The sequence below is a fragment of the Chionomys nivalis genome, chromosome 15 (assembly GCF_950005125.1).
Source record: "Chionomys nivalis chromosome 15, mChiNiv1.1, whole genome shotgun sequence".
NCBI lineage: Eukaryota > Metazoa > Chordata > Mammalia > Rodentia > Cricetidae > Chionomys > Chionomys nivalis.
In genome coordinates, this window is record NC_080100.1 from 4,155,314 (window position 1) to 4,227,402 (window position 72,089).

Here is a 72,089-nt window from a genome sequence, read left to right on the forward strand (position 1 = left end):
CCCTCGTCACTGTGTAGGTGCCATTTGGAGAGGGCAATAGTTAGGGAAAAGCAGCTGCCTCAAAAATCCCATGTTTAGCACTGACTGTGGTGGCCCCAGGTGAAGGCTGTTAGGTCTGGGGAGTCAACTCTCTCTCCCTTGACCTCCATGTATTCCAGGCAGGACACAGTCTTCTCTGATCTCAGACATCCGTGTTGGGAAATGAAGAACTGGGCTTTTAACTCAACAACATCAACAAAAGTGTGTATGTGTCCACCCTGTTTTGAGCAAATGCAGAGCAACTGCATCATGTGCCCTGGAGTCTCCGGGTCTTTGATGAAGCTGGGAAATGACAGAGATGCCCCCCATGAGAAACTAGCTCCAGAACAGCAGGGTTTCCCTCCAGCAGCCCCACAGTGATGGTATGCAGGGGGCCTAGTGGAGCTGTGGGTGCGAGCACCACCCTGAACTAAATAAAGCTGGGGACTTAAATCCTGGCTCCCCTGGGACATCTTGACATCTTTGCATTTCAGTTCAGCATAAAACCAGGGTGGACTCAGTGCCTACCCAGAATCATTCTTGTGGGAATTAAACAGGATCTGTACACAGGGCTTGGGATGCTTAAGACATGGTGTAATGGCAACTATATGCAGACTTTGCTGATGAAGCCGTGAAGGATTTTACCTGTGACCTTGTAATACCACAGATCCATATGAAGCATTTATGTCAGGGTTCACAGTGACCTTAATACATGTCCATGAGAACAAACATGATGTGCAAATTTAGGGCAGGTATTTCTTGACATGATTATTGTTAATGTTTTACTGACCTTGAGACTGGAGTTTGCATAACCAAAAGCACAGGAAGGCGGTCCTTTTTATTCTTTATTTATCTGTTCACTCACTGAGATAGGCTTAGCTTGTAGCTCAGGCTGATCAGGAACTCACAATTCACCTGCCTCGGCTTCTCAAATCCTAGGATTACAGACACGCACCACCACACCTAGCTCTTGGAGGCCATCCTTGTAGGCAAAGAATAAATGCACAAACCCTGCTCTGTCTTTTGTAAAAGCTTCCACCAGAGAGATGACATCTGGGACCACTGATGTGCGGCTCAATCCTCAGATGCTCGGCCTGCAGGGAACCATCTCAGTTCCCCCCCCCCCCGTATGTTTTCACCCTCAGTTCTTCTGTGCTCTGGCTGTAGACTCCCTAGCCACCCTTTCTCTAGCTACCACTGGAGAACAGTTCTCCTTTGATGTTATTATGTTCAACTGGACGCATTCCGCTCAGCTCTTCTAAAGTCATAAGCTTAATCATTAACAGGATGGATTTTAAGCTTCTATTCATTTTCATTGCAAGTATGGAACGTCCTTTCTGAACGGCTGGAAATTAAGTATACAGGGAGCAACTGTAGCAAAGTGAGTCTCGTCACACATTTGGATGGAGTTTGATCTCTTCATTCCTCCTATAAGATAGAGCTTTCTGGAATCTACCAGATTAGGAGGAAGACAATGATGAGCCCCCCAGGCTCACCTTTGCCTCCCTTGACCAGCAGCCTCCTGCAGCTCACATCCATTGGCTGGAGGAAACAAAGAAGCAACATAGTAACTTCTGCTCAAAGCGCCCTTTCTGGCCCTTTCTTCTCAGTATGTCAGAGTGTGTCATTGTAGCTACTGTGCAACACTACAGACCCAGCTCTTCACTCTACTTGCTCGCTTTAAGGTTCTGTGTGAGCTGTAAACACTTCCATTCCCTATATAATCTGTGTGACTATCATGACCCTGCTATACGGGAAGTCCTCAAATACAATGTGTGTGACCCTCTTAAACATCTCCACTTACAAATTTTGGTTATTTTTATACTTTAACTAACATTTTAAGTAACATTTGGCTTTAGAGATTTTGCTAAAGATTTTTTCTTTTACAGTGTGTGCATGTGTGCATGCCTGTGGAGACCAGAAGAGGGCGTCAGAATCTCTGTATCTGGAGTCACAGGCGGTTGTGAGCCACCTGACCTGGATACTGGGAATCAAACTCAGGTCCTCTGGAAGAGCAGCATGTGCTCTTAACTACTGAGCCATCTCTCCAGCCCTGGCTTTTGACTTTTATACAGTTGGTGGTCCTGGATTCTGCAAGTGAGGCAGATGACCCATGAGTTAAGCCTGTGAGTGTGCCGGACCTGATTGGGCCTCTTGTCCCAGCATCAGCATTAGTCCTGATCATTTCTCTCTCTGACAGTGTCCACAACCAGACACCTTGTGTAAATGCTGTACCACTCTGCCTCCTGCTGCTAGAAGGAAACTCCTGGGCCATTTGCAAAGAAAAGAAGCTATTTGATGCACCACTGAGCAAACTGAAAATCCAAACAGCAAGACAGTCTCAGGCCAGCTGGTCAACAGCAAGCCTGGGCACTGTGGATTCTTATTATTTATCATTGGTAATAAAAATAAAAGCTGATTGGATGCTGATTGGATAATAGCTGGACAAGAAGAGATTGAGCGGGAGGAAGAGCCAAAGGAGGAGAATTCTGGGAAAAGGGGCAGAGTCAGAGAGTTGCTGGCAGGCACACAGAGAGCAAGATGGGCACACTGTACTGAGAAAAGGTACCAAGCCATGTGGCAAAGCATAAATAGAAATATGGGTTAATTTACGTGTAAGAGTAAGCTAGTAACAAGCCTGAGCTATTGGCCAAGCATTTATAATTTATATTAAGCCTCCAAGTCAATTATTTCGGACACAACTGCCAGATAATTGGTAACAGGCAAATGGGAGAGAAACATCCAATTATACCTGGAGGTCTCAGGGTCTGGGGATCAGGTAGAGGGCCACCATGATATCGGTCTCAGCTAGACCATCCCTCTTAGCATATGGCAGTGTGGAGCCAGCAGCTAGGTGATGGAGGTGGGTCTTGTATTAATCTGTTGCTTTCATTGGTTAATTAATAAAGAAACTGCTTGGCCTCTGATAGGGAGAATTTAGATAGGCGGAGTAAACAGAACAAAATGCTGGGAGAAAGAAGCCGAGTCAGGAGTCGCCATGATTCTCCCACTCCAGACAGACGCAGGTTAAGATCTTTCCTGGTAAGCCAGCTCGTGGTACTACACAGAATATTAGAAATGGGTTAGATCAAAATGTAAAAGCTAGCCAATAAGAGGCTGAAACTAATGGGCCAGGCAGTGTTTAAAAGAATACGGTTTCCGTGTAATTATTTCGGGGCATAAGCTAGCCTTGCAGGCGGCTGGGTGCCAGGGACGCAGCCCCGCCGCTCTTATTTCAACAGCTAGGAGTCTTTATAATTCAATTTCTTTGCCAATAAAATGTGTCTTCGAAAATTTGGGAGGTCTTCCATAGCAGTTAAATCATACAAAATCATGAGTCATAGACCTGTGATAATTAATATTGATTATCAGCGTGGTGTGATTTAAAAATCACCATGGAAACATACTTCTGGGCATATCAATAAGGGCATTTCCAGAAAAAGTTTACCTGAGTGAGGAAGAGCTAACCTGAATGTGGGTAGCATCATGCCATTAACCGAGTACATACAGGGGACAGCAGAAAGCAAGCTGAATTCGATCAGCATACATTTCTGCTTCCCGACTGTGGATGCACTGTGACCACCTGCATCTGGCGCCCACCCCCATGCCTTCCCCACCATGACTGACTGTGCCCTCAAACTAGTAAAACAAACTTCTCCTTCTTTCTCAGTCAGGGTTACTGTTACTGTGATGAAGCACCATGACCAAAATCAAGTTAGGGAGGAAATGATTGATTTCACTCACAGATCCATGTAACAGTTCATCATCAAAGAGCAGCGAGTGCAGGGTCTCCCACAGGGCAGGAGCCTGGAGGCAGGAGCTGATGCAGAGGCCATGGAGGGATGCTTCTTATCGGCTTGCTCATCATGGCTTGCTCAGCCTGCTTTTTTAGAGAACCCAGAACCACCAGCCCAGAGATGGCGCCACCCACCATGGGCTGGGCCCTCTCCATCAATCCCTAAAAAAACACTCTAGGTCTTGCCTGCAGCCATATCTTACAAAGATGTTTTTCTTAATCAACACTCTCTCCTTTTTGGTGCCTCTAGCTTGTGTCAAGACATAGAACTAGCCAGCACACCTTCCTGAGTTGCCTTACCAGACATTTTGTCAGAACAAGGAGAAAAGCAGTTGGTACTGATGCCTGCCCAGGCTCTTTCTGTGTCAGCTTTTCCAATTTGATGCAGTCTGCATGCTTGAAGGAACTCTCAGGAAGTTGCAGGCAGATACTTCTACCCTCTTGCCCTTGCTTAGTGATGAGGATGAGGAAGATGGCGATGATGGTGATGATGAGAGCGGTGATGCTGCTGCTGCAAATGATAAAAATCAAAGAATGGTATAGAATAAAGTCACAAACAAAAAGAACAGGAGACCAGGGCAAACAGACCTTGGGTCCGCTTCACTTTGATTTCACCAATAGTCAGAGTTGTTCTTTAATACAAAACACAGTGTGGGTGCTGCTCAATCAAAACTCCCAGGGGCTCCCGGGAACCTCCCTCTCCTAGTGCAATGCCAGGCGGGCATGAACCTTCTGCTCCTCTGTACCAGTTAGGCTGGCTCCCCCATTGCACATCTATCCCCAAATCTGACTCCCTTCGGGTCTGTGTCTTCCCAGTGACCTCACCAGTTATTTTCCACGCTGAAAACTCAAACTTTGGTAAAAGATGTCAGAAGTAGAAAGGCAAGGTGCTGGCATCCAGAAGGAACAAGAACTGAGCGGCCCCAGCTCCTCAGCATCCACAAACCGGCAACGGCAGTATAACCTGACACCAGTTAGGACAGCATAGGGATATACTCTGCACTTGAGGGATTGGTTTCGCCTTCACAATTGGGCCACACTCGCAGCACACCAGAACCTTCACAGTTCGAACTAATCTGAAATATCTTTTAGTTCAAATTTTCACCGGATTTCAAATGTAAGTTTCCAAGGCTAAAGGAAGAAAAGAGGCAGGAAGTGCTGGGACTCTGCAGGTGGAAGACGGATCCCTCCCTTATTCGAGCATCAGGAAGGTTCCTCACGGAGGAGAACTGTCTTGGGGACGAGGGTGGTGCTGCTCAGAAGATCCTTTCCCGCCCTCGGCACCGGTCAGCATCAGAGAAGGCATTTGATATGCTTCTCCGTAGCATTTTGAAAAGCTTCCACTACGCACAGCCTGGCCACGGAGAGCGGAGAGTCTGTTGCCAGCAGGCAGGAGGGGAGTGGCCCAGTAAGGGCTGGGTGGGTTGGCTAAAAGGTTTACTCCAAGTCGTGACTTGGAGGCTGTGCTTTTAGGTTTGGGGCTGGCCTGGCTTCTCATCCCGCTCTCGGGTTGGACTCTTTGATCAGTCCTTAAGAAAGTGTCCCTCCTGCCATCCTCCGCTCCCATCCCCCTCAGAACTGTTGCTTAGAAACATTGGGCTCGTCCGTCTGATTGGAAGCATTAATAAAAAGGTAGATTTCCGCCGTTCCCCTCTACGTTGTCCTAAGGAGGTTAAATGGGCTATGAGACCGGGACCCCAGACATAGCATCCAGAATTGGGGACCGAGAACGCAGTGATTCCGAGACCCTATTAGCGTGCTCAGTCCCAAGCCATCTTCGGCTCCCCAGCTCAGGCAGCTCGGCGCGCAGCTCAGAGCCAACGGTGCGGGCGCGCACCGCTGTCTCCCCCCAGCGGCCGCGCGTGTGTCGCCACAGGAACCCGGCGGCGGGGGTGGCACGGCGCAGTCAAGCCCGCGGCTCCGCCCCGCGCCTCCCCCCTCCCGGACGGCAGTGCCGCCCCCTCCACGCCGCGCTCGGCTCAGACGGAGCAGCCGCCTCTGCAATGTCAGCAGCCGCGGCGGCGGCGGCGGCGACGAGAGCGGCAGTGGCCCGGGCCCCGCGGTAGCCGCCAGCGCCACACGGCCCGGCACGCGCACAGCGCGACTCCGCGGCCACCTCGCGGCCTCCGGGGCGCCGCGGGCGGCTCTGCGTTCCTCGGTATTGCTCTTGGACACCGGGCCAGCCGGTCTGCGGCCACGCACAAAGGACCACGGACACCGGGCGTCCGGGAACTGCGCCCTGGGACCTGCCAGGGAAAGCGGCGGCTCCGCGTCTCCACGCCTTCCCTCCTTGGGCGGCCGGAGCCCTCGTCGGAGCGGGCCCGTCATATGACAGCGGCGACACAGCGGCCAGCGAGCGCCGGTGTTACCAGCTCCGCTGCGCCACGGCCGACCGCTCCTGGGGTGGCCCTCGCCGCGCCCCGCTGAGCGGTCGCCTGCCGCCGCCCAAAACCCCGCGCGTCCCACCTATCCAGCTCCGGTGTCAGGAGACCCGGGGAGCCCCCCGCCAGAACCGAGCCTAAGATGGCCACGCTGCTCCGTAAAATCGGGCTCATTCGCCTGCACAACCGGGACACGGAGGACCCCAAGCACCACCATAACCACCGCGGTGGAGGCGGCGGCCAGCAGAGCGCTTCGCTGCGCGGCAAAGGCGGCGGCAAGAGCGGCGGCCACAAGCAGCAACAGCAGCAGCAGCAGCAGCAACACCCCGGGGGCTCAGGCGACGCCAGCCCCGGGCCGGGCAAGGGCAAGAGCAAGCGCGCGGCGGAACTGGCCGCGCGCGACAAGCAGCCGCAGCCGGCCGCGGGGGCGGCGGGGGCGGCGGGCGCCGGGGGGCCCCGGGAGCGGGCGGCGGGCGCCAGGGCGGGGCCGGGCCCCGCGGTGGCCGCGGCGGCGGCGGGCGGCAGCCTGGTGCCCGCGGCACGCCAGCAGCACTGTACACAGGTGCGCAGCCGGCGGCTCATGAAGGAGCTACAGGACATCGCGCGCCTCAGCGACCGCTTCATCTCGGTGGAGCTGGTGAACGAGAGCCTCTTCGACTGGAACGTGAAGCTGCACCAGGTGGACAAGGACTCGGTGCTGTGGCAGGACATGAAGGAGACCAACACCGAGTTCATCCTGCTGAACCTCACCTTCCCGGATAACTTCCCCTTCTCGCCGCCCTTCATGCGGGTGCTCAGCCCGCGACTGGAGAACGGCTACGTGCTGGACGGCGGCGCCATCTGCATGGAGCTGCTCACGCCGCGCGGCTGGTCCAGCGCCTACACCGTGGAGGCCGTCATGCGCCAATTCGCTGCCAGCCTGGTCAAGGGCCAGGTAAGGTTGCGGAGCCAGGGGCCAGGGGTAGGGGTGTGTGGGGGGGGGGGGGTCGAGGCTAGGCCGGAGCTGGGAAGCAATGTCTGACCCCTCCAGGGACAAGTAAGAGCTGGTCCATCTCATTCTGACCAAGTCTACATGGGGACACTTGGTCCCACTGCCTCTGCTTTTCCCTAAGGGATTTATTTCTTCCTGTCCATTTCTGCAACCCTGATCTCCGACGCTGGTCTCTCTGGCTTGTTGGTTCTTTCTTGCTTTCCATTTTCTGCTTACCTTCTTACTGCAGGATCCTCTCTCCTTTTCTCTATTTCTTCCCCTGGCTACACTTCACTCCCTCTTTCCCTTTCCCTTCTGATGGTCCTTCTTCCCTCCCCTCTTCCATTTCCACAAATCCCTTTTCTGTTTTCCGCCCTCCTGAGTTTCCCATACTCTCCTGCCCTCCTCCAGTTTTCCTCCTCTCCACTGTCTAAGTCTCTGGTCAGCGTGATTACCACAAAGGTGCGAACTTTTCCTGAAGCCTAGGATCTAAGCGTCCAGCCCAGCACATCATACACAGGCACATGTGCGCACACGCGGGCAGACACACACACACACACATATACACGCTCTCGCACACACACATATAGAGGTGTACACACATAAAAGCGCATGTATACATCCACTTTCACACATGTACGTGAGCATACACACACATACATATACACGCCCTTGCACACACTGCATGAGCATATACACACAAACACACACACACACACACACACGTTTCTTCTTCAAACCTCTCAGGTGGACTCTATTCAGACCAGGCCAGCTGCCTGCCGATAAGCCCTCTCCCCTACTCCCTCCCTCCCTCCCTCCCAGCAGCCCACCCTTGTAAAGGTGAAAGTTCTCTAGGAAGCCTCTCTTCACACAGAAGTGTGGTCTTTCCTAGTGTTAGATCAGGCCAGACTCCATTCAAGAAAAGCTGCCCTGCCCAGCCCCCATCTCAGCCTGGTACTTGCCCCTTGGAGGAACACTTCTGGTGTATATGCTGGGCCCCAGTCTCTTTCAGACCTTGTCTCTTCTCTTTGTTTACTTGTGCCCCCTCTACCTCCCTCCATGGGTGTCAAAGCTAAAGATTCAGCCAAGCACAGAAAGGAATGCTAGGCAGATCTGAGCCTCTCACGTATTGCATCATGGGGCCACTTTACAGAGAAACAACCCCTAAACTTATAGAGATGAATGGCTTTGCCGAGAGAAGCCTGCCACCCAACTGCAGGGAAGGACCTGCTGGGTCTGTTTTCTTATGTTCTGTGTTCTTGGCCACACTCAAATCCATGGTGGGCATTTTCTAACATCGTATTGTCAAATCACATTTCTATCTGGCTTGGATATCTTCAGCATGTACAGAGAATTCTCATTTCCTTTAAAAGACCCCCAATGAACTCCACATGGTCCTTGTACAGCCAGCTTATCATAGTCGATCATTTCTTCCTTGGTGCCTGTCGCTGACGTTTCGCTGCGGGTACACACACTAATCAAACACGCTAATCAAACGGGGCTTATTCTACCCATTTCCCTCAAGGCGGAACGCCTGGGGTTTAGAAAAGAATGAGAAAAGAAAAAGAAAGGCATCCCAAGGCCAGCGAAAAGGTCACTGCATCCTGAGCCATCCTGCCAGTCCACCTTTTCCAGGGGTCACAGTCCTGGTAAGAGTAGGCTGGGCATGAGGACCCCAGAGCAGGCGCTATAGCAGAGCAGGCCAATGCTTTGACAGCCTGCTTCCTTCCCCTCACCATGAGACACTGGCCAGAATACAGTGTGTGTGAGATTGAGCGCCTGCTCCGCCCCCCCCAGAGATGAAGGCTAGCTCTGTTTCCCACTGACGCTTTGAATACGATGGGAGGATGGTTCCCAGAAATGCCGTGGTCATTTGTTTATCAATCACTTCTCGGGGAAAATGATGTGGAAGGTCAGAGAAGAGGAATGAAATCTGCTCCATAGACTCAAGTCTGTGGCATTATGGACTTGGGAGGTATTTAAGCTCCAGTCTGCATTCTGAGGTTCAGGGAAATAATGGTTTTTGAATGAGGAAGTGCGATTTGTAAACAGAAATGCCTTGATAAATAGTTTTTACACTTTTTACTTAATGCTGCAAACAACAGCAGCTCCCTCAGTGTCCGTCTGCGTCCAGGGCTCTATGTGTATGTTCTGTTTCTTTATAGAGAAACCGAACGGCATTGCAGATGAGAGGGTCTCTCACTGAAAACAAAGTTAGCCGCATTTTCCTCCTTAGTTTGAAAAGCAATCAGACCCTGTTCCGTCCACCTAGCAGGTTGCCTGGTATTATCTGATGAGACGTGGTACTTTTGAAGTGGTGGCCAAGACTTGGTGCTTTTTAAAATAGGCATTTACTCTCCCTGTATTTCCTATCCCCTGGTTTCAACACACAGTCCTCCAAAAGGGGGTGACAACGTGGTACACATGAAATATTCACAGGCAATGAAAGAACTGAAGAGATGAATAGCCATTAAAGTTTTAAGGGCCTGGGTTTGACGGGACAGCAGCATCTCTGGTAACCTGAGGACTGTGACGTCTTGGTCCCTTTGCAGAGCCGTGGCCAAGGGCTGCTCGCCGCACCTGTGGTAGGACGCCAACTATTTCCATAGTCACAGGTAACCCGCTTTGGACCCATCCAAAGACCTGATTATCTGTTCCGAGGAAGCAGGACCGCTGTTGGCCCATAATCACCTAAAAGGACTGTTAGCTCCTAGTGGCGCTGTTCCTCTCTTTGCATTTCAAATTTTTAGGGTTTGTGTCCTTCAGCTGCAGTTAGAAAAGGCTTGTTTGTCCCTTTCCTAGAGGAAAGTGCTCAAAGCTCACTTAACTTTCTGAATTGAGAAAACACCCTTCCAGTGTCTTCAGAAGCATCTCAAGACAGCTTTAAGAGTGTAACGTGTAACATTCGAAAGTATCTGTTTAATAATGTTGTCTACAAAGTCAAAGCTCAGGTTTGTTCTGTGTGTGAAGAATTCAGGAACTTCATGAGGCTTTTTCTGTACCGAATGTGCGTCTTGTGTTTCCAATGTGACCTTCACATTATTACACTGTGCATGACTCTGAATTAAATGAACACATTTGTTTCTTATATGCTATAGGCTGTGTATAAAGAGACGTACGCCTCTTACCTGTTTATGGCTAAATCAAGGAATTCTAAGCAGGGACTTTTTTTAAAAAAAAGATAATACTGGACCTCGAGACAATCCTCTTACATCAACCTCCTGAATGCTGGGGTTACAGGTGTGACCCTTCACACTCAGCAAGAGAGATTCTTGGCTAATGTTTAGTCCTCTACAGTTGATGAACAATTTCTGGGCCTTTGACATAATCCAGTGCAAATGTTAAAAGCTTGTAGAGCAGTGTCTGTCTCCTGTGTCATGCACAGAGCCGTAGGAACGCAGTTCGCAGCTCCACGGTTGGCGGCGTTAGCTTTGGATCGCTTTCCGAGTTTCGCTTGAAACTGAAGGAAGCTGCAGTGTCAGCACAGAGCTTGCACTAGCAGGCATCACCAACAGTTTGCACTAGCAGACATCACCAACAGTTTGCACTAGCAGACATCACCAACAGCTTGCAATAGCAGACATCACCAACAGCTTGCACTAGCAGGCATCACCAACAGTTTGCACTAGCAGGCATCACCAACAGTTTGCACTAGCAGGCATCACCAACAGTTTGCATTAGCAGGCATCACCAACAGTTTGCACTAGCAGACATCACCAACAGCTTGCACTAGCAGGCATCACCAACAGTTTTCACTAGCAGACATCACCAACAGCTTGCACTAGCAGGCATCACTAACAGTTTGCACTAGCAGACATCACCAACAGCTTGCACTAGAAGGCATCACCAATAGCTCGCACTAGAAGGCATCACAAACAGCTTGCACTAACAGGCATCACAAATAGTGAAACTCAGTGTTCTGAGATCACTGGGAGCAGAGCCTGCAAGCCTAGGCCCACTGGCTCCCAGAGTGAAGAGGAGAGTCTGGTCATAGCGTGCCTCCAAGCTCACCAGCATCTCCAGGTGGTCGCATTCCGTCGACCAGGTGCCTCCAAGCTCACCAGCATCTCCAGGTGGAGCACATTCCGTGGTCACACGCCTTGCAGGCAGCCCTCCCATGGCTGCAGATAAAAGGCACTTGATTACGCCCTAACTCAGGGCTCTCTTCCGATGCTTGCACACTTCCTGAGTGTCCCCGTTTTAATTAATTAGCTATGATTGTCCTCAGAGAACCAGATGGCCCTGAATGACAGTTCCTCTCCCTTCTCCTGTCCCCCTCAGAACTGAGAGTCTGCCTTACAAACAGTAGTGACAGCAACAGCTAACATTTCCTGTTTTCAGTGCCACAGTCTGGCCAAGCTGAGCACAACAGCAGCCACCAAACCTTTCTGGGGCTACAGGTGTGGAAACCACAGCTCTTCAGAGTCAGGATGACTTAAGTCTCCATTTCAGCTTCTCCTAGCATCTCACCGGAGGTCAGACCCCTGAGTCAAAGGTGTAAGAAAACGCTGCTTACAGGTGGCTGTTCATTCATTGTCACCTACATGATCATCACTGTCGCCCACGGAGAAGCAGCAGTAGCCAGGTCCTCAAACTCTCAGGACCCAACCATCCTCCAGTCTAGTGTTCGGATAACAACTGATCAGCAGCTGAAAGAGTGCCAAGTTTCTAAGCCTGTATTGATGAGGGAACCTGGCAGAATCGTCGCTTGTCCGAGTGTGATGCCTGAGGGAGGGCCATGCATCCCAGCTGGCCCATCTGCAGCCCTGGAAGGGGTATAGCCCAGGATCCACATTAGAGCTTGCAGTCTGCAGCCAGGCCTGTGCAACCTTCTTAGAAATTAGGATATTTTACTAACTTTTTGAGAATTTTATGCATGCACCCAGTGTAACTCCTTCCAGATCCCTGCCCCATACCCCCATGTCTCCCAGCTTCATATAACCTGCTCTCTAGTGTGTTCCTATATACTCAGGATGTGAACCCATCCGTGGTGCCTGGATGACTTACCAGAGGTCTAAAATCAACTCTCCCTCCCGCAGAAAGCATCAGGTGCCAGTGGCTTCCCAGATAGATGTGCAAGCTCACAAAACCCCCGCCCCCACCGCCATTGCTGGGTTATTTACTGGTTAGATCTGGTAACCAAAGTCACTGAAAGTTCATGAGACCAGGAGCTCTGTCATGTTTTGATCCAGGCATCCCTGACCTCTGGCGCTCTCTCTCTCTCTCTCTCTCTCTCTCTCTCTCTCTCTCTCTCTCTCTCTCTCACACACACACACACACACACACACACACACACACCCTCTTTGATGGTCTCTGAGGATAGGGACCTCCTACCTTGTGGGGGTCATAGAGGTGTCCCGTCTATAGCTGAGCCCTCCACAGTCATTGATTCTCTGCTCTGACCAGTTGGAAATTTCCATTCTAAACACCCTCTGTCCAATATTTTGACATTGTAAATACCATGTTGTCATCTGCAATACTCACACTCAAGAATGGCACACTCAATCAAGTTACAAAAGCAAGTGGGCAGATTCGATGTTGTGTTGAGTCGTGCTCATAACTGTCCTGGAACATGTATGACCTGTATGTAGACTTCAAGTTGGACGTATGACACTGTGGCAGAGAGTCCAAGTTCAGGTGCACATGCAGGATCAGAAGCAAGACCCTTCCTGAGACCTCTGTCCTGAGCAGCAGACCAACCAGCAGCATTTGCACAAATCCACACCATCATAATGAGCGACCCAGGCCACCAGCCACTGAACTCCTCAGCCCTGCAGCTTCTAGCCCGCTGCAATGGACATTGTGTGTCCAAGCTTTGTTAATTTGCAAGTTGTCTCCCGGAGGTACCGTGACCTGGTTCCCATGACAGACCTTCATTTTCCCACAACTCAGAAAGCTAGACATCAAAAATCAAGGTGCAACAGAGCCTGCTTCCCGAGGCCTCTGACCTTGACTTGTACGTGGCATCATCCCTCCCTGATTGTCAGCCCATTCTCCCTCCACGTGTGTCTGTCTTCTGGCCTCTTGGGATGACATAGTCCTAGTGAATTAGTGCCTATTGAGGACCTCAATTTAACCCGATAACCTCTTAAAGACCCTGTCTGCAGATCAGGTCATGTTCCCAGGGTCTGAGGGCTGTGGGCTCGACATTTAAACTAGGATGAGGGAGACATACCCAAAGCCAACCCCTATGTGGATTTATTAACTAGTTGGGCATCTTGGTTCCAGAGAGCCTGTGGCTGGTTTGTAAGGCATCATGAATGAAGCCGTGCTGTGAAGGCACAGGATGGTGAAATGACTGCAGTGCCAAGTCAAGAAGTGTCAGCATGCTCCAAGGGAAGCCAGGAAGTCTACATCCTGCATAGTGTCAACTAGGGTTGGGGTAGCAAGTATGTCTGATTCACCCCGAGGGACAAGGGTTTTATTCTTATGAGTCACTGTGCTGTTTGATCCTGTGCTGCAGGGAAGGGACAGAGATAATTACCAACGATGATGACTCTGCAGCTTGGAGTATCGATATGCCTGACTATTTGGAGAAAAAAATAGCTACTTGTTCTCCTATCAAGTAGGGCAGGAGGAGGACACAGACAGGACTCTGCATCCTAAAAATAGCCCCACACCAACCCCAGTGCTCCGTCGAGAGCTCCCGCCCCCAGTACCTAGCACAGTTAATAATAGGAGCTACCAATCTCCTGCCTTGGGAGTCCAGAGAATCAGAGTTTGCTAGGACAGGAAGCTGGTGTGTGTTTGCTCACCTCTCTGATTTGACTGATGGGGGAGAGGCCTCTGTTTGAAGAGACGCGCATGCACGGTTACTATTGTGTCATGAGATACTATGTAGAAATTCTGACAGTAACACAGCCCGAAGACTCCATTGTCTCCTCTACATCTCTTCTTTGATCCCCAGGAGTGATTCCTCTGGGTCAAAGTTTAGAGGGAGAATGACCACCCTCTATGTTGGGGACAGATAAGGAACCAGCCATAGTGGCTCTCGCATGAAAATAGTCAAAATAATTTTTAATAACAATAGAATAAATGGACCACTTATATGGATCCTCTGTGCCATATTTCAACTATCCCTATGGGAGATTTTGCTGCTTGGTTGATAAGGAAAAAGAAGGGAGGCCACGTGACTGTTTGTGCTTTCTGTCTGCCCGCAGTTCTCACATGTGGGAACATGTATGTGCCTGACGATCTTGACTCTTCCAGTGTCGAGGCCCAGCCCTCAGAGCTTAATGTCATGGTCTAGGTGCAGACCCTGACAGAGGCTGCTGGTAAGCCTCTCTCTGGCCACTGTGAAAGCAAACCTTTCCTTCCCTCTGACCGCTTACACAACCCAAGGAGGAGAAGGCTAGAGAGAGACAATGTGCTCAGGTCAATCCACCCAGCATCCCCAGGCCCAGCTGGACAGAGCTGGGGATGGGGATGGGGACACCATCTGTGAACAATCCATTTGTGAGAGCATCCTCAAGGTTCTGTTGCTGGAGAAGTCACTCCTGACATCCCTGTGGTGTCTTTTTCTACTCTGTGTAAGTCCCTGGTCCTCTCTTGGCTTGTTAATCCTGTGAGTCTAAGGAACTTCTGTGAGCAGGGGCACAAGGATACCAGACTGGGGAAGCCAGGGGGAGCAGAATTGGGACCACCTAGGGCACAAGGATACCAGACTGGGGAAGCCAGGAGGGAGTGGAGCAGATTTGGGACCACACAGAATGTCAAGAGTATCAGACTAAGGAAGCCAAAGGGAACAGATTTAGGAACATCCAGGAGAAAAGGCTGACAAGTGAGGGTGGGTGTGGCTATGAGAGCAGGGAAGAAGTTAGTGGGGTGTGCCCTTCTCCAAGTAGCAAGACAGCTGTCTTCAGGGGACACACACAGGAAGGGACCACCATGTATGTTCTCCCAGTCTCCAGACTCCCAAGAGCTTCCCTCTACCCCACCTGTTGCATGGTGTCTCGAAAGGCAGACCTCTTTTGTTCAGACTTCGCACTATGAACTTTCTAGAACACAGCCGTAGGTCACCAGTATCACTCAGCACAGTGGCAATCCTCCATGCTCCATGGCCCCATTGGGGTCTCACCAGCCCCTCCTTCTGGAATGCCTTCTGGCCCTTTTCCCTGGAAAGGGCCCCTGTCCATCCTTCAGAGTTCTGCCAGCATGCCCTGGCTCCTCGGGTCCCAGTGGTGACTTCCTCCTCTGTTCCCATCTGCAGTGACTGTAAAACACTCCCTTCCTGCATGCCCGACGAGGCACTATGAGTTGGTGGTCATATTTTCCTTCTCTTTGTGGCGTCCCACTCCTTGAGCAGCGTCCACACCCTTCACAGCCCCCTTTCTGACGCATAACCTAAGAATGAGAATATGCATCGGGTGCTTCTGCTGTCAGTGAAGGAGGACTGTGGGTAGGCAAAAGGAAGCTCAACCTTGGCCGCCCTGGACTTTTCTGTTTTGAGGGTCTGGAGACTTATATGGCTCCAGTCCCTGAGAGCTGAGGGCCTATGGCTCCAAGCTTTAGAAGCCTGAGACTTACTGCTCTCTCCTCTCAGATTGGAGGCTCTCTCGCCATGGCTTGCAGTTTCCTGGTACTGGCCATGAACCTCACTCTCTAGCAGCAAGGGGCGGTGGCTGCAGTCAGTGGTGAGCAGCAGCAGGGCGTGCTTTCTGTTGTCCCAGCACAGTGGAGGCCTCAGATGCTGGGCCCCTCAGTGTTATGGTGACCAGCGTTACAGCTCTGAGATGTAGGGTGTCAGGATGCTCAACCTTGAGAGAGACTGGTATCTCCACTCTCAGGCCCGAGGTGCCTGAGACCTTTGGTCCTTGCGCAGCTTCACAGAGTTTTTCCCGAAACCGAGTTCCAGTTTCTTATCTTCACCTCTCCCCAGTCCTCTGCCATTTCTGTTTGCTGTATTTCTACCCCGAGGAAAGTCACTCATTTGTGCCAGCTGGTCCTCATCGCTACACTGATGCGGCCAGCTCTGCTACCACCTTCCTTTCTGCTCAGTACCAGCTCAGCCCGCCGGACTAATGATAAAGATCACATGTAGGCAAGGGAAGGCTGCTGATAAATGCCTCTTATTGTCTAAGTGTTGCAACACCAGAGGAGGGCACAGGAGACTTCTCCTTGCTAGTTCCAAGAGTGAGGAAGCAGCCTGCGTTAATAACTACAAAGGGAATAGGGTAAGGGCACTGCCCATGGTCCTGGATGCAAATGAAAGATTACATTTGCGCCAGTTCCTGTGGTCTCATGCAAATCAGCAACTCTGTGTACCAGCTACCAGCCTTCCACTGGGCCCCTTGGGAAGCGCTTAGCCTCTCGCGGGGTCATCTAGAGCTCCCCACAGCTCGCGATAGCAAGAGGTCTGGCGTGAGCTGTTTGGAAACAGTCTTTGGCAGCAAGTAGCTGTGATTGCCGTGTCTCTTCCTCAAGGCATCGCGGTGTGTTCAAAGCAGCCCGTGCTGGCATGAGGAGAGTCCAGCTGGCTGCTTGACTGATAATCCTTGGCTTCAGACACCTGCATCTGAGGCACAGATTACGTGTCTAACAGCTGTCAGTGGGAAATGAAACTGTCCCAGCATTTTAATTTATTTAAAGGAAAAATAAACATTAAGAGGTGTGCTTACAGTAAAGACGTCTCATCAACATTAGCGGTGTTTTGAGAGTGTTTGACGGTGCTCTGGCAATGCCTACATAATTATCGTAGAGAGTGGGGTCCTTCTAACTGGTCCCCCTTCCTAGGAGCCAGCAGCTTACACAGAGCTACGGACCATTTCATTAAATCCTGGCAGCAGCCCCTGAGGTAGGTGTTGTTGTTGTTCTCACATCACAGAGGAGGAAACTGAGAACGTGCAGGTGAGGACTTGTGTGCCAGAAGTCAAGGGAGACAAAGGGACGGGGCTGAGGCACCAGCAAATGCCCCAGGATCAGAGCCATCCATTCTAGCGTCTACCGAGTCAGCAGCCACCACTCAAGTGCCATACAGAGCTGGTTTGTTCACCGTGGGTGACGGTGGATGGTGCCCGTGTGGCTTCAGCAGTCAGGACTGAGCCAGGCGAGGGACAGTGTGTCCATCAAATTAGGACCATGGCTCTGAAGTGTCAGCAAAACCCAGATTCCATGGAGCCTTGTTGAATCTATTGTGAGAACGGAAAGCAGGCCTTAATTCTTTGAAACTGTAAGAGAAAGATAATTATCACCGTTTTATTTCTTCTCTATACAAAAGAGAAAGGAATTTTAAAGATTCTGAAAATAACTCAAGAATGAAGTGCTTTTTAAAGATAATTATCACATTGGCAAAATCAGTAAGATTGAAGAAATTACTACTTTAAATATAATTTCTGTAAAATAAATACCAATTTCCCGTCACAATATTTGGCAAGCATTTCCCCTCACCCTCAGAAAAATTGTTAGATTTTTGATGAGGGAGATAAGGAAAAGCTATCTCTATATTGATAAGATTACACCTCAAGTTAAAATGTGCTCAGCCCATTCAGGAATTGCAGAGAAAAATCTCCAGATAAATGCCATTAAGGGTACTTTCTGCTTTTAATCTTAAAAATCAGACTTCTCCAAATTTCAGAATCTGGAGTTACAGATTTCCCTTTATCATGGCAGTGGTAAACAACAGCTTTTGGTGGGGGGGTGGGGTACTCATATTGGACCTGCTGGGAACACTTCTGACAGCCCGTGTGACTTCTAAGAGTTAGGAACTGCATGAGGTGACTTCACAGGAAGTGGGGTTTTGATGGGATTGTATCAAATACATAGCAATTGCTGCAAGCGTTCATTTGTTCAGGGATCCCTAGAGGTTAATGGCACATGTTATGCAACGTGCCTTCCTGGCAAGGGGACATGGAGATGCTACAGGAGAAACCTACCAAGAATGGAGTTTGTTGCTAGTTTAACGAGTTGTATTTGGCTGGGTATCACAAGCCTATGAAACAGCTTTTTGCCAGGTATCAGCATATCCCTTTTTAATACTGTGTGCTATTTCCCCTTCTTTGGAAGACAGCAGAACAGTGTATGAATCATAGTTGTGTTGTTGTTGGCTTCTGTTTTGTTGTTTTGTGGGGGGCACATGCATTAGGCATTGGGGCCCATTTCATCTAACAGGAGGGACATAGGATTGATTTCCGGTGTCCCCTTCACTGTCCATCTTTAGAAAGAAAACCAAACAGCCTTTCTTCTACGCCTGGAGCACTAAATAGTCACCAAATAGGCTAGACTGTCTGGCAAATGAGCCCCGGAGGACTGCCTGTCTCCTGCCGGGGTCTAGGGTTACAACGTGGGTCCTCGGGATTGCAAGGCAAGGATGGTTCCAGCTTCTGTACCTGCTCACAGTCAGAAGCTCCTCCTGCGGCTCTTGCCTGCAGCTCTTGCCTGAGGACTTGTCATGGAGCAAGGGTCTGCCACCCTGTCTTTTTGTCTTTGTTCCCCTCCTTCCAGGTTGGCCTGGAGAAGGGAGGGGACTAAAAGGAGCTTTGTTGCCCACAGTAGCAAGGCTGAGTTCTCCAAGGACAGCCCCTGCATCCCACATACAGGCAGGAAGGCAAGCAGAACACTAAGGGATTTTTAGCCCAGCCCTGTGCTTGGTGCCCTTTGCTTGGCTTTAGGATGGATGTTAAAAAACATGGCAATCTGAGAGAGCTTGGATAAGAGTTTTTGTTGACTGCGTCAATCTATAAAACTACATAAAACTTTAAGGACATTATCTTAATTTATAAATAGGACTAACCTGATAAAAAGTGAGCTTGAACTCTACTGAATTGAATTAGGCTGATGATTTTATTAGCAATTCTGTTTAAAAAGGATCCTGGCATCTGCCTTTTCATTAGCAGGAGTGATGGAGGCCCTGTGGTTCTTCCTGAGGAACACACAAGGAGAAATAGATTCCTGGAGCCTCTCCCCCAAGCACGTGGCCCCCTCAAGGTCACCTCCACAGAATGATGCTTTAGAAACACAAAATAAAATGCATTAGAAGACTGTCATGGTTGGCTACAGTTGCTACATTTGTAATATGATGAGCTGAGCTGTAAGGTTAAATGACACTCTACTAACACACTATCAGGACCAAGAGGCACCAGCAGCGACCCCCACATCCGCCAGTCATGAGCCTCTGCCATGTTTACAAATGTGCACGGTTATGATGTGACGTTTTTTAAACGTGGAATTCCTTTTGTGATTGTTCTGTTATTTGGGTCAGCGTTTCACTCTCAGCCCAAGCTAGCCTGGAACTCACTGTGTAACCGAAGCTGGCTATCTTCTGGCCTGGGGAGCACTCAGGTCTCAGCCCCAGGGAACACTCGGGTTCCAGCCCCGGGGAGCACTCAGGTCTCAGCCCCTGGGAGCACTCAGGTCACTGCCCTGGGGAGCACTCAGGTCTCAGCCCCGGGGAACACTCAGGTCCCAGCCCCTGGGAGCACTCAGGTCTCAGCCCCTGAGAGCACTCAGGTCCCAGCCCCTGGGAGCACTCAGGTCCCAGCCCCTGGGAGCACTCAGGTCTCAGCCCCTGGGAGTACTCGGTCGGGTTCCTGCCTTGGGGAGCACTTGAGTCACAGACCCAGGCAGCATTGGGGGAAGGTAAGAAGCTTCAGGTGGCATCTACTTTGAGATAATGGCAGTCTTGGAAATGTCAAAAAAAAAGCTTATTCTACAGCCAGAACCCCTGGGAGAGAGGGTTACAACCCTCACACGTCTTGGTTCTGCCGTATTACTGTTGGGTCGGGTTAAGATAATATCCTGGAACTGGAGATAGACACGGGTTCTAATCTCATTATTCTTCCTGACCACACTTCACTGCTAAGCTTAAGGTGCCTCCCCTAAAGATGAAAAGCCCTCAGCCCACCACACAGGGGAACCCCCACACTGGGGAAATGATGAGCATGGAGATACCCAGAGAAGAGGCGATGAGGAGACCACCCTTCTTTGAAGGACTAGAACTTGCTAAAATACAACAAATGGTAACCACAGGCCCAGCCGTGAGTTTGCAAGCAACGCCCACTATGCAGAGTGATCTGCTGTTGTATCAGAGTCTCCTGCCCACGCTGACGGCCGGTTGGCTGAAATTTCCCACACTAAGCCCCAGTTCAATCTGAGGAAGCTCAGGGTAGCCCTCTTTCTTGTTCTCTCACGCCTGCAGACTCTCAGGATGAGCCCTGGCCGTGGATTTTGTGGATTTCACCTCACGCTCATCAAAGCATTTCATCACACCATCACAAGTCACTGACTTCTGACAGTGGCCACCCGCGATGGACAGCTGAGGCCCGCAGTGCCCAGCTACCTCCCCTTGTACCACGGTGATTAAACTTTGCTTTCTATTGGAAGCTGGGAGTTTTCACCTGTATAAGTCTGTTCAACTCTGATCTCCTAAGAGTCCCGTTCGATGGATGGGAGATGGCCCAGTGGCTGAGAGGGCTTGTTGAACAAGCATGAACCTGAATTCAGATACAAATACCCATGTAAAAATCCAGGCATGGCCACTCATGCTGTAGTGTCAGAGGGCAGGGGGCAGGGGGCAGGGGGAGTTGCAGGCTGCAGACATAGAAAGATCTCTGGGGTTTGCTGAACTCCAGGCTAGCCCTACAAAATGATTTCATCTTTCCACGGTAGAGGAGCCTACAGGAATAGCTTAACCAATCTGGGGCCTCGGTGTGTTGTCATAACTACCGATATAGGCATGACGTGGTTTTGAGTATCATGGTTGGCAAACAGAAACAGTCTTGCCCGGCAGCTCAGACTGAATCCTTGTATTTATTCTTCACATTTATCCATGTTTATCATTTCTTTCTCTGAATCTAATCTCACTTGAAAGCAGTTCAGTCGTTCTATCCTACATGAAATCTTGAGAGTCTTCCATTTCCACCTTTGCGCCGATCACGTCTGCAGCTCTGGGAGCACGCTCAAGTCTTAGCATCATGCTGGGCTTTCCCAGCATCGTCAGATGTCCCTGAAGTCAGCCAGAGCCCTCCCCGGCCCTAAGGATCCACACTTGGCTCGAAGGGCAAACCCGGCAGGTTCTGCAGTAGCTTTGAGTCAGTGCTGATGTTCTGTCCCTGGTGGGAGTCAGTGGCTTGGTGGACATAAGCAAGGGTAACTCTCAGGTGACCCCTCTCAGGACTGTTGAAGGACTCCTGCCAACTCTGTGGTCAGAAGAAACGCAAAGTCTTCAGAACTGTTTATTGCTCTAGTAGTTTGTATGAGATTGCCCCCCGTAGGCTCATAGGTTTGAATGTTTGGTCTTTAGTTTGCAGAAGTGTTGTGGGAAGGATTAAGATGTGCAGCCTTGTTGGAGGAGGTGTGTCACTTGAGTGTGGGCTTGAAAGCTTCAAAAGCCAGAGTCATTGCAGTTAGAGCTCTCCGTCCTCCACCCCCTCTCTGTCATCTCTAACTTGGAATAAGATATAAGCTCTTAGCTATATAATACCCCAGCCCTGTACCTGTCTGCTGCCATGCTAACCCAAATGTGGGAGGAATTTCATGAAGGATACCAAACAAGTTGCCCTCGGAGGAAAGGAGTGGGGGCTTGACCCACAGGTGCTGGAGTCGTTAATTGAAGTGCTGAAGTCCAAGCCTCTGATTTGGGCTCAGCTTTAGAATAAACAGAACAACTGGGGGTTTCTGGAAGGGTTTGGCATAAGAAACAGGGAGCTGGCAGTCTTGAGAGGCAAGACGATCTCATTGATTTCATAGGCTCCTAAGGGTGACAGGAATGAACCACGATATACCAGGCTCTCAGTGATCACTGGGAACCCTGGCTCACTCTCCTCTCTGTGGAGCACAAAGCCAGGGTAATCTTCTTCCCTCCATGTGGTCTCTTGTTGGAACATCATCTGACTGAACCAGTGAGCCCCTCAGAGGATTTGGGAACTACAAGACCACCCAACCCTCACTCCACTGCACCCAAAGCAGAACAAGTCCCTGCACAATTACGGGCCCATGGATCTGAATCTCATGGGAATTCCTATACTTCACCACTAAGTTGGGATTCCCAGCAAGGCTCAGGCAAATGTTAAAGTTGCTGCCGTGAAGACGTGGCTGATATTTCCAGCTATGAAATCCACTGAAATGCTACTTTGTAAACACTGGGTGGGTCTCAATAAAAATAACACATTGGTATCAACTGGTCCTCTAAAGTCAAGCCCAGTGGAATAATACAAAGAACACATAAGCCATCGTGTCTTCCAGAAGCATGTGTCTGCACACCATGCAATGGCATTTGCCTTTTCCTTGGCATGTTATTCTTTCTATACACTTATAATGAGAATTGGTTCAATCCCAATTTTGTACTCGCTCTTAATTTTCTTCACTTTCCTTCAGTTTCTTTTATTTTTCTGCCTCCTGCTGTTCTTTAAATCAATAAGTCATAATATTCAGATGTGAATAGTGTTGTAGAAAACACTATTCAGAAGGTTTAACTTTGAAGCTGGTGAGCAAATCCTTTACCCATAGCTTTTGCGCACAGCCTCTTAAGTGTGGCGCATATGAAGGGGAAGATTATGAGTTTGGGGAGCAGAAACTACTGGAAGAAAGTGAGTCACATGAGTAGATATAGGGGTGCATAATGTGTGCTCAGAACAGATGTGGAGGGAGAGCACAAGACATGTGACATCTGCCCCCCCCCCCATTGGTTAATGGTACAGTGATACAGATTTGTGATCTCTAGGACAGTTTCGTTCTAGAATATTCTTAGGACTTTTAAAAACAAATGCCTTAAGTTGCATACTAAGCAAATTTAGAAAAGTAGGTCTAGTGACCTAAGTCCCATGCAAACCAAGAGTCCAGTGGTTTGTGTAAAGCTGAGAGGAGTTTGGCACCATCTCCTCATTCTGTGAAGATTCTCATCTTGTTCAGTGTTGAGTATTGCATATGAATGACAAGTTCCACCTATCTCACCCAAGGTGATGAGATGCTGTCTCTAGACAAAGAGAGCTCAGAAGCAGTGCCTGTTGCTTCCCTCGGACGACCACGCACACCTCCTGGGTGTTTCTCCACTTCTCTCTTTCATGTTCCCAGGCCTCATCAGAAGTGACTGCTTCCCTGATGTGACAGGCTGCTCACCCACTCCTGGCTGCATTGCCCAGCTAGAGAAGGCCTTGGACAGAATATGGAGGTCACCCATAGGAGGACAAGATAACTCTTGGCTCTGAGCTGCTGACAGTTGGCAGCAGGTGATTGGACTCTGGAAGGCACAGCAGGAGAGGCTGCCGTGACCCTGGAGACTTCATTGGTTGTATGAGAAACGTCCCAGAGAACTCCAGTGTAAAGCTAAACACACTAATGGCCTTTTGAGAATGGATTCACCCTGACCCGGTGGGGGCGGGCAGATCTTTTGCCCTCTGGGTGTTTTAATTCTTCAGAGATGGGCATTTAAGACTCTTAGGGGTCAGTGTCTTGCTGCCCAGAGAGTAGTTACAGCTTTGAGTGATAGCTAACATCACCCTTACAAAGGACTTTTGAATCCTCGTCACCAGAATCAGGACACTTCTTAAACATAACAACCAATTTTCATTTTGTAGATTTTCCAGATTTGAGAGCTGAGGGGAGTGTCTGCCGTCTCTCTATAAGAGGGAATATTTTAATTTCATTACAGGAAGTCAGGAGGGAAGGGAAAGTTGGTTGTCACCAAGGCACTTGTGCTAGGCTCCCGTGTTTCTCGAGTTTGGTTAGTGCCTTCTAGTCCCTAGGGATCTCTGCATGTCAGGACGGGCTCCTTTCCAGCATGCCCATTTTGCTTGCCTATGCTGAGACTTTTTGCAAAGACCCAAATTCAAACAACACATACAGCTGGCTTGGTGTTAAGTCTTAGTGAATCTTCACCGTCCTGTCTACCTCCAGCCTTCTTTAGGCCCCAGTCATCTGTTATGGGAAGTCTTTTGCAGGTTGCTCAGTGTATATGACTAGGTCACGGTCCTCTCTCAGAGGACCTGTAATGTCCCACCCATCCACCCAGGCTACCGCACTGTCCCGTTCTCCAGGAAGCCTCCTCCTTCCAGGCTCCCATGAATTGGTTGCTTGCCTTCCATCCCCAGAGTATTCCCTTGTGGCCTCCTTGAATAGCTGAGACGTGTGTCCCCACACCCAGGAGGAAGCAAGCCCTTAATGCGTCTGCATGAGACTCATTGCGAGCTGTGTCTGTGAAAGCGCTGTCGCTCCGCCATCTGTGTTTGGGTTCCATCTCATTCGTCAAATGCAGAGAAATGCATGAAAATACTTCCCGGGGGGGGGGGGGAGGCTGGCAGAATCATGGAACTCCTTGGGCAAGCCCAGAAGACAGCCAGGCGATGTCACCAAATGAAGCAGAGCAGGTGTCTGTGGGGGTACAGCGAGATGAGTCACTAGAGAAAGCTGGAGGGTAATGGCAGTGTCGGAAGAGTGGGCATTTTTAGCAACTCAGCCACACTCCGTGCAAGGACACTCTGTGGTTGACACCAAGGACAACCACTTCACTCCTAGTGCCGTGAGCATTCCAAGCGATCTGAAGTTCCTGCCTCTCCCTGGGCATTGCGCCTGCCAGCCACGGTGTTTTTGTGAGTGTGAAGTGGCTCTGCAGGGTTTTGTTGATGTCTGGTAGCCTTGGAAGTGTTCTGCTTTACTGTTTGCCTGGAAATCAGCCGATGGCCATTGGAGAAGTGAATGAAAACTCACTGTCCTCACCTTGCCAGGCAGCGTGTTCAGTGTGAAATTTAGTCGTGTTTGAAGACCTTTCTAATTGTCTTTTGTTTCTTCTTTAGAAGACCTTTCTAATTGTCTTTTGTTTCTTCTTTAAATGATCTGATTTTTCTTACCTGGTTATAATCACATCTGAGAACAATCAGGAACTGGTAGCTTTAACAGTATGGTTGGGGAAGACACCAAACTGCCCCGAGGGAGACCCCAGACCCATGCAAGGCGCATCAGGAAGGACATCTTTGTTTATTGGTGTGCTCCTTGTGTCTGTTCTGACTTTACTAAAAAGTACAGATGTTTGTTAGAATAATCCCCAAACGTCACCACCAGTCTGCCCCCAAGGCCCACAAACAGCCTACGATCACCCTTCCTTCTTGCTCCCAGCAGAGACCATTAAGAGTTCATTAAGAGTTGGAATTCATTCAGTTGATACTTTTGAAGTCTTGACTCTTTGGGTGTGGTCTGAGGTGCTACGTGTGCACCAAGAGCAAAGAAGTGTGCTTGCTCTCTTGGGAGATCGGAGCAGAAGCAAGCTGGTTCACACCTCCCCGGAGCTGCGGGACACTGCGGTTTCCACCCTGTGTGGTGTTCAGTGAGTCTGTGTTCACACCTTCCCAGAGCTGTGGGACACTGTTGTTTCTATCCTGTCTGGTGTTCAGCGAGTCTGTGTGTTCCCTTTGGATCCCTACAATAAAGACAGCTTTGTAACTCTCACATTATCTGGTGCCCAACATGGGGCACGAACCCACGACCCTGAGATTAAGAGTCTCCTGCTTTAGTTCATGCCTTCAGACGACCCACACTGCCTCTGCCTCCTGAATGCAGGGATTAAAGGTGTGGGCCACCACCACCCAACTGGTATGTGCCTATTCTTATTGTGGATTAATATGTCATGTTTGGTTAATATTTCTATTTCCTTGGGAGGCCTACTAAAAAAAATAAAAACATAGCTAAGATTTGTTTCTCTGTATGTGCATGCATGCGTATATGTATGCCAGTGTGTAGATATTTGTAAAGTTAAAATGGATATTTAAAATACATAAATTTTTATTCAAATAGGATGCATATAGATATTTACATCTTAACTTCAGAGAAATATCCCCAATGTTAGCAATATGACAATGAGAATTATCTTTAAATTTTTTTTTCTTCTAAATGTACCTACCTCTAAAAGGCAATTAAATGACAAACGACAGGTATGGGTTTTGTCTTTTGCTGCTAACTTCAGTCATCTGCCCTCAGGATGGTAACTGTTTAAAAGAGAAATAGATGACTCCCTGATTCCATCTTCCAGAGATGATTCATGAATAAGCTGGAGTTGAACCCCACCTCCATCTAGCAAGCCAGGCGTGGTAGCCCATACCTTTAATCCCCTTATTTGGGAGGAAGATGCAAGCAGATTTCTGAGTTCCAGGCCAGCCAGGGATGCATAGTAAAATGCTGTATTTTTATTTTTTTTATTGAGCTATATATTTTTCCCACTTCCCTTCCTTCCTCCCTTCTCTCTTTCCACCCTCTCCCTTACTACACACACACACACACTCCCAATTCTCTGGAGCTGTGGACTGATGTCTGGTTATCCTTTGTTTTGCTTTATATCTTTTATCCACTTATCCGTGAGTACATACCATGTTTGTCTTTTTGAGTCTGGGTTACCTCACTCAGGATGGTTTTTTTTTCTAGTTCCATCTATTTGCCTGCAAATTTCATGATGTCATTATTTTTTACAGCTAGATAATACTCCATTGAGTAAATTACCACATTTTCTTTATCCACTCTTCAGTTGAGGGGCATCTAGGTTGTTTCCAGGTTCTGGCTATTACAAATAATGCTGCTACTAACATAGTTGATTGAGCAAGTGTCCTTGTGATGTGATTGAGCATCCTTTGGGCATATGCCCAAGAGTGATATCACTGGATCTTGAGGTAGATTGATTCCCAGTTTTCTGAGAAACTGCCATACTGATTTCCAGAATGACTGTACAAGATAGAACTCCCACCAGCAATGGAGGAGTGTTCCCCCGACTCCACATCCTCTCCAACATAAGCTGTCATCAGTGTTTTTGATCTTGGCCATTCTGACTCGTAAGATGGTATCTCAGAGTTGTTTTGATTTGTATTTCTCTAATGATTAAGAATGTTGAACAATTCCTTAAATGTCTTTTGGCCATTTGAGCCTCTTTTGTTGAGAATTCTCTGTTTAGCTCTGCGCCCCCTTTTTTAATGGCATTATTTGGTATTTTGTTTCCTAATTTCTTGAGTTCTTTATATATTTTAGAGACCAGCTCTCTGACAGATGTGGGGTTGGTGAAGATCTTTGTCCATTCTGTAGGATGTCATTTTGTTTGGTTGACTATGTCCTTTGCCTTACAGATGCTTCTCAGTTTCAGGAGGTTATATTTATTGATTGTTGCTCTCAGTGTCTATGTTACTAGTGTTCCATTTAGGAAGTAGTCTCCTGTGCCAATGTGTTCAAGGCTGCTTCCCACTTTCTCTTCTATGGGGTTCAGTGTAACTGGATTCACGTTAAGGTCTTTGATCCACTTGGACTTGAGTTTGTGCGGTAGATATGAATCTATTTGCAATCTTTTACATGTTGACATCCAGTTATGCCAGCACCATTTGTTAAAGATGTTTGCTTTTCCCATTGTACCTTTTGGGCTTCTTTGTCAAAAATTGGGAGTTCATATGTGCATGAATTAATGTCAGGGTCTTCAGTTTGATTCCATTGATCCACCTGTCTGTTTTTATGTCAATACCAAACAGTTTTTATTGCTATAGCTCTATAGTACAGCTTGAGTTCAGGGATGGTGATGCCTCTGGAAGTTCCTTTATTAAACAGGATGTTTTAGCTATTCTGGGTTTTCTGTTTATTCATATGAAGTTGGATAATATTCTTTCAAGGTCTGTGAAGAATTGTGTTGGGATTTGATGGGGGATTGCATTGAATCTGTAGATTACTTTTGGCAAAATTGCCGTTTTTACTATGTTGATCCTATATACCCAAAAGCATGGGAGATCTTTCCATTTTCTGATGTCTTCTTCAATTTCTTTCTTTAGAGATTTAAAGTTCTTGTCATACAGGGCAAAATATTGTATTAAAATATTTTTTTTAAAGTGCTGACTTTGAGAGAGCTGGTGATAAGGGGCTCTGCTCCATTCTGGTTCAGTGGGTGAACCAGCAATGAATACGGAATTTCTCCAAAGACTCGGAATTACCCAGAAGACAGAACACAACATTTTATCTAGGACCTCTCAGAAGGCATGTCTTCCCAGGGGTCATCTGTCCCCCCCAGTGGCCCACAGTTGTCTGGGCACCAAAGAGCCCACTCTAGTTTGGTAGGGCAGCCACTGTTACTCTGTGACTAACAGAATGTGTTTTCTCCTGAAAGGGTCAGAAAACCCTAGACAGGATGGCAGTGTGAGAGGTGTTTAACCGCTGTAGCTCTCTGACTAGAGAATGCCCGAGATTTTTGTGTGAAGTCTGTGCCGTAGAAGGTGGACTTCTCAGAATCCACTTCTCAGAGGTCGTGCACTTTCTCAGCATTCCCATGTGCTCACGTGACCCCGACACACACTTACACAGGACCCGGAGCCATGCCGGCACAGTGGTCTGAAGCTTACACATTGCTCTGCCCATATCCACCAGGCTTCTTTCTGGTCAGTTACCTCTGTAGAGACTGCTGGCCCCGCCACACCCCACTGGAAGAAGACCGGGCAGACAGTCAGGGTCCCATAGCCCTCCCCTGTGTAGCAGTACATACAGTCCATAGATTCCTCCTGTGCTCTCGCTACCATAAACAAAGTCTCCCAAGTGGGGTGCTGGATCAAAGGGCAGGGTCACGCTGCTTACTGATTGCACACATATCAGCAAATTGCCTCAGGTGAAGTTACCCTGAGCGAGCTCTGACCTCTTCACCCCCATAATCACTGAACCACCCACCCTTACTGGTAAAACATGGCTGTTTTTTAACTTGTATTTTCTCGTACTATTGAGACTTGGCATCTATGCCTTACGTGTCCTGGTTGTTTTGTTACCAGTTCCTTAGAATTCCTTCGTTTCTAGCTTGTTTTTCCCCTGTGAAGTTTGGACACTGCCAGTATTTCCTACATCTTCTGTGTTCTCCACCTCTAGTGTTTTAATGGGAAAACAAACCCTGGGTTGTGCACATTTATTTTTGGTGGTAGATGCCGTGAATAGACCACCTCTCTCCAAGCTCTCCCACAACAGTCTGTCTACACCAATGGCCTTCAATTTCACATCACTTGGCGTCTCTCTCCATCGCATGAACAAAGATCGGCTTTGCTACGCTGCACACAGGGCATGGCTTTCTCGTCCAAGCTTTCGTAGCTAAAATATTTCAATTATTTGTCAAGAATTTTACTCAGAGCAGAAAAACTCTGGTGCCAACAGGTGAGTAGGCCTGGCCAGAGACTTGAACTTCAGAGTCAAGGCTGAAGCAGGCATGACCCCTGTGTCGGGCCCCAGCCCTGACCCAAAGCGTGTGGGCATCAGGTCCGCAGCCCTTCCTAGCTGGACCCCCCAGAGGCTCACACCGCTTGCCGTGCAGTCCCTTGTGGGAGGTGCCCACTTGCCAGTTCAGCTGTAAAAGAGATAGAAGAGTCACACAGCAGTTTGGAGGGGGCACCAATGTTCCCTATGTCAGATCACATTCCTCAAAAGTAGCCTGGCCCTTACCACTCCTGCATATCTGGTTCTGCCATCTTCAAACAGCAAAGTCAGTGTGAGGCTGAGTCTCAGTGATAGGAAAACCCCTCAGTAACGCAAGCACAGGTGGAACAAAGCTGGAGAGGAACTGGACTGGGTCCCTTCAAATCGTAAGGCTGGATAAAGCTGCTTTTGTTAGCCTTTAAATCATAAAGCAAGCCAAAGTCAATACCACCATCACAGAGTTAAGAGGAATTAATTTCTTTTGCTAGTGTACACAGTACACCTGGGTGACCTTTCTAGCTGTGAGAAGAGGGCAGTTTGGGTGGCTTTTCTCTTTAGCTCCTCTGGACATTCCCTGATACTCTTCATGGAAGCTCCTCCACGGCGTCGCCCAGAAACAGCCAGCCCCTGCCCACTTTCAACAACATTGATAGATTTTCCTGTGAAGCCCTGAGGGTTCTGAAGTTGCTTGCCTTGTGAAGGATTTTCCCAGAGACTCTAGATCAGAACCTGAGTGTGGCTGAAGGTCCAGCTCTACGGGACCTTCAACATGGCATGTGTGTGAGATCTAACTCTACGGGACCTTCAACGTGGCATGCGTGTGAGATCTAACTCTACGCCAACTTCAAAATGGCATGTGTGTGAGATCTAACTCTGCAGGACCTTCAACGTGGCATGTGTGTGAGATCTAACTCTACGGGACCTTCAACGTGGCATGTGTGTGAGATCTAACTCTACGCCAACTTCAAAATGGCATGTGTGTGAGATCTAACTCTGCAGGAACTTCAACATGGCATGTGTGTGAGATCTAACTCTACGCCAACTTCAACATGGCATGTATGTGAGATCTAACTCTGCAGGACCTTCAACATGGCGTGCGTGTGAGATCTAACAGTACATGAGGTTAACAAAAGAATAATCATTGAGGTTAAGTTGGTCACCTGATCAGCAGAGTCTGGGTTCTCAGAGTGTTAACAACGGTGACAACGCATGGCATGATGAGAGTTGGCTATTCTGTAGCTCAGTGAGGCTGCATGTCCTGGCTCATCGAAGAGGAGTCCATGAGGGGCTGACATTTCGGGTGAATGTTCAAACATTCTGGGGTTCAGCCCTGATTCTAGAACTAGACAAAGGTTTATGGTGCTGCCCTACTACCACAGAGAAATTATCAGGCCCCAATTCTCCAATCATTCATTTGCAAAACTACAGCTGTACTTAAAATTAGCCCAGCTCTGGTGTGTGAAACACCACATGGGACACATTGAAAAGTGGTGATGTGTGCACCAACAGTAATATAAGGATTACAGTTCAGGTAATAGGGGGTGATTCTACAACAGTCAGCGTGTGTTGCTCCACGAACTTGCCTAAGCACCCACCAGATGCTGGGCATAGAGCTGTGCAGGGCTTGCAGAACTCAGTGCCTGAGCAATGCATGCAGATGTCAGGGTCAGAGCCCTTGCTGCAACAGAGAGGAAGACATGAACAGAACCATAAACTACGACTCAGTGTTGCACGGTCTACAGATGGCTCTGTGACTCTGTGCTCCTTAAACCTTGCCTCGGTTTCCCCCTTCCCAGGAGAAACTATGGAATTCTCACCTGGATGAAGACTGGGAAGTGTACATATGTCCTCAGAGCAGCGTCTGGCATAAGCTTTACCTATACCAGAGTAGAGTAGGCCCTGCTTGAAGGTTTCCAGGGATGCTCATAAAGCAGGTGGGATTCTTTCCATTAGTATAATTCTTGCTCAGAAAGCAAAGGCTACATTGCCACAAACTCATACAAAACAAGGAACCATCAGAACATACCCTCAGAGAGGACTGGGAAGTACTCGCAGCCACCCCAGTTACTTATAGAAAATGCCTTTTCTCATTTTATTCGGTCAGAGAAAAATCAGCTCCTCGGTTTTCTAAGCTTTTCAAAAGAGACTAGAAGCTGGAATTTAGAACTAGCTTCCTCCCTTGATGGCAACCTTTAGTCTATTTTATTGTAACAGAACACTATGTTTTAGACTGAGGTCCCCAACTTGTTTTGGCAACACACACTAAGCTGTTTCCTGCCATATCTCTGCCCTATTTCACTGGCAACATAAAAAAAAGTGTCGGATCTCATTTGCTCTGGAGCCAGCCCCAGCTGCTTGGAGCACCTGTATGCCAGCAGGCTTGAAAGAGTTCTAAAGGACTTAGTGCACCCTCACGTCGTATAGCAGCTTCTCCTCCTCCAGCTGGTCACAGCACACTGTGGGGTTGTTTTCTTTGTCCTCAGGGCTCTGAATTTGCACAAGGCATCGTGTTAGTAGACAGTGGGGAGTAGGAAGACAATGAGGGTGGTCGTGGCGGTAGAAATGAAGGAATCATTTGAGGAGGCTGGGGATGGAGGAAGCTTTACTCTCAGGCCATAAAATAGAATGTTCTGGTCATTGCCAGCTGGGACCTGGAACCCCCAGCCTTACAGGAGATGCTTGCCCGGAAGGTGTGGAGAGAGCAGGTGGAATAATCTAGAAGCACTGAGGTTCCAACTGGAAGGTACCCAGGCCTCTGGGAGCTAGCCTCTGGGTGGCTGCGAGCTTGCTCAGCCAGACCTGACGTGGAGCAGGCTTTTGGAAATGGAGTGGTTCTGTAAAGTGTATTGGGGTGACCTGTGTGAAGGGTTTTGCACCCACTTAAATGACTCCAAACAACACTTTGTAGCTTTTGAAATCAGGGTGGCAAGCAGTCTGCGGAAGCACCTGGGATCCTAGGGATGGGAGACTCTGGGCTCCCCTCCCCCTTGCAGCCCTGAGTCCCAGCAGGGAGGGGAGGAGTCCTCATGCTTGCTGAGTGGATGCTCGCTCCTGCACCTCCAGCCTGCCACCTCATTAGCGCCTCATTAGCAGACACCGCACAAAACAATCCAGAGGCTGTTCTCAGGGCAAAACGTATCCAGTGGTTACAGCTTCTTATAAGGAGTTTGGTCATTAAAAGTTTTTCAGAGCCTGAAGGTCCAATTTTCCACAGGCAGAGGCATCCATTTTTAAGACGGTGTTTGGAGCTTGCCCGCTAGGTCACAGAGCGCCTGCCTCAGATAGGACATCGCTGTCGCTGAGCTTGCTCGTTAGGGAAATGGGCTGAGGAACAGCGTGTTCTAAGAGCGAGGTTCAAGGCCAAGGGCAAAGGCCTCGGACAAGTGTGCTCCTGAGCTCAGCTTGTACCTGTGAAGGCACAACATGTTTGCGGCAACTTTCATCAGTCCCTTTGGGGTATGTATGGCCTTGAACCCACTTGCTAACGACACTGTCTCCTCAGCAGGAAGGCATAGTTGGGCTTGGTAATAGTTACCTCCCTTGTCCTTGATCCCCACCAACTCCAAGAATTACAAACCCCCACCTCCACCAGAGTCCACCTAAAGTAGCCACACAGCTAAGCACTTAGACCAGTGGGCAGCATTGACACTGAAGCTTCTAGGTCCTTGACAACTTAGGCCCTTCTGGGGCATCAGAGCACTAAGATGGACAGACATGGCATGCCCACACTTACGCAGCCCCCACATCCCTCTAGAGAGGCAGTTATAACTACCATGCTGCCTGAGACTGTCCACCTTCATATACCTGTTTAGACTCACTAAACCCCACTGCCTGACTCAGCTCCGGCCACGATGTCCTCTGGGTCATGCTGATGTAGAAGCTGACCCTGCAAATTCAGCCACAGCAAGAATTCTCAACGTTGGCCCTGAAGCCCAGCGGTTCTTGTTAAAGTCGACCTGGAGCAAGAGGCTGTCATTGCGAGGGACAGAAGTGAATGCGGATGGAAGTCACCTGTGTCCCTCACCCAGGAGAGCTATGGCTGCACGGGGCGTGTCCTCTTGCCCAGAAGGTGGAGTCCTCCACCAGGCGTCTTGGTGATGCTGCAGACTTCAGAGAGATAGCTCCCTGGGAGTTGCTGGAGCTTTCTTTACAATGAGGCGTTAAAAGGGGACACTTAGGGAAGATGGTTGATCATTTGGATTTTTAAGATGTCCACTCTGAGACAAGGAATGTCACCGGGCAACAAGGTCTGGAAGGAGTGAAAGTGGCAGCTGGGTAAGCAGTGACGACTGAAACTGTAAGTGTCCCTGACACAGGGGTAAACGAAGTGGACTCTGGATAGAGAGTGGGCAGCTCTGGAGAGACCTCCCCCCCACATTCACTGTTCTTCCCGGAGGCTCAACCCTTCCCCCCAGCATAACTTTGGTCGTTACCTGACACTGTATGAGAAAGTCACACCAGGGTCACTGTGCTCTGTCCCCAGAAACTATGCCACAGAACCTGGTGGGTGTCTGCCCAGCAAGTGTGTGGATATGTGTAGCAGCTGAAATCCAACTTCCTGTCCTCATGGACACATTTGGTAAAACAGATGAAGGAAATGGCCATGTAGTCTTGTTGCTGTGCTTTTATACCAAGAGCAAACTATCCTAAAAAGAAGTGTGTATTTTATGTAGTGTGTGCCCAAACCATAACGTTTTTCTTACTTGAATTGTCCACAAAACATGTCTGAAGTTAGCTTTGTTTAATGTCATCATGCTCTCCCCATCTGCAAATGCCGGGGCCGTCATATGCAAGGTGAACTTTCTCTGCCGTTACAAGTTCTGCTGCGTAAAGAACAGACTGCAGCCATGAAATGTCTCAGCAAGTGCATAGGCAGACCTGCGCCTCAAGGTTAAAAACCATCTGCAGAGTGAATGCCAGTCTCGCCGCCCTGGCTGCCTGAGAAATTCTGTTTGCCTTCTAAATGCATTTTTTCCGGAACAGTTTTCTCCCAAATCATGACGTTCTGCATGCAGGGGCAGACATCAGAGTGTGGCTGCCCTCTCCTCTGGCACACCAATCCCCTGGCACTCTCTGCTGTCACGTTATCTAGCGCTGTCTTTTGGGAGGGGTTTCTCTTCAAAGGCATTGCTTATTATCTGTGCCAAGGGAACTGAATAACAGGAGCGAGCTCTGAAATAAAGAAAAGTTCCAATTGCTTGATGGTGGACAGTGATCAAGCCAATGGCATCTGATGGGAGGGTTTGGGGTCACAGACAAACATGATCATACGTGGGGGGGGTGCGCCACGTCAGTGTCAGGCTTTCAGTAGGGAAAGGGCAGAAGACAGGAAGTGTGAAGGGTGTGTAACTTTTGTCACATCATGTCTCCCTGGAAACCATCTGCTCGGCTGTGTATTTCACTCGGGGTGTGTCCTCCCTGGTGACAAAGACAGTGCAGCCTCTTCCACAGTGTGGCTACCCATGGGTCTATCCATTTTTATGGGACACACTAGGAAAGCCCCTGGGTGAGACAAGGACTGCAAGAACAGATAAAGACATCCATGACATCGTGGGCTTGCAGCGGGTAGGTGGCCACAGTCTGGAATGAGCAGAGTTGTCCCCAGACCAAACAGGAGAACAGGAGTGAGAACAGATGGGAACAGACCTGTGTAGTTCTGGGCGATGGAACCACGCTTCCATTTTCTCAGTGTGTCCCAAGGAGATGGAAAATGCTGATAACCTAAGAAAAACCCCAAGGAAAATCTACAGGTAGGGAAGAAAGTGGGCCAAGATATGAAGCAAGGGACCAAACTGGCTTGGAGAATATCATTGTTCCTTGAAAGTCACTCTCAGAGTATGCAATCAGATCAAGTCATCTTTGACGAGGGGGCCAGAAGCATTGCTGAGGGCAGTGACAACATGGATGTACACTCCTGGAGCTAAGACCTGGGGTAAGATGTTTCAGCAAATGCAGAAATACAAATGTAGCATAAACTGTAGGTCTGCCCATGAAAATGAGCTGGGCATAGATATTTCCATAACTTCCCATGTAAAATCTAGAACTATAAAAGAGGAAGCACAGCAGTGACTGTGCATCCCAGCTTGGCCCATGTAAAGCAGTCTCTAAAGAATGAAGAGAGGGAGGGCTGGGAATGTTGCCCAGTTGGTGGATTGCTTGCCTGTCATATACAAGGTCCTGGATCTAATCTCCAGAATCCATAAACCAGGGTTGGTAGTGCATGCCTGTAGTCCCAGCACTTGGGAGGTGGGGGCAAGAAGGTCACTCTGGGCCATTCCTTACTTCGTTTTGAGTTTGGGGCTAGATTAAGATACATGGAGCCCAATCAATCAACCCATGGATAGGAACACAGCTTGATAGTACAGTGCTTGCCCAGCATGCATGAGGCTCTAGGTCCAATTTCTTGCACAGCACAAAAATAAAGATCCAAAACTCTGCCAGTCGCTCCTTATCTTGGAATAAGACTGCCCTAGCCCAGTGTTAACTGTCAACTCGGTGCAGCGAGCCTGAAAAGTCCTCTGCCAGGCTTGTCAGTGGGCGTGTCTGTGGAGACACAGCTTGTGAGGTGACACAGCAGAGTCCCGCCCACTGTGGCTTCATCCTTGCTGGGTGAGCAGTGCTGGCCTGTATGAAAGAGCTGGCTAAGCATGAGCCTGAGAACCAGCTAGCAAGCAGGGTTCCTCGTGATTTCTGCTTCAGATTCTTGCCTGTGTTCCTGCCCTCAGTCCCCTCAGTGATGGAGTGTGACCTGGAAGTGTGAACCAGATAGGCCATTTCCTCCCCTAAGTGTTCCATCACAGCGGCAGGAAGGAAGCTAGAGCAGGTACCATGAATTGATCAGATCTCTGGGAAGATGGGGAAGCAGTGGCAATAAAGAGAGGGCTGATGCCTGGGCAAACTGGCAAAAGGCATAGTGGTCATAATGAGGTTCAAGCTCCAGAACAAAAAGGAAGAGACCAATGACAAGAGAGAGCTCCCTGGGGAGGAAGTCACAGAGAAGCCAAGAAAGGAAGTATATGGAGAGCGGGTGTCAGTGCCTTGATTGTCCTCTGTTCTCTCGGTCACCCTAGCTGTACAGTCAAAGATTCCATTGTGAGAATCTGGCCGGGGTGTTCTGAGTTTAAACACCTCACTGATCTTTCTGTGTCTCGGTTACTTCACATGTACAGAAGGTCCCTGAGCCCAATTGCTAGGGTGCCCTGGCATAGCTCATGTGAGGACTGTTCCTTCCTGAAGACGGTGTCTGGCACATGGTGGCCAAAGTGCTACCTTCGCCAAAGTCTTGCTGCCTCTCCACCGGGTTGAGACAAACACTGCTGGACCCCACCCCACCCTGAGGACCTGACTGCTCAAGCAGAAGCTTGCTAGGGAGGCTCACAGCAGCACCTTTAAAATGATCATCTGATAGCACGCACTTTTTTTTAGCAGAAATGTTGCTTTTTCTATGCTTGATTCTTCCAACAAAATACCATCTGTTCCAACGCAGACTCAACAATTGCTAGAACTTTCTTCAGGCTGGAGAGGAAAATGATGTTCTGGATGTTCTGTGTTTGTGAGAATTCGTGAAGTATGCCTTTGGCATTGCCAGTGGCTGGGGAAATTTTATGGCATTGTTAAATAAAAGACTTTCGCTTTGAAAGATTCCCAGTGAACACCATCAAAATGTACACAAAACCAATGGTGTGTTTGCCCTTCCGAGAAGCTTCACCAAACTGAGCGTATACCTGAATCCATAACCTACTGAAGAACTGGGAGAGTATTTGGGACTGGGTTAGGTAATCCGTCAGCACATAAGATTCCTCCATGAGGTTCTAATAAGGAAACATTCCTGATGGGTGATGTGACTTTGCATTGAGATCCTGTTCTCCTACCATGCACCTAAGAGTCGGATTCTTACAAAAGTGGTCTATGATCCTCCCATGGCTGGGCTCCTTGATCTGCTGTCACATCTGCTCACTAACTTACTCATATTTCCTGTACTTATTCTTTCAACTGGAGACCCCTTCACCGGGCTTGCCAACTGAGGAGTAGGAAGCCCTGTGCACCTCTAGCTGCCACTGGAGAGTCTTCAGACGATAGTGACTTGACCTGTCCTTGGGGACTGTAGGCTGCCCAGACAGTTGATGCAGGAGAGGTCTCAGGTTTGATGCCTGTAGCTCAAGCAGCCATCTGCACTGGTTACACTTTTCTTGTCTTAGTGGTCAGATACCTGATCCAAGAAGGCACTTGGGTGAGTAACGATGTATCTGCTTCATGAGTTAGGAGGAGAGAGTCCATCATGGCAGGAAAGACATAGCAGAGTGGCTTCTCGGAGGAGGGGGCATCTCAGTAGAACCAGGAAACAGAAACAGGCCTTGGTACAGAACAGTCTTACAAATTGCCCCCAACAATCTCCTTCCTCCAGCTCAAATCGCTTCCTACCTATTCCACCCCCACGCTGGGGACAAGTGTTCACACGCATGGGCTTGTAGGGGACATTTCACATCCAAACACCTTCACACATCTAAGCCTCCTTAAGAGCTGGCCCTGTGGGAGATTTGGGGTCACATGATCTGGGTGTCCTCACTGCCTCTCCCCATGACACACACGGCAGGAAAGCACTAGCAGGGGAGAGTGACTTCTGAGAGGCCTGTAGTCCACTAGAGAGTGGACGCAGGCTCCTTCTCTCCCTCCCATCCATCCTGTGTACCATCCTTACAATAATTGTTTAGATTCATTGGTGTGAGAGTCAATCCAGCCATTTGTACCCCTTCAGCCTGGAATTCTGATGCACATCCCAAACTCAGCCAGCACAGACTTACTTAGCACTTAGCCCTGGGAACCTGTTTTCTCCTTGAGCCTCTTTGCTCTCCTGTCCCACTGATCACTCCCTAAGCCCTGCCCACAGGTGCTCTGTTGACTGACACAGCATTGCCTCTGCCAGGTCTTTACCATCTTCTTGACATTGTGACGGTAGCTAACCTGACCAAAGGTCAAGCCTACTAAATCATCTCCCAAGAAGCTCATGCTGAAGACAGGCTGACCCAGTGTTCTGTCTAACCTGTGCTCTTTCAGGGTTGACCCACTGTGTTCCACTGGGGCTAGGACAGAGGTCACTCTATCCCCATCGCCCCCCTTTTGTAGGCGGAATTACATCCTCTGAAAACATATAAGTGACATTACCCAAAATGCTTGGAACATGAACCGCTTCAGATTTCAAACCGTCTGGAGCATCATGCCAGAGAGGGGTTTAAGTGAATCTGTTACGGGGTGTCTGAACCGTGAAAGGGATCCTGAGCCACACTTGGCAGAGACCGTTTGATGAAATCCCATCTGAGAACACAGGAACCTGAAGCCCAGGTGCTGGAGACCGGAGCTGAGCAGATGGGCCGATGAGGATCAGGGCTCACTGGAACACTCTGGGTCCCTGAAGGTGGCCCATTACACTCAGTAAATCTCCCTCCAGCCTTCCCAAGAAGCCCTTCTTCCCAGTGTATCTTGGGCCTCTCCAGAGGGCCTGACCCCCATGTTCTTCCCTAGGTCTTGCCACAGTCTCCTGGGGGTACGGGGCCTCCAGTCTCAGCAGCCCTGGCTCCTCTGAACCTTTAGCGAGTCAAGGAATAGAATATCTGGCTCCATACAAGTCCTGAGGGTTTAGATGAAGTTGCCGAGACAGCCTGTGTGAAAACAGACGGCAGCTGTCATCCAGTGACTGTATGTCTGTGACCACCCCTACAGAGGCACTAGGCAAATTAGCAACCTGGGATTTTCACTTCAGACACCCCCTGCTGGCATTCCAAAGCAGAGCATCTGCACTAAGGGCATGTTCCCATGGTCTTAGGTCCCTCGGTCTCTGTCCTCCTGGCCCGCAGTGTTGCAGTTGGAAAGAGCGACTTAGCCTCTGCCTGGGCACAGAACTGACTGACATCCTGGCTGATCCATACGGCCTAGGGCTATTGATAAAAGGTTTTGCCCCTCCCAGTCCCACAGCCATTCAGTCCCAAATAAGCACACAGAGGTTTGTATTAATTATAAACTGTTCGGCCTTTTTGCTCAGCCTTATTATTAATTAGCTCTTACAACTTAAACTAACCCATAATTCTTGTCTATGTTTAACCATATGGTTTGGTACCTTTTCTCAGTAAGGCATTCTCTTCTTGCTTCCTCTGTACCTGGATGGCGACTGCATCTCTGCCTTTCTCTTCCCAGAATTCTCCTAGTCTGGTTGCTCCACCTGTACTTCCTGCCTGGCTACTGGCCAATCAGCGTTTTATTAAACCAATATGAGTGGCAAATCTTTACAGTGTCCAAGAGAATTATCCCACAACATGGGGCTCACTCTGTACAACAAAACACTGGCCTTAAGGTCACTGTGGAATTCTCTCTGGTCGGTTGTTGGGAGCAGTGAGACCCCAGACCCTTGAGCAGGCTGTAGGCAAGGGCTGCACTTCTGAGCCAACTTCCTGTCAAGAGAGTTCACCAGCATATGCAAGCAGATAATGCTTTGTGATACACATACTCCTATGGGTACAATATCTCCTAGTAAATAATAGTAGATGATCAAGAGGGGATGGACTTTTTAAATTGGTCTAAGATGTCTTTAACAGTTTTTAGCTACATCAAAATCCAAATTTGTCTTATTAAACATATCAAATCTAAGGACTTACCATGTCAAATTTTTCTCAGACAAGTTATCTTTTTCTAATCAGTAACATCATCATAGTTAACTAAAGCAGTTGCAAGCATTGACAGCTCAATACCACAATTCTAGTATGGAAATTAACAATAAACACATAATTTGTCAAATCACATTTCTCTAAAATCCAGTCTAATCAAAAGACAAAAGGAGGTGTCTGTGATGAGTGAGCTATGAGTCTTTTTTCTCTCCTATAGTTCAGTAGCCTTGCTGCTCTGACCTTTCAAAGGTAAGTTCAAACCATCCCAGTCTCTGAGGAGCAGCAAAAATTTTCATGCCACTCCTCCTCATCTCTGAAGAGGGCTTCAGTCACTCTTTGCTTCCATAATAGAGTTCCATTACTTTAACAAGTCTCTTTCCCCTGGATGGGAAATTTTCTGAGGTCTCAGCTCTTAGTCCTTTTATTTCAGTAGCAGATTGAACACCATACTGGCATAAATGAGTTCTGTGTCCCAAGATACAGTATGGATAAACTGACAAATATTCATTCAGCATTTTTGGGCCTATTTGCAGTGAGATGTAACAAGTTCTCTGAGGAAGCTATGTCATCAAAATTTACAGTATCTGTTTCTTTGGAATTTCTGACTATGAAAGCATCAAACTCTACTGATTTTGGCCTGACTGGCATACACAGAGAGAGAGAGAGAGACAGAGACACCCACCACTCTGCCCCACCTCACCTCCACCTTCCAGCTCCGTGGGGAGGCAGTAAATTGCAGTAAATACCCCTAAGAATGCAGCGTCCCCGCTCAGCAGGAAGTAACCAGACAGACTGACAACGCCCAAATTCCCTAAAAGATAATTTAAGTGGGGCCCCTTCAGCGGTTACAGAGCAGCAAGCCCGCTTTCCTGAGTTCTGCTCCACTCCATGCACCAGTTTGGACCCAGAACGAATGCAGCTGGGGCTAGAAGGCAGCTGGAGCAGAGCTTTGCTAGGTGGCTGTGGTGGAAGGCACATTGCCTCAGCCCAGTCGGTGCCTAGCCTGGCGGATGCCACAGCAGTGCCAGGAGTAACAACAAGTGCTGGAGCTGAGACAAGCTGGAGCACAGACCCCACAGGGCTGCCTGAGAACGCAGCCGCGGGGCCAGGAAAAGGCAGTGGCAGTTCTAGGCTCTGCATGTCGAAGAGTCTGCGGCAGAGTGAATTTAAATCAAGAGACTGCCCTATTGTAGGAGCAGGTGGACTTACAACAAATGTCTTGTTCATTATTTCATTTGTGTGACATCTGTTAATATTGCTAATGCCTCTTATGTGGTGAAACAACTCAATGGTTACTTCGATAGCCCTTGAAATGTGACAATTAGCTCACCAGATTGTAACTGTTTAGCCAAAGGGTTCCTTAGCAGAAGCAGGATCAGCTGGGCTGCTAGGGAAGCCAAAGAGGTGCACGAGCGAGAAAGTGTCTTCCATGCACTCAGCTGACAAGAATGAATGTGCCACGGGGGTATGGCAGCTGGGGTATGTTATTTAGGGGACTGCTGAAGGAGCAGTGGTTTCTGACTGCTCCTGGGGTCATGGCAAAGTCACTCCTAAAAGTCCCGAGTCTGAAATGGTCACACACCTCTGTTCACTTGAGGGGAAGAGGGTGTGTGGGAAATAGTATGAGGAACCAACAGTCTCTGGGATACTTGAATCTACCTGTCTTACAGACTTAAGTTGCTCTCTTGTGTTCCCTAAAAGCCAGTATTCTCCTGAGGAGATGCTGTCACTCTCTCCTGAGTACAGGTTCAATAGAGTGCTGGCCAAAGTGAATGTAGGTGCAGTAGAGACCAAAAGGCTGTGTGGTCAGGAGGGTCTTCTGCTTTATAAAAAATTTAGGGGGGGGGGATGTTGGGAGCAATGAGACCCAGATCCTGAATTTCTTGTAATCCCCTGATCTGAGTGCCTACAGCTGCTCTGACACGAGACCTTCAGGAGTTCCTGATGGCAGGAGAGTGGTTTCTGGTGGGTTTGGTTGGAGTGTGGCTATCTCTATATAATCTGCCCCTGAACACAATAAAGGGGGCATTCTTGGGGAATTCAAGGATGACCCGTGTCGCTGTCTGTGTGTGTCTGTGTATTTTAACCTCCAGCTCCCTTGCCCGAAGCTCACGAACTGGGTGCCAGCGCAAAGAGCGCAGACACAGGGGCGCAGTACACGGCAGTCAGTAGTCACATTCCTTCAAGGAACTTATTTGTCCCCACAGTTTGAATGCCACCACTATGGGGTCACACTTACCCAGGCTCACATTATGACAAGCTATGTGGCTGTGCACATTGACACACATGTGCATTTACAGGTACATACTCACGTATATGAATTACATGCACTCACACACACGCACACATACTCGGGTCATGCTAATGACTGCACGTGCTCCAGACCTTTCTTCCCTAAGGCTTAAATGTCCTCTGCTGTGACGGGGCAGCTGGTTTCTTTGAAACCATCTTGCCCCGGTTGTGTCTTAGCTGCCCTCGGAAATGTACAAATGGATTTTGCTTAGGCCTTGTTTGAATTTCCAACCTTAGAAGAAAGTGTACGGGGGGGGGGGGGGGGGGGGTCCTTTCCAGTTTCCAGGCGCCGGATGTCCTTCAAGCCAGGAGCCTCTGGGGTTTGGGTGGTCTCCCCAGGGAGTCGTGTGACAGAAAGCAAGGCTGGGTGGGGAAGGGCTACCTGAGCTTGGAACTTGTGCTGCAGGACATGGTTTCTGGATGCCTTAAATCAGCAATTACACTTCCAAAAGTTTTGAAAGTAGGGCTTGTCTCTGAAATTAGGGCTCAGAACAATGTTCAGGAGCCCGGAAATTCTACGGGAGGAACCTAGAAACATTAGTAGACCCTGAAACTCAGACAAATGGCACACAAATACCAAACAGGGTTATTTATAAATAAAAACCCACGGAAGTGAACGGAACTGGGGTGTTAATGTCCCACAGCTACAGTGGACACGAGAAGTCTGAGGAATTAGATAACGAGATGTGTCCTGCTTGCCTGGAGGCAGCTTTAAAACAAACAACCTAAGTCATAATATCCACTTTCAAAGGCAGTATTTCCGTGACTTTTTTAAAAGAAGGCAAACTGGCATTACCTTAAAGGACATGGACGACATGATTACGACAGTAGCAACCCAGTCACTGCTTTGCAAGTCCAACCCTTTCAGAAGCCCGGCCGCGCTTCTTGAGCCGGCAGCTTGCCCACAGCCACACACACAGGAAGTGCCGGAATGAGGATTTAAAAGCAAATCAGTTGAATTCTGCCCCTCCCCCACACGGTGCACGTACGCATGCGTAAGCGTGTATACACGTGTGCATACGTGCACCACACAGCCTAAAAATTCCCTGTGTGAGCCCACAGAGCATCTGGCCGTGGCTCCCAGAGGGCAGCAGTCTATTTTAAGCTTTTACTTGGGGCTACATTTCAACGCTAATCCCAGCACCACCAAGAAAACACTCTGAGGACACAGGTGCCATCCATCACACCCTTCCTCTTGTGTTTTCAGTTGCAAGCCTAGCCTTAACCGCTGAGCTGTCTCCCCAGCCCCACACCTTTCCTTCCCTCTCCTTTGACAAAGCTTAGGATCTGATTCACCCCAGCAGCCAGCACTGCTCCCACTCCAGGGGCAGGGCCACGCATATCTGCTGAATGGCAAGGACAGGCCCAGCCACTTTGCTTGACCCCAAGCCATGTATCAGTTGGTAGTGACTGTTCTTCCAAGACATTTGTCATTGCCTGGACAAGTACAGCGTCGTACCGAGCACCTAACGGAATGAGGCCAGACACAACACGTATACATACTCTGTACAGGGTAACCTACAAGCAGACGTACCCCAGCCGGGTGTCACTACTGCCAGTAAAGCCACAGCACACTTGCACCCTCATTGTGTCTACATGACGGTCCCACAGCTCCCAAAGGCGGCATCACTGGAGTGAATGAAGTCACAAGACAGCTGAGGGTGCCTCTGACAATGGAAGGTCAGCGTGTAGGTGGATAGAGTGGGAACTGCAGAGTCAGAGAGGACCAGTCTTCAGATTCGCCTGTTAGCCTGTTAGCTGCTAAGACATGGGGATGTCTTCATGGTTAATCACATGACTCTCTCTCTCTCTCTTTCTCTCTCTCTCTCTCACACACACACACACACCACACACACATTTATATTTTTTAAAGCCTCTGGCAAAGCAAGATCAAGCCAAAGGCCCCCCTGATGGTCACAGGTGCCGGCCCAGCTCCTGTGTTCTTATTAATACTCTTTTTCCTCTCTGTTGGGCTGAACCCCTAAGCACTATGTTTCCCTGGTGCCCCCTTAACAACCTGCAGCTCCAGAGATGGAAAGGGCACCAAGAAAGTTGTCGTAAACTCTGGAGAATGACCCTACGCTCTCATCAAGGAGGTAGTGTCACCTCCAAGTCTTCTCTCGTGAAATACAAGTAAGGATAGTCGAGGAGAAATGAGAGTTATTCGGAGAAGTGTCTGAGACTAGACTCTGGTTACTATATGGAAACAGGGAAAATGGATGCTCTGAGAATAAGGCAGCCGGACCTTAATTGTATCTCCTTCAAATCCTCAGTGTTTCCAGTTCATTTCTTGTCTCTGTGAATCTGGAACAAGTGCTTAGTTAACTTTCTTGTTGCTGTTACTGAAGTCCTGACAAAGGTAATGTTAAGAGGAGGTGGGTTATCTGAGCTCACAGATCTGGGGTCCAGCCTGTCACCACAGGGAATCAGGCCAATAGGAGCACTGGGCAGTGCCACATCTCATGCTCTGTGAAGAAGCAGGGAAAGATGAATGCTGGGTGCTCGGCTGGCCTTCTCTTAGTCAGGGACCCCAGCTCATGGAATGTTGCCAGCCACATCCACTGTGAGTCTCACCACTCAGCCAATGCAATCTAGAAACTCCCTTATGGGCTTGGCAGTGGCCACAGGACATGTGGGAGAGGAGCGTCCTCTCCCTGTCTCATGGCATTGCAGGGCAGACACATCAGTGAGAACAACTCGGCCCCCTGGCAGGACTGGGGAAAGAAATGCTTCCTGCAAAAGCTAACGGTGGCCTGTGTGAGCCTGAAGCGGCCCATCTGACGGGGGCAGACGATATGTGCTCACTGCAGGGCTGAGGGCCTCTCGCTGGCTAGCTCAGTGGGGAGAAGGCACTGAGCTGCTGGCTCCTGACAGCCTCTCCTGCCATCAAATTGACTTCGCACTGGACTCTATGTTCATGATCCTCCCGGGAAGGAAAAAAAAAAAAAGCAACAAAGGGCCACTTGTCCCAGTAGGGGTTTGTTGGTTGAATCTAGTAACAGTAGGGACTTGGACAAAGAATAGACGAAGCTTATGTTCCTGACAAAGCCACTGAATATTCCAGAATCATTGCGAGCCTGTTTGTCTGGCTCCCTTAATTCCGAATTCTCAGCCACACCAGCAGTCATCAGTACGGTACAAAGGAATAAAACACTCACATTATCCAAAACCGTCTGCTCTCGTGGACGTGTAAACCAACATCCCTACACAGACACCTTCCTCTACATCTGATGCCAAAGCTTTGGGCTTGGACCTCAGCAACGGCTGTGCGAGTTCTAAATCTTGTGGTCCCTTGTTATAAGGTATAACCACCCTTCATTAGGTATGGAAGTAAATAATTGAAGATGGGGCTCATGCCCTGGCGAGACTTGGGGACATCATTACAGTCATCAGGAGCTGCTGCCTCCCCTCCCCTCAGGTCCTCTTTCTCCCTTTGAAAGCTCGCTTGTTCTGACTGGGAGCCTCTATAAAGAGTGTCAAGTGTCCCGGAGAGCAGGGAGGTAGCAGTAAGGCAGAGAGCCACTGGACGTGCAGAGCAACTCTCCCTGGGTTTCTGCCTTGTGGATAAGAAGGCCCCCATGGACTGGAAGTGTGAGTTCTGAGTTCACACCTGCAAGCTGCTCTTCCATAATCAGGTTTCTGGGATCCAGCATCCTGGCCAAATATTCAGGAGCCAGTCCAGCGTCTCTCACTTGGTTTATCAGAGAGAGCTAGGGTTGCAGCAAGCTTGCAGCCTCCGGTCCCATAGCCTGGGTAGATCCCACCCTCAGTGTGTGGGTGGTAGTGGACCCTGGAGACCTGACTCCAGTTTAAGGTCCAGTATATACACACAGTTGTGCTGTGGCATCCGTGTGAAGCGTGCCAGAATGCAGAGAACCTGCTCAGTAACCAAGAAGTGGTGGGCGACCAGATGCAGATGCTTGCTGGCTGATTGAAGGCAGCTGTGTCTCTGGGTGTCTGGGCCACATCTGTGTATGACATGTACATGGTTGTACTTGGTTGTACATGGTTGTGCATGGTTGTGCATGGTTGTACATGGTTGCACAGGGTTACTCAAAGAGAGCTAAACTCCAGGAAAGCATGACCCTGGTTAGGAGTGAGTAAGTCCACAACGCCAAAGGGGCCAATTCAGGTGAGCAGGCACTTCAAAGGCTAGATGACTAAGAGCCACAGCCGGCTATCCAGTAAGGCCCACTGCCATCCCACCTTCTGGTGACGAGCCACAGGCTCTCAGATATACTCTGTTTCCATTGTGACACCTCTTTTCTCGCCTCTGAAGGTCTAGCAGGCATGTCCACCCCTCTGTCTTCAGGTTGCATGTGGCTGAGGGCAGCTATGAATTTGGCCCAACACCAAAGTATAAACTTACTGAAAACATGAGGGGATTTGGGGGCTGGAGAGGAGGCTCAGAGGTTAAGAGCACTGACTGCTCTTCCACAGGTCCTGAGTTCAATTTCTAGCAACCACATGGTAGCTCACAACCATCCATAGTGATATCTGGTGCCCTCTTCTGGCCTGCAGGTAGACATACAGGCAGAACTCCATATACATAATAAATAAATCTTTTTTTAAAAAAAAAGAATGAAGACTTTAAAAAAAACATTATGAATTTTTTTCCATCCTTTTTGTTACTCAGTTATGTGGTTTTCAAGAATGAACTCTGTAGATGAGAACATGTCACATACCAAACGGTTGAACACGCCCAGCTTCTCCTCAGCCACCTTAAGATGGACCAGGTCCTCTGGTCCACTGCACGACCCAGTCTTCAGCTTTAGCACATGCGTGGTTCTGACCTCTGACCCCTACCTGCCTCCCAAGCTGTATGAACTGCCAGGAGTGCCGTAATAGTTTCCAAGCTTGGATTTTAAAATTCAGTCTTTAATTGCACTGTGAACACATAATATACACATCTATGTATAAATGTATTTATTTCCATGCCTATCAAAGACAACCCAGAAATTAGACTCGAAGCATTCGGGAGAGAAGGCTCCTCTCCTAAGGGACCCTTCAGCTATGTCTCAGGAATGCGGGGAAGCTGCCTTCTAGGCTCACAGATTGAACAGTTTGGATAAAGCTGAGGCTGTGGTTTGGGGAAAAGTGCCTGCACCCCAAAATGTTTACAGTACGTGGTTCCCCAGTGTGCTATTTCTCAAAGCTGTATCCCTCCATATCTGTTCCATGAGAGCGAGTGTCCCATCATCCTTGCTGGTGGCCAACACAGAACTACGCCCACCTCCGCGTTTCCCTTTAACAACCCTATGAGGAGTCGGGTCCTCGGCTGAGCCTCTAACCTGGCGTCTCTTTCCATCTCACACAGGGACGGATCTGCAGAAAAGCTGGCAAGTCAAAAAAGTCCTTCAGCCGCAAGGAAGCCGAAGCAACCTTCAAGAGTTTGGTGAAGACTCATGAGAAATACGGCTGGGTCACCCCTCCCGTGTCTGATGGCTGATGCCTGCACGCACCCTAGACGCTTGAGCCGCCCGTCCACACTCCATCCTGCCATCTTCTCCCACCACTGCGCGTCTTCTACCCTTTTCTACTCCAGCCAGAACTGTGTCCTGAATGCAGAGGACACGCTTAAATTATTTATGAACTGATGTGTTTACGGAGAAAGAGCAAACTGTTGGGGATTATGTTTCCATAATAAATGACCGTCTCTAAGTCACTTTAGAACAAAGGTCGAGATGGTGATGTTTCCCAGCCCCACCCCCCACTCCCCTACCCACCTGTCGCATTGCCCTTAGCTTCTTTCCAGGACAGCAGCTCTGAGCAGCCAGCGGGAATCTCAAAGCCCCGCCTACTTCATTTCCATGTACAAGGCTCTGTTCCCAAGTCAGGAGCACCACACACCACGGGGCCCCCACTGGCCCCCATTCGCTGTACTCTGTATCTGTTTCTCTTCCTGGCAGGTCGACATAACTTGAAGACATCTTTCTTTCTGTGGCCTGTGGTCTGCTGTGATGATATTTAGACCTCATTCATGCTATGACCTTTGGCTCATGAAAACACAAATCTAACATTGCCAGGCTCTAGTGCTGACTTAAAACTACAACTGCCCTCTCGATTAAAATGTGCTCCCATGCTTATCTTGTGTTGTGCTGCTGTTCACGGATAAACCAGTGCCATTTGATGAGAGGCAGGGGGTGCTGCGGCCACCAGGGAGGTTCAGGACATAAGGTACATGCACCCCCCTGGGGCTCAGCGCAACAGACGGGCCAGAGGGAACATTCTCTTCAGACGTTAGGGAATGCTCAACGACAGGGCGTCTGTGTCCATCTCCTCTCAGCCACCACAAGACAATTGCCCATTTGCTGAGGTCATCGGACTCATTTTGTCTTCCGTGCTAGTGACAGGAGACACCAGAACTGCCAAAGGACACCAAGTGACTCAAGGAGGACTTGCATGACCCGGTCTGTTACTTCACCCGCTAGTCACTTGTGCGTCCCCGAGGTTGAGGCAGGAGCACCCTCACCGCGGTGTGAACCTCCTGTGATTTAATCTCCCCACACTTTCATTTTGCTCTTCTGTTAAATTACCTAGAAATTCCTAAGAAACTCCATGGAAATGAGGAGATAATGTTTATGAGAACATGCAGAAAGAGGAAAAATGTTCATTCCAAGTGGAAAATCCTATTGGACACATTTTAAATAAAACCATGCATACCTGATAGCCGGCTTCAGGATCAATCATTGTGAGCTAACCTCCTGGAAGTTTTCTTTCTTCTTCTCTTTCTTTTCCTCTTTCCCTCTTTCTTTCTTTCTTTCTTTCTTTCTTTCTTTTTTCCTTCCTTCCCTTCTGCCTGTCTGTCTCTTTTCATGATTATAGATGTTTTGCCTCTGTGAATGTCTGTGCACCACATGCATGCCTGGTGCCTTCAAAAATCATTACAGGGCATCTAGTCCCTGGGAACTGGACTCACAGATAGTTGTGAGCTGCCAGGAAGGTGCTGAGAATCCAGCTCTCTGGAAGGGTAGTCGGTACCTTTAACAATGGAGCCAGCTCTCCAGCCCCACTGGAAGCTTTTCATCTGCATGAAATCACGTGTTAGAGGCAACATTTTACAAGATGGAGGCATAGCTTAGGAGCCCAGTATTGTAAACACCTGGTTGACAGTTCCAGGGAGCTGTCTAGAACATACCAGAAAGCATGGCTGTATGCCTAGCCATCCTCAAATGTTGCCACTTTGGTTTTCCAACTGTGAAGGAAGTACCAGTTTCTTGGCTGATTACATGCAATTACTTGGACTGTTGGGCTTCTTGTTGTTCAAAGATGTGTGGGGACCCAAGAAAACTCATCTCAAGGGCAGAGGGCCAACCAAATAGAGCCAGTATTGTCATTTTGCTTCTTATCAGTTCTTATTTTGAGACAGGGTCTCATGTATTCCCAGCAGGCCTCAACCTCACTACATAGGTGAGACAAGCCTTGAATTCCTAATCTTCATGCCTCCAACTTCCAAGTGCTAGAATTACAGACACATATCACTTTAGCCTGTGTACTCAGAACTGGGGCTTGGACACAGCGTCATGTACACCAGGCAAGCACGCTCCCAGCTCAGCTACCTCCTAGCCTTTTACCACTTACTCTCCCCACATACACAAAGCAGCAGCTGGGTTAAAAGGACGAGGTACTAAGAGTGATTGGCTTGCTAATATAGCGATATTTTATTTATGTTTTAATAAATTTTGCTTAAAGATCAGAAGGGCAAACGTAAGTCCCGACCTAGAGGTCAGACAGTGGTGGCACACACCTTTAATCCCAGGATTTGGGAGACAGGGGCAAATGGATCTTCGTAAATTCAAGGTCACCCTGGGCTAAGATCCGTGCAGAAACAAATCCAAGAGGCCTACACCTTTAATCACAGCACTAGAGGGAATATCAAATGAGAAGAGAGAGAGGCTTAGGATGCTTGGTCTGTGATCACCCAGCATTGGTAGAGATAAAAACTTATATAGTGGCTTGGCTGCTTTGGTTTTTCTGGTTTTCAGGTTGAACCCCAATATCTGACTCTGGGTTTTTATGATTTGTGCTACATGAATAATAAAAGTTCCTCCAAAGCAGCCATGATCAATAGATACTAGGTGGCAGTAAGCGTGTGGACATCTCCGCACTGAATACTGACTTTTGGCCCACGGTCTTGCACCTGTGACTGTTTGTTGTTACGGCATTCCTTCGGCTGTGGATCTTGAAGACTCAGGACACAAACTGTTCCTCAGATACTGAGGGGGACAGTCTCTAGACAAGCTCCTCTTCCAACCCATGCTTTCAGGAGAAAAGGATGCAGATGCAAAGCCCGGTCACTTGCTTTAGTTTATTAGCTAAATGAAAAATGTTCCCTGCATTGTTCTAGGGTGGGATATTCCAGAGGTGCACAGAGGTGCATTCAGGAGACTTGGTGGCACCCTCAGTGGCCCTGTGACTTCCAGCCACCAAGTGGGAAGGTGTCACGCTCTACTTTACTTCTTTCTGGCACCTGGAGTTGAATTTATTTTGCATAGCATTATGTTGGCAGAGGCTGCTCGTTTGTTTCCTGGCTGCCCTGACCTGAAATAACCACACAGAAACTGTATTAATTAAATCACTGCCTGACCAATATCTTAGGCATCTTTCTAGCTAGCTTTTATATCTTAAATTAACCCATTTCCATTATTTTATATTTTACCACTAGCCTCGTGGTTTACCAGCAAGGCTCCAGTGAGTCTCTTTCTGTAACAGCTAAGTGGTATCCCCCTGACTCCGCCCACTCTCTCTTCCTCTATCTGCTTGGAACTCCTGCCTTGCACTGCTCTGCGCTGCAATAGGCCCAAAGCAGCTTCTTTATTAACCAATGGTATTTACAGTATACAAAGGGGAATCCCATCTTGCCATTAATCTTATTTTTTGTATCAATCTATGGAATAAATCAATTATTTGCTTTCAAAATGCCATTTTCAGGTAGGAAGATGTTTCAGAGAGGAGCCTGCCATGAAGCTTAAAGAACCTATGTTAGAAGCCATGCACAGGAGTGTGGGCATATTACTATAGCCTAGAAGGGAGTGGGGGCAAAACAGGCAGATCCCCAAAGCTTGTTGACCAGCCAGTGTAGACGGTTAATCATTGAGCCTCAGGTTCACTGAGAGACCTAGTCACAAAACAATCAGGTGAACAGCAATCAAGGACAGACACCAAACATGTCTCTGGACGCAGCATGAGTATGCAATACCACACACAGCAAAAGAAGTTTTTAATTAAAGCTTTAAAAAGACTGAAATGGGTAAACTTTCAAATTTTAAAAGTACTAGGAGATCATTTAAGGTCCAATATTGCTATGAGTCTGCCCACCAGAAGCCACCTTCCCCATGGTCTGTGCCATGGTAGGGCAGTGTAGGTGCACCATGTCTGTTCCACACTGATCATAACTGTTGCGTCCTGGTGGGCCTCACTGTGCCCCTCTTAAGGCCATGCCTGTTGTGGAGTCCCATGTGAGAAGGAAGCTCACTCCAGGCCTATCCACTTCCTGGAATCTCACTTCCACAAAGCTAACAGATCCATCCCCATACAGGGAAAAAAGGTGACTGGACAGTGTGCAAAGACACTCGTATCCCAACATCTCCCATAGCAGCTAGAGGTCACAAAGCCTCAAGAACTAAAACGCACACAGTTGGGCTTCCTCTCAGTGCAAAACCCCTTCCCCAGCATCCTGGGCACCCGCCACAGCCTGCAGACGTCACGCTGGCACCTCACATGGTCCACCAGGTGACTCTGTAGAAGATGAAGAGTCTCCGGCATCTTAGGAAGCCCTGCATGAGCCCCTCTGCTGCTACATCCACCACCCTGGTGATACTCTTGTAAGAGTCATTCATGAAAATTCAGCATTTTATGATCCAATGGTTAGCTCCCAACTTTTCAGCTCCCAGAATTGTGCCACCCACCAAAATTGGATCTCAATGCTTTTAGAGAAGTAAATCTAAACCAGTTAAAAAGACGCTTGGTATATATATATATTTATCCAAACAATTCTGATGTATCTGTTCACCTGCCTGGATTTCTTCAGATGCAATCTCTTAACTAGATACATGTCACATTGACACAGAGCTTGGAAGGAAAGCCCTTTTGAGACCAAAGACCAGCGTGTGAGTTTGACAGATTCAACTCACAGCATTGGCGAGTTATAGTGCGGTGACAGGCTCTAAACATGATTGAAGCACAGTGATGAAAACAAAACTATCCTGTAGTTCCGTCCCTGCATTTCACCCAGTCCTGTGCATTAAATCAGTGCCTCTCCATGCTCCAGTGCTCTTCTCTCACACCGAGGACAAGTACCAGTGTGAGAGGCAGCCACAAGGGTAACTCCTAGGAGCAGGGGAAGCCAACGCAAATTACATCACTCACGTTCTAGCCGTCTCTACAAGTCAGACCCTTCCTCAGCAGGAGGCTGTCATTGCACAGTGGGGTTTATCCATGGCTGAGTGAAAGAGAGAAGGGTCTCTAGTAGATACAGAAGAGGCTGTGCCCATTCCTGTCAAGGCTGTGCCCATCCCCGTTGAGGCTCTGATCCTCACTGCCCTCCTGGCGGGTGCTAACTCCCTGTTGTTCCCATCTTCAAGGACTTTGTTCATTGGCCTCATCTCAGTGGAAGGACACAGCCCAAGCAGACTGTCCAGCATGGCCCGGGAAGCTGCCCTGTGTGTAGAAATTGCATGTCTGTGTTTCATCAGAGCCCTCCAACAGCATGAGGGATTTCAGTGGAATTAGCTTGGTGAGGAAGCAGAACTTGTGCCCCAGCTGTGTGAGGACAGTCGTTGCTTCTCCCCGATGCACACTTCACAGAGAAAGAGTCAAGGCCAGGGAATCAGTGACCTGGCCAGGCCAGCATCAATCAAGTCAAAGCCAAGGTCATCCATCCGGCTGTGGCTTTCTTCTGCCGCTTTGTGGTGCTTCTCATGAGACCACTCGCTAGTTCACGTGGGCGCATGCGAGCACATACCTTTATACTAGCATGGGATCAGGGCAGCCACCAGTGTTTCATGGTGTCTGGGAAACATCCGGGTTAATCTAGTCCACGCTAAAGCAGGAGGGCACGTGAGTGGAGCTTCCACTGCTGCGGCTTTGGTAAGCTGCTGTGAGGGGCTTCTCGGTACAGTCCTGTGTTTGGTTATCGGTTTGTTTATCTATTTATCTGTGTTTTACTACATTATGCCTCAGTATTTCTACAGCCTTTGGCTCTCACAACATTAAGTATCATTAAGCCCTAGGACCCATCTAATCCACAGCATGTGGCCAATGAACTAGAAAAACAGGAAAGTGTTGACACTCAGGAAAGCAAGGAGTGAGGTTAACTTAGTTCTTGAGCAAACACAGGAGCTAAGTGTGCTGGCCAAACAGATGAAATCAGAGTTTTCAAAGACAGGACAGAGCCAAGAGGAAACAAGATTGCAGTCAAGATTATAGCAGTCTAGACAAAAGCAGAATGGACTGAGGGGGTGTGCTGGATGGGTTTATGTCAACTTGACACAAGTTAAAGTCCTCTGAGAGGAGGAAAGCTCAATTTAAAAAAAAAAAAAAAAAAAAAAAAAAAAAAAGTCTTTATAAAATCTGGCTGCAGGCAAGCCTGCAGGGCATTTTCTTAATTAGTAAAGCATAGAGGAGAGCCTGGTCCATTGTGGGCGATGTTCTGGTGGTCTTGTGTTCCGTAACAAAGCCATGGGGACCAAGCTAGGAAGCAGCACTCCTCCATGGCCTCCGCATCAGGATCTGGGCTCCAGGTTCCTGCCCCATTTGAGTTCCTGTCCTGACTTCCTTCCGTGATGAACAGTGATACGGAGGTGTCAGCTCCATAAACCTTTTCCTCCCCAACTTGTGCTTTGGTCTTGGTATTTCCTCACAGCCGCATTCGCCCTAACTAGGACAGGGTCTCTGGGGCATGCACAGTGAGATGGGGAGCCCTTAGCCACTTCCCTGCAGACATGAAATGGTCCTGCTTGGTAGACCTGCAGCCAGTGTCACTAGATCTCGGGCAATGGCTCATGTGACATGAGATTGGCTGAGATCAGAGTCGCCCTAATCTTGCTGCTGGGTTTGACACTCTGTGAACAGAGTTGCCATCACAGCCATGGTGGAATGGGGGTGCTGGCTAAATGTCACAGGTTCCTGTGAACTTTTAAACCAGCCCCATAATTCACTCTGACATTTCAGTGATTGCTCTTTTCAAATGTATTCTGTATGCTGCAGTCCTCGGAAAACAAAACGCATGAAGCCCTAAACTACAGAAGAAAAGGTTTGTCACCGAAAAACGGCGAGTATGCAAGTGTATAGAACTACCCCACCCTCCTGGGGAAAGTAATGATTTTTGGAAAGCAAGCTTTTGAAATCAATAAACGAAATGTCTCTGCCTGGAACATCTGCTATGCCCCTGGTGCTCTCTGCCTGGCAGTCAGTGTTGTTGGGACTTCTTTGGGCTTCCCTGCATGTCCTCCTCTGAGACGCACTGGGACCACTTCCTGCTGTGTCACGCTCTTGGGTTTTCTGTGCTTTGGCTTCCTTGTGATTTGCTAAATGGAAAAACTCTGAAGCACATAGGGGTCCACTCCCTACAAATTGATGAAATACAACCGAACCGAATCTAACTGCGCCTCCACGGGAGGTGGGAGGATCTTTCTTCTGCCACACTCTCACTGTGGAGATGTGCAGACGTGTGTTCTGAAGAGCTGGGTACAGTTTCTCAACATACTGAACTATTGTGCTCAGCGCAAGACACAGCCTACCCCGGCACTGAGTTACAGAGACAGCGCTTCGGGTGACGAAGGGAACACAGTTCCGAAAGTGGCAGTTTTAAAATACCTTAAGCATAATTTATTTGAAAGTCATTTTGGCTCATTTTTACATCGGTATATAAGTCAAGTCAGGTTTTATTTTAAACTCCTTAATGGAGGGGTTTCTCAATCCTTGACAAAATTCATAGTAGGTTGGGGTTTTTTTTCCTAATAATGAACTTTTTTTTTTTAAGCTCTGAACGCATGATTTTTGGATCTAATGGGCACACCCTGTGAAGTCAAATAATATCTCTATAGCGATACTGGAGAATGGAGCCCCTGACTCAGGTTCACGCTTTCCCAAGTGAAAACTTGGCGTGAGCATCTGTTCTTCATGACAAACAGGTGTGCTGTGGGGAGCAGGAAGCTCCTATGACCTGGTGCCGCCAAGAAGGTGCCCAGGGACATAATTTTTAAGGCAAAAAGGATGGACTCTGAACCCCGACAACAATTGCAAGTGTGTTTAGTGACATTTTGGTGCAGCAAAATGTTGTAAAATAAATGTTCTACACCCTTCCTTGAGTGCCCTTTGTATTCTGTATAAATGAAGTCTGTTTCCTCGTCAGAGTGCCTGCCATATCTTATTAATAACAGGAACAATAGAGGAAGAGTCGAGGCCGGGCTACACACAAACTGTTCACTGAGTGCAGTTAAAGTGGTGGCTCTGTTTGTTTGGGGGACAGGTTATACATATGACCTGCAGTGATGGCCTGAGCAGAGGCCACAGGGTGGCGACCTAGACAGTGCTGAAACAATGTCTAGTTTGGAGACAAGCCTCAGACCACATCTCGGACTGCCTGACTGTAGCCCAGACTGGCCTTCACCTTGCTACAGTCCTGTCTCAGGCTCCTGGGTAAAGAATAACTTTTAAATTCTGTTTCTGGTCGCATACAAACAGTTTTTCGGGTGATTGCTTCCTATAATTTTGAGTGTCAAACTCAAGTATTCTGAGAAGCGTTCGTGAACATTTCTGTAATAAGCATTTCTTTTTGTTTTCTTTTCCTGTATTTGCTACGACCCATTTCCCACTTCCGCAGACAGCGCGGTGAGGGAGCTGTGGTCTCAGTGGCTCGCAGCCTTGCAGGAACAGACGTTAAGTATAATTGATTTTTTTAATCTGATTTTCTTTAAACATGGTCAATTACTTTCCCTTGTCACTGAAACATTACATGATGACAATCCGAAAGCCAGGCAGTTCTGAGTCTAACTTCAGGGGACATGTCAAGCTAAAACTTTCCAAAGTTTTATTCCCTTTCAAATGGCACTAGCAATTTGCCACCAGTAGTTCTTACTTTGGCCATAGCCTATGTGACACACGGGTGCACACATGGCTTGTGTGGTTTTCAATAATATTTCCAGTTAGCAGACAAACCAAGGGTTCCTTGCAGCATTTGAATAATGTATATCCTGATATGTCGTTCCTCTGGGTCATTCCCATTCTGGACCCTGTTTTTGGCTTTCATTCCTGCACTGTACAGCGTTGTTTTTCCACAAAACATTCCTTTCCAACAAAGCAGATGCTTGCTGTTCCTTCTCCTCCTCAGCTGTGATACAGTCTTCTGGAGACCTCTGCCACGTGTCTGGAGAGCCCTGGACATTTTGACATCCAAGAACCAGACATCTCCACATCCAGATGGCAGGAACAGAGACTGTGTTTGTCAAAACTGATTTCATCCTAGGAAACAAAGAAAGTGCTTATAGTAAATGAAGCACCTGGAAGAGCCTGGGAGGTCACGGGGAATGGCCTGGCCATCAGTCGCTGATCATTTTGTCTGCTCTCGGCTGAGGCCTCAGCTTCCAGCTGACTCACACTCGTTTCCATTCCGGATCAGGGAAACTTTCAATTTTTTTTTTTGTTTTTATGTTTTTTTGACATTATTTTATTTATTTTTCTCTCATACATTGCAGCCCGACCGAAGTTTCCCTTCCCTCCTCTCTTCCCAGCCCTCTCCACCTCTCACCTCACTTCTCTCCCAGATCCAGTCCTCTTATTTCCCTTCGGAGAAGAGCAGGCCTCTCAGGGTATCAGCCGAGCATGACATAACAAGTTACTAGAAGAGCGGTCACCTCCCTCGAATTAAGGCTGGACGAGGAGGAAAAGGGTCCCAAAATTTGGTGACAGAGTCAGAGACTCTGCTGGGGTGCCACTGTTGCAGTGCCCAATAACACCAAGCTACACAGCAGTAACATATACGCAGAGGACCCAGGTCAGACCCGTAAGGCTCTCAGAGAAGCTGAATCTGATAACCTCTCCCTGGGAAAGGAGACTCTGCAACAAGGGAAGGAAAGCCCAGGAGTCCAGCTTTCAGAGGGTAGTTAAACAGCAGAGAAGGTTAAATTCAGACTCTATGGTCCGCACCACAAAGCTGGGAACAGCTATAAAGCCTACTGGTTCTAGTCATGCCAGCTCAAAATATGCAAACATCTATGCTAATGCATACATGGGTTGCAGCTAAAAGGTAGGTGCAATTTTAGAACATGAAGGAAACTATACATGCATATATAATATATAGGCTGTACATATGCATATATGGAAAATCTATATATACTAAATAGTGGTCTCTGGGGAGACATGTCCAAGTCCTAACTCCCACAACATATAAATTAATATCTGATTCACCATTACAGACACATTAAGTAATTTGAGGTGAGATCATGCTCAGTGTAGGCTGGACCCACAGTCCAGTGACTGATGTCTTTCCAAGAGCAAGCCAAGGTGAGGTTTGACTTGCTTCTCTGAACACACAGAGAAGCCTGCAGACACTAAAGAGTTGAGTCTACAAGCCAAGGGCTCCAAGGAGGGCTGAGCAAGGAGAGGCCGGCAAAGCGGCATCGATGACCATGCCCTTGGCACATCCAGGAGGGACTGGCTCTGCTGAGCCCTCAGCTTTGGCCTCTGGCACTGAGAATGCAGAGAACAAAAGTCCATTATTTTAAACCACAAAGTCCATATTAATGTGTTATATGGGGGAAAGTGCCTCTTCCCTCGGTGAGAAACAGGGGAAGGGAAGAGGAGGGAAAGGGGAAAGTGGGAAGGAAGAGAATTTCTTCTGTCCCAGGGGAATCCCATCTGGATCTCACTGCAGTACTGCCAGGATCTTGTCAGACAGTGTTGATTCCCACAGGCCTAAGTGCTGACTTTAGAGGCTATCAAGGGACCCACTTCACCAAGAAGGAATGAGAGTTGTAAGAAAATAGGGATTGTTGTCCCATCGCTTGGTCAGAGTTAGTACTGCGCCCCCAGGTTATTGTGCTAGCTTTTGGGGCCCTAACAATTGCCACTAATTGAGCAAATTAGCAAACACCAGCTTGGGATGTGGTTCAGCAGCACAAACTTTGTCTAGCACAGACAAGGCCTGAGTCGAATTCTCAACACGTCCCTTTCTCCACAAACAAACAAACAAACAGTAATTGAAGGGCTGGGGAGATGGTTTAGTAGACAAGGTGTCTGCTGCCATAGGATACAGGCAAGAGTTCACAACCCCAGCACCATGTAAAAAGCCAACTGCACCAGTGCACCTGAAACCTCAGTGCTGGAATGGGGGGGGGACAAGGAGGATCCAAGGGTTTGCTGGCCAGCCAATCAGAGGGGTGAGCTCCAGATTTAAGTAGAGACCCTGTCTCAGAAAATAAGGTAGGGATTGGTAGAAGCAGACACACAGTATTGATAGGAAATATCTAGATCAGGTTAGTCTCTGGGGAATTGTTTTGATCGATAACTGATGTAGAAGACTCAGTCCACCATGGGCAGCAACACTCCCTAAGCAGAGTCCTGAACAGTATGAGAAGAGGAAGCTGGATAAGAGCAGCCAGGATATGTTTGTTCTCTCTTTGCTCTCAGCAGAGGGTGAGCCATGACTAACTGCTTGACTCCCCTGCAGCAACAACTTGGAATTCAAGACAAATAAGCGTCTTCCTCCCTGTGTTGATTTTTATCACAGCAACAGAAGTGAAGTGGGAACACTTGGGTTGGAGTCGCATCGCTTCCAAACCTGCCTGTCTTCACATGGCCTCCCCTCCCATCTTCCTCAGTCCATCAGCCCACACCAGGCCTTGCTGTGGGCATAGACATTAGCTCCCGTGCCCACATCCTGCCTCCATCGGCAGGGCAATGCCCTCCCCTGCCCTGAGATGCGCAGATCACCTCGGAGCAGAGTGCTGTCTATGCTCAGGGCTCCATCAGCCTCTCACCTGCACCCCAAGAGCCTATCAGGCTCCATCCTCCAGGCAGGTCTGTGCTGGGAGGGGATGCTGGAGGCAACCCCTGGGACAGCATCCATGGTAGTACCAGTTTCCCAGGAGGGAAGCCCAGCAACAGGCTAACTAGTTGACTGGAGAGAAAAAGAGGAAGCAGGACCGCCACACTCCCTGTTGTTCTAAGGCACCCCACAGGCATCCAGCCTTTCACTAGAAAACCAGTTGACTCTTTGGGAGACTGGTTCCCAGCTTCTAAAGAGCATCTTTCTCTGTTAATTGACTCTCCCTCCATCTTGTTTGCTCTAAGTAATTAAATGTTTTCCAAGTCACCAGCTGATGACCCCAAGTCTGTCACTCGGTACTGATACTCCCGAGCCCCCCACTCATCTGCCTGTTGTGTTCTGTCCCCTCCCGACTGGGAGCATCATCTTGTTGTGGTTACAACATCGGGAGGAAAAGGAACCAGAAATGAAGCTAATCTGGGTGTAAAAAGATCAATGTTTCTCCATAAAGGAAGTGATCCCAGGAACATGTACCCAAACCCCGAGGGGTGGTGTTGTGTTTGCGGGACCACCCCTCCCTGTTACCCCACCTTGGCTCTGGTACTGACACTCAGAAAGTCCGGGAGGAAAAGACTCCCAGCAAAGATCACCACTGTGGGCAGCACATACAGGATTTGCCCGAGGCCTACAGCTCCAGATTCATTGTTCTCCCGCCTACCTGCCGGAATCGAGCAGGCACACAGCTCACAGCTCGGCTGCATCTTTTGAATAATTGGCAGGTTCAGTAAGGCTTGCTGAAGGGTTAGGCAGAAAGGCAAGGGGACAATTTACCTGCAGGAAGCAGGAAACAGCCACCAAGGGAAGCGGATCTGAGAAGCCAGACACCGCCCCCTTGTGGCCATACATCTCTGGCTGCCTAAGCATTCCTGAGACTCTTGATGGACCATGGTGACCAGACACGGTTTCCCAAGTCCTTACAGGCCAAGGAAAAAGAGACACGGGCCAAATGTTGGATAATGAAACGCGGTGTTGACTATTCTCTCCTGACATAGATAATTCCTGGCCTTCCTGCCAGAGAACCCCTGCTTGGAGATCCAGGTGAGGTGACACTTGGTTGGTCTTTGGGAGCCAAGGCTTCACGGTCAGACAAACCTACTGCCACCTTCCAGCCCTGGGCCCAAAGAGAAGACCCAGAGTTCTCAACCACAGACAGCACTCAGATTAGTCACAGAAGCAAGACTTGGGTAAAAATACCCATCTAGGAGCCGCTTATAATTTATTTCCTTTCTTGGTTCTTTGTGACTTTTCCGCGCTCCCGTTCTCTCTAGCCTTCATGAACGGTGGGTTGAGATAGTGCATGCATAAATAAAAGACGTCTGATCCTGCTTCGGGGTCACTCGGTCTCTATCTGCATTTCTCGTGGGGCCCAGCAGGGACCCTGGCAATAAAGACGCCCTGGCAGGGAGTGGGTTGTGTGGGCCCAGAAATGAGTGACTTCACACTAAATGGGCCCAAATTGCCTGCTTGAGCTTCCTAACATCTTATTTGTATAGGTTCTTTTTTCCCACTTCTGTAGCGGGAGAGCGGTATATTTGCTGTATTCTTTCTTTTTTTACTTAAAAAGAGAAGGGTGAAAGGGACCAAGAGAAAACAGAAATGGGAAGGAGAGAGGTGGTCAAGTGACAGGGCTTAAAATATCCAAGGAGCTGGTGCGTCCAGAGAATAAAGCGCTGGAGGGGTGGGGTGACCTGCTTTCCACAGGGCTGGTCTTGGTGTGAGGAGAAAGGATGGAAGCAGGTACCTTCAGGGTGGGCTGAGGGGCTGCCAGCGTGAGATGTGAGGTGTGTAGGAATCAGCTGTACGGCTCATATCAGCGACTCGGGGCCCATCTGGGCACCGCCAGCCCCGGGCGTTATTTACCAGTGAGAGATTCTAGGAAGACGCATTCCTTCCAGGTGACCAAGGACCAATCCAAAAGATACCTTACAAACTCCACTTGAGACTAGTAGCAATGAGTGGGTCAAACCTGTACACTGTGACTGTCCCGTGTGAAGGCCTAGAGACATACACCTGTCTGGTGCTCCTGAGGGTTTCCTGGGAGATGCCACCCCCCACCCCCACTGGTGAAGGAAGTTTACAGGTTTGGTGAAATCTGAGATCTTGAAATGGAGCCTTGTACTGGACTGTTCGATTGTCATCTTGGGGTCCTAAGAAGATGGAGAGAGCAGAATCGAGGTGATGTGTGAACCCACAACAGGTTTTTAAAAAACGATTTATTTAAGGGGTACAAAGAAAAGGACAAACTCAGAAATCCAGAGTAGGGCTGAAGCCGCATCTGGTTCCATCTGTCCGCCACTTGGTTCTCTAAGCACGCCAAGCACCAGCCAGCCCAAGAAAGAGAGCACGCTCTTCTTCAGCTTAGCAGTCCTGATGCAGAACACAAGGCCAAGCCTAAGGCTGGTACGCCAAAGCTACTGGCGAAGTGAATTCCCACAGTATCAAGAAAAATGTGAAGACAGAGACTGGCATCCTGTCCCAGGACATGAGGGATGTTCAAGATCTAAAAGAGAGACAGTACCTTCCCATTTTTTTCTGCCTTTTTGTTCCGTTCAGAATACTAGGAAGATTAGACTGTTTGCCGGCACTCAGGGTGGGCCTTCTACACTCATTCGGCTGATGGTGATCCTCCAACTCTGAGTCCCAGATTCCAGGACTGGGAAAGATATATGTCTGCTGTGTGAGCCACCATCTGTGGCACAATGCCACGGAAGCTGGGGTGACTGTACAGACGGAAAGGTACCCCCAGCCCTCAGCAAACACACTGGACACATGTCCTCATGCTACCCTCTGACAAGTACCATCACAGGGGAGGGACCTGTCCTGAAATCCCCTGCCAGGCACAGCTTAGAGCCTCCTGCTCGACCCGGAAGGAAGTACAGGCTGGGGCAGTGAACACCTGCTCCCATCTGCAAAAGTGAGAAGCTGCCTGGGTCCTACTGGGACTCTATCCTGTGTGAATTTATGTCAGCCATCCAGAGGCCAGCCCTGAAGGCAGGTGCACCAGTAAACCACGCAACCCTGCTTTACCGAATCAGTGAGCTTCCTAAAGGACAGAGGACAGATGCAGGTGGCTTTGGGGACCACCCAAAGCCTGTCACTGCTCAGCAGGGACGCCATCCTCCCTCCTCTGCCAGGTGTCTATCCTGCTGTGTGGGTGAGTGGGGGAGGGGTATCAACGTACTCCAAGGGCTGGTATCCATCTCCAAAGTGGTCAAGATGAGCTGTATACACTGTCTTTTCGTGCACATACCAACTGCAGAGCCCTGCCCGCCATGGCGTGGAGTGCCTGCCATTGTGCTGGGTACATTTGTCCTGAGGTTTAGTACCTGTGAGTCCGTGGTCACCGTTTATCCTACAGCACAGTGGCCTCTGTGGGAAGAATGCTGACTGAAAGCCAAGCCCTATTTCATATCCCTGGTTTCGTTTCCCTACGGGGGCCCCAATCACACCTAGAGCAGGGCTTCCCAGCACGGTCTCTGCTGATGGAAAGGCTCTGTCTGCTGGCCCATTTGGCTGCCCCTGAGCGTGAGGCAAAGAGCAAAAGAAACCAAGGGACTAGGGAGCCAGACCCCAAGCCTCACTCCTGGTGCTCAGCACTGCAACCACCAAGCCTTGAGCCTTTCCCCTCCCTCTTCTCCCTGCAGGAGGCCATTGCTCCAACAGGTACAAGCTCCTCTCTTACCCAAGCCAAGCCAATGGGCACACCGCCCATCCAGCCTCCGACAGAATGGGCCCCCAAGGACACCGGTTCTCTCTATTCCAATAGGACATCACCAGTAATCCAATGCTTCCCTCATTCTCCCTGGGCTATCAAGGCTCAGTTTCTTCTCTCTGCCCTCAATGCCTGAGATCCAAGAGGGGATCCAAGGCTCTCAGCTGCCTCAGGGAATGAAGGCCCATTTCTCAGGCACATAAGCCTGCCTGCACCCAACCTTGGTGCTCCGGTGCTCCGGGAGTGCTCCTTCCTATGTTTGCTACTGTGCCAGCAGGGCCATGTCCTGACCATGTTCTTCATTTTGCATCCTCAGTCCCAAGCTCCCTGCCCCAGCCCCCCAAAACCATCTCCATAATGAAAAGCCTTGTGTTTCCTTTTGCTCAGGTCCACCATTTGTGTATCTGATGTTCTCGTTCCTATGCATCTGTGGCTTCCTCTCTTGGGTGTCCATCCTGGGTTGTGCTGATCATTTGCAGACATATTAAGAGAAGAGGAGAGATTCCCTGGGAAGGCAGAAGCGCCCAGCAGAGGGAGCAAGGGGGCATGGTTCAGACAGACTCATCACCAGAATGTTCTGTCTCACCAGTTCATGCTTGTGGCGTGCTTCGCCAGGAATCTAACCCAGACTGTTGGTCAGCAATCCGAAATGTCCCGAAACCTCCCTGCCTTGCCTAATTTACAGAATTATACCTCTCCTCTGTCTGTATCGTCACGTATCACATTGGGAATCGATATGGGAGACGACCTGCAGCGAGGCCTGGGCAAACATCACCTGCCCAACCTCAAAGGAGCCTGTCTCTTAACTGTCTTTGCTGTTTTCCAGTCTCTCTGGGCACCAAGGGGTGCGGATGCACCTATTGATCCAGGCCTCAACATAAAAAGGGTGGGAAGAGAGCAGCTCAGATCTGAAGCAGCTTTGCCCAGAGGAAAGATTGTCACGTGACGGACAGCACCTCACCACCACAGGAACACTTGCAAAGTAGGAAACCTGGGGCGGGAGGGGGAGGGAGGGGAGTGCCCCGCCTGCCCCTCGGATGTCCTTCTTCTGTTAACACTTTCTTCTACTGTAAGTGTCTCCTGAGGGCATTCAGCATTTTCCAAAGGTTTGACGGGGCAGGCATGCTGGCTTTACAGTAAGTCTTGCTGTTGTTGCTTTCTGAGCACAAATGTTTCTACAGAGATTTACACTGCTGGTGACCTCTGATGTGCTGCTGAGCTATAAGCAATAGACGGAGCTGCCATCCCAAGGCAGACATGCTGGACTGAGCTGTCCCTTTTGGCTCTCTAATCTGCTGCTGCTTTCAAAGCATGAACCCGCCCAGATACACAGAGCGAGCCAGACCACATCTCCCCGACCTCAGAAGTCACTGGGCAGGAAGGAATCTGCTTCTGATCCGCTTTCAAATGATGCATAGATGCCCTTCCCCAGCGCCAGTCCTGGGCTGTGCCCTCAGGCCAGTCCTCCTGCTGTGCCCCTTCTGGAGCCGAACAGTGTGGGCTTCTGCACCCACAAGCCTGCAGCAATAACCCCGCAGCTTCCGCCTCCCTTTTCCATCTCCCATCCCCAGGCTTGCGCTTTTGAAATAGCCTTTCCTAAACAGCTCTTACCTCTCAAGCACACACTCTGCCCTTTGGAAGTGTATAATTCTGTAGTTTTTTTTTTAATACGTTCAGATAATGTGCAGCCACAATTTTAGAGCACCTCACTGCTTCCACAAGGGAACCCCGTGTCTCCTGCCAACTCCCTCATGTCCCCCAGTCCATTAACAACACCCCCTCTGGTATTCTGGAATCTGCTTTCGTTTCCACAGAGAACCCCCTCTGGGGATTCATTCCCTGCAAATGAATCACACATCCGTCCCTCATGAGTGGTTTTTCCAGGGAGTGTCACAATCCCGGTTCACCTTTGCTGGAGCATGTATGAACGCATTGTTCCTTTCCATGGCCAAGTGACGTTCCCTGTGAGGACATTCTGCTTTGGTTAATCCACCCTTCCTCGGTTGACAGACATCTGGAGTGTCCCCAGTTTTTGCTGATGGTGAATAATGTCCCTGCAAACATTCATGGACAGTTTTGAGTGGGCATAATTTTCATTTCTTCTGAGCCATGGAGTGGTTGGGTGAGATGATAAGCTTGTATATAGCTGTCTGGGCAGTTATAAAATGGCTTTGCACACTGTTGGCATCTTTCTCGGTGCCACCAGCAAGGAAGGTCTGGTTTACTGTCACCATCACATGGCTTTCCCGTTGCCACCACTGAAGTCTAGGCCTTTCAGTGCCCTGAGCTCTGTGATGGCTCTGCTTCCTGAATGCTGAATCACTTCCCCTAAGAGCCCATGCCACCCTGTGCCTTCCTGTCCTCAGGGACTTTGTCACCCCCTTCCCATCCCTTGTCGGACTCTAAAAGGCAAAACAATGCCCTGTCAGTCATGAGCCACCATGACCCAAACTAGGACTCAGCAATGTCAATAGCCTCCATACCTACCCCTCTTTACGTCCTTCTTTCCCAGCATGCACCTTTAGGGCCCAGCCATTACAGGCTCAACAGAGACCACCCAGGCACCACCCAGGAGCAGACTGTGCAAGGGTACCTAATGTTTCAAAGGAAATACCTAACCATTGTGTGATTCCAACCATCGTTCATAGGATCACCTGATGTCCCTTAGCCCAGCACACACCTCACCAGGACACTGTTAGACAAATGTCAATCAGCCAGGGATCCTAAACCTTAAAAATTCCTCATCCCAAACTCTGCTATTATAAAAAAAAAAAAAAAACACCCCAACTGAGCTCAATAGTCTCCGACAGTGCCAATGCGTTGAACACACACAGAGTCCAAGTTCGGACTTGAAGAAAGGCTCTTTGCTTTCACATATGGGACTCAGTCTCCTTGTTGGTTTTTGGGGGACTCCATGATCTGGGCATAACACATCTTCACCTCCAGCCAACACCTGGGCTCCACACCATGCCCCCCAGACACAGAATTTCAAGGAGCTCTGTTGTAATACGAGCGGCGGGGCTGCGTCCCCGGCACCCAGCCGCCCACATGGCTAGCTTATGCCCCGAAATAATTACACGGAAACTGTATTCTTTTGAACACTGCCTAGCCCATTAGTTCCAGCCTCTTATTAGCTAGCTCTTACATATTGATCTAACCCATTTTTAATATTCTGTGTAGCACCATGAGCTAGCTTACCAGGAAAGATCTTAACCTGCGTCTGTCTGGAGTGGGAGAATCATGGCGACTCACTGACTCGACTTCTTTCTCCCAGCATTCTGTTCTGTTTACTCCACGCACCTAAGGGTTGGCCTATCAAATGGGCCTAGGCAGTTTCTTTATTAATTAATCAATGAAAGCAACAGATTAATACAAGACCCACCTCCATCAGAGCTCCTGCTCTGCTTTGCTGTGCCAACACCCCTGCTCCCCAGAGTTAGCACTGGGCTTCTCTCATGCTGCTGCGGACTGTTGGTGATGACACACAGGTAGGTGTGCTCTTCAGGTCACCGTGCTCCACGGTGTGCCCAGACCTAGGGCGACCCAGGGGATGAAGGCAATTCCCTTTGTGTCCCCGCTCTCTCCTTCCCGCCTTTATGAGGCTTCACAAAACCACCCCCAATGACCCTTTCCCTGTTCTCAAATGTCTCATAACCTTTTCCACTCTGGCAATTGCCGTATATTGAATACCGTTCCTTGCAGCCATGGTAGCTCAGTTGACATGAGGGGAGCGGCCAGTTCAGTCTCCAGCACTGGATAAACTGGGCTCGGGTGTGCACAGCTATACTGAAAGGTAGGAGCAGGATGATGAAAAGCTCAGCTCATCCTCTGTACAGCAAGTCCCAGACCAGACTGGGAGACGTGAGAACACATCTCAACAACAAACAACTGTGTCTTATGGAAGCTTCTCTCCTCCCACGGGACAGCAAGTGATGGGCCTCACTAGGCCAGTAGGACATGGAGACTCCATCTCAGGCCCAGTACTTACAGGGCAGGTCTGAGACAAACACAAGAACAGCGGAGTAGTGGGAAAACGGGTCTTAGATCTCACCTAAGCTTCACCCTCTCACATCATGGGCTAGGTTACCGAGGTCCGCCTGGGCACAGGTTTAGCATGGTTACAGCACTGGTAACTCACAGCCCACTCTCCTGCATGCCCCTCAGAAGACAATGCTACCCACGGCCCTAGCCTGACTTTCATCCAGCTTTGAGTCCCACTACCTCCTTGATTCCAGGCAGCTCACTTCCTGGTGAGCCACTAGTGTGCCGCATTGACAATTTGCATGGCTGTGCTCTGCCTGGGTGTACTTGAGAGTGCTCTGCCTGGGTGTGCTCCACTGCCCTCCTCCACTAGGCTCTTATCTGACCCTTTGTTTATTCTTTCAGTCCCTCCTCTCCCTCCACATATGTCCCCTTCTCTCTACTTGTCGGACACCTGCCACTCCCTTGTGAAATCAATGAAGACATTTAAAAAGTTATTTTTCAAATACTCATGAACCCATCCTGACTTTCATGTTGGTCCCTGGCAACATCGTTCAATTGCACACCAAGAATTCTGGATCCTTCTCCAGCTCTGGAGTTGCACTCTTAAGAACCGACATGCTACAGTTGTTCTAATGGAAGCCAGCCTGACAGCCACCTCCTTTATCTGACAAGATGGCCTTGCTCTGGCACCTTTTGTTCCAAGCCACCACAGACTTGGACCTTACACGCTGCCCTCTCTTGCAGAAACTCAATCAGCCTTGCCATGCAGCCTGTCACCAGCACCTGGGCCCCGGTGCCCTTCCAACTCCGTGCTTTTCTGCATTTTCTGCCCAGAAAAATAAGCACATTCCCTAAATAGTTGGGTTTATCTGGCAAGGAGAAAGACCAAGGCACTAATTTACTGCACAAATGTCCCTGAGCCAGATACTTTATCAGAGCCCCGTGCTGGGCCCTGGGTAAGAAGATGAAGTTTGAGCCAAGCCAGAGCCCTCAAGCCCGGCACAATGCCTGGCCTTCAGTGTGAGCCCCTCTAACTTCCTGCCAGCCCTGATGAGGGAAACCAGGACTCCTCATCAATGCCCAGAAACCACATCTCTGGGGGCAGCAAGACTGTGAGCTGGGGGAAGGAGGACTTCAGGAAAGGGAGCAGAATGGGCATGGCAGCAGGAAGGTCTCACAGTGGCAAAACAGGCCCAGAGAGGGATAGGTTCGCGACTCAACAACCGGGTGGGGATCAGAGGTGAATAAACAGTACAACGAAGGCACAGGGTGCCCATGCATTGACGAGTTCTAAAATTAACCTCGCTCTGCCTTACAGCGCAGGTAGGCACAGGCACGGAGGATTCCTTACTCGATAAGAGCGCTGCTGTTGCTGTTTACCATAATGATGATGATGGTGATACAATACGATAATAATGAAGATGACATAATAGATGATGTTATGATGATGAAGATACTGATGCTGCTACTGATGACAATGATGACATAATAAAGATGATGATGATGATGCCACAGCTAGAGATGCTAATGGCATATACTAATGAGGAAACAGCCACTGCTTAGTGATGGCAATGAAGTTGAGTATAAGGGTGTGGTGCTGTTGAGGTGGTGATGATCAGATGATAAAGATGTTGTTGATGTGATAACGTAGATGATGATGACAATGACAACGATGATGATGATGACGACGACGACGACGACGATGATGATGACGATGATGATGGTGATGATGACGACGACGACGACAACGATGATGATGATGATGACGATGATGATGACGATGATGATGGTGGTGATGACGACAACGATGATGATGACGATGATGATGACGACGATGATGATGATGACGACTATGATGATGATGATGACTATGATGATGATGATGATGACTATGATGATGATGATGATGATGACTATGATGATGATGATGATGACTATGATGATGATGATGACAATGATGATGATGATGATGATGACTATGATGATGATGACGACGACGATGATGATGATGATGACGACTATGATGATGATGATGATGATGACGACTATGATGATGATGATGACAATGATGATGATGACTATGATGATGATGATGATGATGACTATGATGATGATAATGACAACGATGATGATGATGATGACGACGACTATGATGATGATGATGACGACTATGATGATGATGATGACGATGATGATGATGACGACGACGATGATGATGTCTATGATGATGACGACGATGATGATGACAATGATGATGATGACTATGATGACGATGATGACGACTATGATGATGATTATGACGACTATGATGATGATGATGACGATGACTACGATGATGATGATGATGATGACGATGATGATGATGATGATGACGATGATGATGACGACAATGATGATGATGACTATGATGACGATGATGATGGTGATGATGAAGATGACGACTATGATGATGATGATAATGATGATGATGATGACGACGATGATGATGATAATGATGATGATGACGATGATGATGATGACAACAATGACAATGACAACGACTATGATGATGATGATGATAATGATGATGATGACGATGATGATGATGATAATGATGATGATGACGATGATAATGATGATGACAATGATGATGACGACAATGACGATGACTATGATGATGATGATGATGATGATGATGACGATGATTATAATGGTGATGATGATGATGGTGATGATGATGATGATAATGACAACGATGATGATAGCCAACATTCATAGAGGATGTTCAGAAGGTTCTATCATAACTTCATTTTGCAGATGAGTTTGCCGGACACGAGGCTTAAGCAGCTGAACTCAAAGACTCTGGACTCTGTCTCTGGAGAGGTTCTTTATCTGGAAGTGTCTCTGGATGGAGTCTCTATCACTTCTCTTCCTGTCTTACAGCAGGAAGTAAAGTATAGCCATGATGGGATGGACAGCAAGGATCAGGGACTCAAAGACATGGGCCCTGTCACAATGGTCAACTTCTCTGAGGGGCTTTGTGCAGCCAGTCTTTCACTTACATGTTTCCGTCATGGCTTCAACCATTAACTCCACACTGTGGAAACGGCTGTGCTGACTGCCAGGTATAGAAATAACACAGCCTCCTGAAAAGGCCCTCCCATACCACATATGACTGTGAGCCAATAATGAGCTGGTGGTGTGACCTGGGAACCACATTCCTTCCAGAGAAGTTGGGCAGGGGACTTTTGTAGAGATGACAGTTGGGGGGAAATGTGGAGGATGACTCTATCTGTGTACACATCTGTATGTGTACTCTGTGAGGGTGCAAGCATGCACATGTGTGTGTGTGCCTGTAAGAGTAATGTGAATGTGCATACTTGCACACACATGTGAGTGTGTTCCTCACACAGATACATGTATATGCCCACATGTCTCACTGAGAGAAAGGTAAAGTTTTCTGTTTCTCTCGAAGATCAGGAGTTGTAAAGGCACTGGGTCCTGAAGGGACAGTGCCCATCTGTCAACTGTAAGCTGTCCAGGACTGCGAGGGACAGGACGGAAAGGAGGTCAGGGTCACAGAGCCCTCTATGCTGGGATGCGGATTCTGCACCTGACTGAACACAATCACCAAACAGCACCTTTCTCCATCACAGTGAAAAGACTCTATTTCTCCCGGTTCAGTCATTGTAACATTACAGAGTATTAGCCCTAGTTAGCTGCCATTAGCACATTGAGTGGCCTTTGCTGGATCAACACACTGCAGACAGGTAGGTACCAGTGGGGATGCTTATGACTGAACTGCATTGCTCACAGTACCGTTCACACATCCACAGACAAGCAGAGGTAAACATTTCATGGATGGGTTGATATTCTGTGTACCTGATTCCCCAGCCTCATCCTGACATGAAATCATCTCCATACCTGATTCCCCAGCTCTGCCATCTGCCCTCTTTGCTGTGGACATTTCTGAGGTCCTTCCTCCACACTGGTTGCAGGCGCCCTCTCCTCTCTGGGAGACAGAAGCCCGTGGTTCTCCTGAACTGTGAGACAATGGCTGATCTGCATCTTCCCTGGCGTTGCTCCATGAGGAGAAGGCGTCACCCTGGGAGCCAGGGCCTACAAGAGCAAGTGCCTGAAGGACAGACAGTTATTTCCAGTCTGCCACATGCCCTAAAACCACCTCCACCTTGATTGCTCTAGCATCCTCATCTGTAACTACAGTCTGGAAGCCTGTGACCTCCTTTGGGAGCGAAAGAAAGACAGCTGGAAAGAAATCACTAGCAACCAGCTTCAAAGGAGGCAGGCATATTGCAGCAAATCTCCTCCAGGCAGAACCTCAACAAAGCCTTCCAACCAACCCCCCAAGGTCAGCCTGCTGGAGGCTCTGAAGACGGATGCTGCTAGCCTCACCTCTGTGGCGCAGTTTTACACTTGCTGGCAGCCTGCGTGTCTTTCTTCTCAACACTCGAGCAGATGAGAGCCAGGCGGCCCAGCTTTGTATTAAATCATGTGCCCATAAGGACTGCACCTGTGTTTTAGTTGTGGTTTCTATTGCTGTGATAAAATACCGTGACCAAAATCTACTCGGGGAAGAAAGGGTTCGTGCCGCTTGCCATTCCGCATCACAGTTCATCCCTGAAGGAGTCAGGGCAGGACCTCCAGCAGGGCAGGAACACAGAGCCAAGAACTGAAGCAGAAGCCACAGGGGAGTCTGCTCACTGGTTTGCTGCTCTGCTTGCTTTCTTATAGCTCCGAGGACCACCATCAGGGGTGGCACTGCTACGGTGAGCTGGGTGCTCCAGCACCAATCACCAATCAAGAAAATGCCCCCACCGACTTTTCTGCAAACCAATACTGTGGAGGCATTTTCTCAATTAAGATTTCTTCTTCCCAGATAGCCCAAACAGAATTCTGTCCATGCTGACACAAAAATTATCTAGCACAATATGTAACTATGGCAAACTCGCTGAATGGGTGAAGGAATGGATGAGTGGATTGTACTATGAGTTCTGAGGCCTTGTAGAGACAGGATTCCCATTCAGTCTGAGGATTCCGTAGAGGTAAGAACTACTGACTGGCTGCTCTACTTCTTTGACCTTTCCGCTTTCACCCCCGTGATATGTGACATGATTGATATGTGAT

General features: G+C 48.8%; 1 protein-coding gene across 1 annotated transcript; it reads left to right on the forward strand.

The window, feature by feature from the left end:
• Positions 1-6,324: 6,324 nt before the first annotated feature.
• On the forward strand, positions 6,325-48,889 carry Ube2ql1 (ubiquitin conjugating enzyme E2 Q family like 1). Its single transcript, XM_057790217.1, has 2 exons — positions 6,325-7,129; positions 47,540-48,889. The coding sequence occupies exons 1-2, from the start codon at positions 6,338-6,340 to the stop codon at positions 47,669-47,671; spliced, it is 924 nt and encodes a 307-aa protein (XP_057646200.1). The 5' UTR covers positions 6,325-6,337; the 3' UTR covers positions 47,672-48,889.
• The last annotated feature ends 23,200 nt before the right edge of the window (positions 48,890-72,089 follow it).

Excerpts from the sequence above, each read along its gene's own strand:
- Ube2ql1 (XM_057790217.1), top strand. The coding sequence starts at position 6,338 with ATGGCCACGCTGCTCCGTAAAATCGGGCTCATTCGCCTGCACAACCGG. Across the intron at positions 7,130-47,539 it reads CCAGCCTGGTCAAGGGCCAG|GGACGGATCTGCAGAAAAGC; the intron begins GTAAGGTTGCGG and ends CATCTCACACAG.